Source organism: Macaca mulatta, chromosome 13 (assembly GCF_049350105.2).
Source record: "Macaca mulatta isolate MMU2019108-1 chromosome 13, T2T-MMU8v2.0, whole genome shotgun sequence".
In the NCBI taxonomy this organism is placed as follows: domain Eukaryota; kingdom Metazoa; phylum Chordata; class Mammalia; order Primates; family Cercopithecidae; genus Macaca; species Macaca mulatta.
Genome location: NC_133418.1, coordinates 105538622 through 105610710, shown reverse-complemented (window position 1 = coordinate 105610710; position 72089 = coordinate 105538622). Strand labels below are relative to the sequence as shown.

General features: G+C 39.5%; 2 long non-coding RNA genes across 2 annotated transcripts; one reads left to right on the top strand and one right to left on the bottom strand.

Annotated features, from left to right (window-relative positions):
* Positions 1-20167: 20167 nt before the first annotated feature.
* Positions 20168-30553, bottom strand: LOC144333909 (uncharacterized). Its single transcript, XR_013403048.1, has 3 exons — positions 30307-30553; positions 30031-30175; positions 20168-21280 (listed from the first exon to the last, which is right to left on the bottom strand). It is a non-coding gene; the product is annotated as an uncharacterized LOC144333909 (long non-coding RNA).
* Positions 30554-30931: 378 nt separating this feature from the next.
* LOC144333908 (uncharacterized) lies at positions 30932-50117 on the top strand. Its single transcript, XR_013403047.1, has 5 exons — positions 30932-31022; positions 37334-37495; positions 40963-41008; positions 42196-42303; positions 49627-50117. It is a non-coding gene; the product is annotated as an uncharacterized LOC144333908 (long non-coding RNA).
* Positions 50118-72089: the final 21972 nt, after the last annotated feature.

Genomic DNA, 72089 nt, shown 5'->3' with positions numbered 1-72089 from the left:
GCTTTTTGCAGACCAGGATCTTATGGTATTATCACACCGTGGAAAAGCAGGAAGGCTGCTGCTGTACTTTACTCTCCATCACTACTCTGTTTTTATCAGTGACAGCTCATCTTCATATTAGCACCCACATAGGAAGGCACTCAGTGGTGACCTGAGACCTTGCAGTGCCCACTCCCACTGCCCCACAGCAAAGCACACACATAGACTCAGGTGGAACCCAAGTGCCTTCCCTATGAAACAGAGAGAATGAGCATTTGCTCATAGCCCTGACACCTCACTCTGAGACCTTGCATAAGTATTTTCAGTGCTTCAGGCCTCAGTCAGATCCATTGGAAAATCTTAACAGTCGTACGGACTTGAAGGATTAACACGCTTATTTCCTTTAGGGTGAACAAGGCTAAGGAAGTGAAGGGATTTGTACAAGATAACAACTGAATTAGAATTGGGACTGGAACCTCAGTCTACCGAGCCCCAGACACTGTTCTTTCCATGGTACTTCGTCACTGCCAGATGCCTAAATTACCACCTCCTGATAATCTCCCTTTTCCACATAAAAATTTAGAACAGTACCCAGCAGTCCACAAAAAGATGCTATCACTCTTTTACAATAAGTCCTTTCTAAGGCTTTGCTACTGGATTTGACCTTATCAAGAGAGTAAACTCTAAATCAGTTTAAACGGACCTTTATTTGCATACAGATAGTCAAATGGCATATATGCCAGCAAGTTCTCATGCAAAGTCAAAGACTCACCCTGCCGTAGAGGATCCCAGAGCCCTGTGGAAAGGGAGCTGCTTCTGAAGAAGAAATCAAGGTGGAGAGCCAACTGCTCCCCTCCCGCCTCCCATCCCCTGCCCACACCCACCCAAAGGCCAGTCTCTACCAAGCTGTTTGGCAACTCCGTTCAAGACAGCTTAAGGTCCAGGAGTGGATTGGGAACAGCGAACGCGCTGGCAATCATTTTCCTTTCCCTTGAGCCCAGACTTCAGTGGGCGTACAATGTGGCATTTTGCTTCTGATTTCAACCACTTCTCCAACAATTTAGCAGGAGAAAAATAAGAGCCTGTGCCAGCCCAGGAGCAGCCAGCCCCCAAACCCCCTGCGTCCCTGGCATGGAGGAACCCTTGGTTACCTAGGCCAACTCCCCACCTCAAGACCTAGGGGGCAGGCCACAAATTACCTATAGGACAACACAGGAAGGTTTATCCTATGTTGAGTCCCAAGGCAAGCAGATGGGCCTCCGATCCTGGTGAAAGCAGCCTAAGATATCTATGGATGGACAAGCCATTTTATTTTAAAGCCACTCACAGCAGTTATTTGAAATTAACATTTGTTTGCTCTGGTATCGGTGTGTATTAGTCCGTTCTCACATGCTATAGAGAACTACCTGAGGCTGGGTAATTTATGGAGAAAAGAGGTTTAATTGACTCACAGTTCCACAGGCTGTACATGGCGGAAGGTGAAGGGGAAGCAAGCACATCTTTACATGTTGTAGCAGGAGAGAGAGAGAGCGAAGGGAGCAGTATCACACACTTTTAAACAACCAGATCTTAAGAGAACTCACTCACTGTCATGAGGACAGCAAGGGGGAAATCCACCCCCATGATCCAATCACCTCCTACCAGGCCCCTCTTCCAACACTGAAGATCATAATACAACATGAGATTTGGGTGGGGACACAGAGCCAAACCATATCACTATGTAGTTGCTAGAGATGGGAAGTCTAGAACACAAGAAAAGGAACATTGGGGCATATTTTCTTCATTTTTAGGTTTTCCCCTGCTTTCCTGGTCTTGCTTCCCTCACTCTTCCTCCACGTAACTGACAAGTAATACAAAACACTATCTCAATGTGTCATCCCTCACAGAGAGTTGTCCACAGCTCCTCAAATCTTCAGCATAAAGTCCCCATGAGGTTGCTTTAGATGGCAATACCAGCTTCTTTTTTGCTGCTCCTTCATCCCACCCTCTGCCTCAGTCACTGAATATCCTTTCATGAAAGATCCACTGGGTTCTTAAAATTTCTTCTATCAAGATGCATTTTTTTAAAATGTTTGTCTTTCTGGCTAGATGATGAGCACTGTATTGGGGACAGCAACTTCCATCTCTGTGTCTCCACACCCAGCACCTTGCGAGTAGAACATGCTCAGTAAAGGTGTATTGATTTCATTATTCATAAGGGCAGGAAATATGCCATATTCCTTTTTTGATCCTCTAGGTAATAAGTTCTCAAAAGTAGTTTATGAATAAGGGAATAAATCATAAAATGTTATGTCCCCAACTGAAAGAAAGTATTTGTGCTTTGTCCTCAGACATATGCACATCCAAAGACAATGATTCCAACATGCGCCTTGTCTTTAAAGAATTCCTTGTGCCCTGCAGTTCCCAGGCAGCTGCCTGCCACCTGTTACTCGTGTTCCATCCCTTCAGGCCTGAGGCACTGCTGCCTCCTCTTCCATTTTTGACTTCAGGCTGTTACACGCTGCCCTGCAAGCTTCCTCCACTCCAAGTGGCACTGAAGCAGAAATGAGCTCCAGTTTGGAGATACTGGCTCTACAGACAGGAGCCACTGGGAAAGCTCACTAATGTTTTCAGATGGGTAGCTATAGCTCTAACCCACGGATGACACAGGCCTCTGGAAGGCCTCCACATTTTTCATACATTTCTATGAGAATAAGCCTTCATTATTGTCTCATCACAGTAGCCCCAGAAGTGGTGGGGCAGGGGGTGGGGAAATGGGAACATATAAAATAAGGTATGAGGGTGGAGGTTAAAAAGGATAGCCACTTTACTTTCATATTTTAATTCTGCCTTCCCCAGCCCAACACATTCACTTTGCAATAGATGTGATGGGCTGACATGTGTGTATGAAACTTAGTGAGGCTCACTGGCATTTCCCTAAAATTATCAATAATTGTCTCCCAGGAAGCAGTGGACTTTAGCCAGGATGTGGCATGGCCTCCAAAGTTTGCTATCAGTCGTTTCCATGGAAGCCTGCATTTGTCAAAGGGCCACCGGCACACCCAATAGACACATTCTGGCAGGTTTGTGAATTGCTACGACATGTAAAGGCAGGTCTGGCTTGAATTCCTAGGCTCCAGCTCCTCTGTGGAGCTCTGGTCACACTCACGACACAAACCATCTGGAGCCTCACTCTGGCACTGTGTTATTTACTTGCAGTCCAGGTGGAATTAGAGCCATAACTCACTGCCGTCCACTCCTCTTCTCTGTGGACAGCACCATACCTCATCTCAGCACTTGCTCCCTTGCCATCCATCAGCCATTCCAATTTGGGAATCACTTGCCAAAGTGGATGTTTTCTTTGGAGATTATTGTTATAAATTAACATTTTAAATTTTGGGACCAGTTCATCATTTTGGGAGACGTTTTGCCTTTTTTCCCTTATTCTCACCTGTCTCAGACTTAGGAAGTGTGAGACACTCACTTATGCTGCTCCAGTTTTCCCTTCCTCACTTCATAAAGAACTCTGGTAACCAACAGACCAAATGTCCCGACCCCTTTTGCTTCTCTGGGATGTCATCACCAAACAAACAAATAAACCAAAATGAAAAACTCTTACCAGCTCAAGGTCCTCAATGAAGAAAGCCACTGCTAGTCAGTTAACCTTGAGCACATTACCAAATCTCTCTGTCCCTCAGGTCCCTCAGGATGAGGCAGAATAAAGCTAAGTCTTCACAATTGTACTGGGCAGTACTAGGCCATAGTGAAGGAAGGACTGGCCTTCTGTTTGGGCAAAAGAGGGAAAGGCAGCAGGCCGTGTCTGAGAATTGGAAGATTATAAGGAGTTTGCTGTGGCTGAAATCTAGAGCACAGGTGGTGGAGTGGAAAAAGATGAAACTGAAGAGGTGTGGGGGAGTCAGATGATGAAATCCCTTGAATACTTTCTAAAGAAGCTTGGATATGTTCTTCAAAGTGATATTCCTATCAGTCGTTTAAGGTTATAAGAAAAAGAGTCATCGGTTTCGAATTTATTTTTAGAGATATCATTGTCATAAATGTGGAGATTGCATTGAAGAGATACAGAAGTAAAGGGTAAAGTTTCCAAAAGTAAAAGTAAAGACCCCAGTTAGGGACTATGGCAGCTGGGCAGGTGAAGATGAATGGTTGCCTGAACCAAGGTAGTATAGGAGACCCAGAAGAGAGGACATATTTAAGAGGTTTTTAGTGCGGTCACAGGGAGTGAGGAAAATGAATGGCTCGAATAAACTTTCCAGTTTATTTGAAACTTGGAAAACTGGATGAACAGCAATGCCACTCACCAACGTAGGGAGTATAGGAAGTTTTTCAGGGAAGGGGGATGAGGAAAAGAAATCTGGTCTGAGGCTATTTTGAGTAAGTGCCCATGGAATACTCAAGAGGGGTTTTAAGTAGTGTCTTAGTATGTTTTGTGCTGTTATAACAGAATACCACAGACTGGGTAATGTATAATAAACAGACACTTATTGGCTCTCAATTCTTAAAGCCAGGAAGTTCAATATCAAGGTGCTAATGAGAGACTTGCTGTGACATCACAAGACGGAAAGGCAAAGAGAAGGCAATGGAGATGCTGCAGAGCTCTTTTATCGGAAACCCACTCCTGGGATAACGACATTGATCCATTAATGGGAGATGAACCCTCATGGCCTAATCACCTCGTAAGGGTCCCATTCCTGAATATTGTTACAATGGCAATTAAATTTTTTTTTTTTTTTTTTTTTTTGAGACAGAGTCTCACTCTGTCTCCCAGGCTGGAGTGCAGTGGCCGGATCTCAGCTCACTGCAAGCTCTGCCTCCCGGGTTTACGCCATTCTCCTGCCTCAGCTTCCTGAGTAGCTGGGACTACAGGCGCCTGCCACCTAGCCCGGCTAGTTTTTTGAATTTTTTAGTAGAGATGGGGTTTCACCGTGTTAGCCAGGATGGTCTCGATCTCCTGACCTCGTGATCCGCCCTTCTCGGCCTCCCAAAGTGCTGGGATTACAGGCTTGAGCCACCACGCCCGGCTGCAATTAAATTGTAACATGAGTCTGGGAGGAGACAAGCATTCAAATCATAGTAAGTAGGCAGGAGAATTTTCAGGGAAAAGTTTGAACTGGAAAATGGAGTTGAGAGTCATTGGTGTGTACAATACACAGAACTTGAAGACACAGTAAGATGAGACCATCCAGAGGGCACATGTGGGATGAGAGGAAAGGTCTGCAGTTAAGACCCTGGGTAATCACTAACTAAAGGCGGACAGAGTTTAAAGAACAAAATGGCCACTGTGTCAATGCAACACAGACAGGAGTCTGGTAGGGCAGAAACAGGAATGAAGTGGGCTGGGGAATGAATTCTTTGAGAAAGCAAATGAGGACAGTGAATGTGTCTCTCAGGAGGCTCAAAGCAGAGACACATGGCCAAGGGAGATTGTTGGTTGGCTTGTGGGCTATTGTTGTGTTTTTAATAGCTTTTATTTTGGAATAATTTTAGATTTACAGAGAAGTTGCCTAGACAATGCCGTTATTCACATTGTTAACATCTCTCATTACCACAGTACATTATCAAAATTAAGAAACCAACATGATTCCATGCTTTATTTGACTTTCACCATCTTTTTATCAAAGGTATTTTTTCAGTTCTAAGATCCAATCCAGAGTACCACATTGCATTTAGTGTCATATTTCCTCAATATCCTCTGGTCCATCTTTCTTTGATTTTTATGACCTTAACAGGCTGGAGGAGCACTGACCAGGCAGCCTCCGGAATGTCTTCTAATATGAGTTTTACTCATGCTGAGACTGGTGTTATGGGTTTTGGGAAAGAATGCTATAGAAATGTCCTTCTTATCACATCATATCAATAAACATGATATGCACATGACAACATTGATGATGTTAACTTAAATCCCTTGGCTAATTTCTCCAAGGATTGTAGTCACTCCTTTTTCCTTACCCTGCCCTCTGCTCTTTGAAAGTGACTCACTAAGTCTAGCCCACACCCAGGTATGAGAGTGGAGCTGAGGGTGGGAAATAAGCTTCACTTTTTCTTTTGTTTTTAAGATGACAAACATCTCCCCAATTCAGCCTGTAGTCTTCATTGTCTTCTTTATCTTAAAATTGCAAAACTTGGCATCTCCAGCACACAGTAGAATACTTGATCATATGAGATTTGATTTTGTTCATCTGTTATTTCGCATGTGTTATTCAGGGCTGTAGGCAAAATAGCTTAATAAACAGCCTAGTGCTCATACTATACTCCTTCCTTTCTTCAACCGTTTTGGTTGCCATGTCCTATCATTTTTACCAACTACATATCTCTTAAACTCCATCACAGGTGATCATTGAAAAAAGCTTTGCCAGATCAACTGACTCCTAAGTTCCTCATCTTTTCTTCCAGGTAGAATCCCATCCTCGTCCCTGACTCCTAGTATATACAGAAGGACAGCAATAGAAATACAACTCCCTGAAGGTGTTCTCTGATATGGTTTGGCTGTGTCCCCACACAAATCTCATCTTGAATTGTAGCTCCCATAATTCCCATGTGTTGTGGGAGGGACCTGGTGGGAGATAAGTGAGTCATGGGGCAGTATACCCCATACAGTTCTCATGGTAGTGAATACGTCTCACAAGATCTGTTGATTTTATACGGGGTTTCCCTTTTCACTTGGCTCTCATTCTCTTTTGTCTGCCACCATGTAAGATGTGCCTTTTGCCTTCTGCCATGATTGTGAGGTCTCCAGCCACAGGGAGCTCTGAGTCCATTAAACCTCTTTTTCTTTAAAAATTACCCAGTCTCAGCCAGGTGCGGTGGCTCAAGCCTGTAATCCCAGCACTTTGGGAGGCCGAGGCGGGTGGATCACGAGGTCAGGAGATCAAGACCATCCTGGCTAACACAGTGAAACCCCGTCTCTACTAAAAATACAAAAAATGAGCCAGGCATGGGGGCGGGCACCTGTAGTCCCAGCTACTCAGGAGACTGAGGCAGGAGAATGGCATAAACCCAGGAGGCAGAGCTTGCAGTGAGCCAAGATGGCACCACTGCACTCCAGCCTGGGCAACAGAGCGAGACTCCATCTCAAAAAAAAAAAAAAAAAAAAATTACCCAGTCTCAGGTATGTCTTTATCAGCAGTGTGAGAACGGACTAATACATTCTCTGTACCTATGGCCAGTCTCTAGTGTGTTAAACAGGATACAGAGTGAAAGCACAATGCAGCACATGAACCTAAATGTTCCTTTCTCAATTGTTCTTCAATTCTTAGGCCCAAAAGCCTCTGTTTTGGCCTCAAAGCTTAGAGCTTATCCTGAAGAAACAGCTCATAAAATGTCCCATTCCTGATGTTTTTCACAGAAAATCCCCAGAAATATGTGTTTGAACAAGAATCTTCTCTTTTCCCCATGACTATGCTTGCAGGGTGGCTGGGAGGTCAGGAAAAGACAAGCAAGGTAACTGGTTCCAGAATCTGTTCTGCCACTAACCTACTATGGGAACCCGGTTAGCCATTCCAACTTCCATACCTCAAGTATGGCATTGGTAAAATGAAGGGTTTGAGCTGGCTGATCTTAGCTCATTCAATTCAGTCCACCAGCTACCTTATTAAGTGGCTTCCACTTGATTCCATTTCTGAGATTTCTCTGTTATAGTCATAGAACATTGTGATTGGCTTTGGGAATGTTGTGGGGGAAGCCATATCCCAGGAGAGTCACCTGGAAAAGGAATTAGGGCTGTGCAGGTTACATTCCATTCCAACTCGGTGAATTGCATGAGATAAATGTGAGGAATCCCAGAGGAAAGAAGGGGCTCCTAACCTCTTGAGAGACACTGCATGCTTCTTCCCAGAGGGCTAGAGACTTGGCAGCCCTCAGTTGCCTTCAGCCTTATCCTATCAAGTGGAGTTAGCTTGTGTTGAGCTCGCATGACAGATGGCTCTTTGGGCCTCCAGAGTGCACCTCAGCCATCACCAGATTGTCAAACTGCAAACAAAAGCCATTCATTGCCCTCATCTCCTCTCTTGATTTCTTCCTAGCTTTGTAATCTTTAAAGCAGAAGATAAGCCATAACTGTCAGAGGGTCTGCAATCTCCTGCCTATATATGTGAACAATATTTTTCTGAACCTCAAAGATCAATGCATACGATTAAAGAATATTTTGCTATTCTTGACTGCATAGACAGTATAGGTAATATAGTTTCAATACTGTTATTTTTTTACATCACTTCAGGGGTTTCTAATCTCTTCTAAGAATTACCAAATAGAGTCAAAATGAGATTGTCTTAGAAAGTTTGGATGAAGGGCTGCCTTGCACATATTTACTCTTCTCCCTTTTCCTCTTACTGTTAGAGGATCCTTCCTGCAAAGAGCTAAAACCCTTATAAGGTGAAAGAAGAAAAGGGAAATGAGGAGAATATCTGGGCAAACTTGCTTTCAGGTGAAGGAGATAGCCAGCACCGTAGGATGAGAGGGACCTGGGATCAGACTTCCACCTCAAATGTTACATTTGCTGATATCTAAAATCTAACCATTAGAAATTTATTACTTCAACAGAAATGTTTATTCATAATTAAACAAAATCCCTCACAATGTCTAGACCCAAGGTTGTTTTCAATCACTGACACCTTCAGGCAAAGGCTTTGATATCAGGTGAGCGATTACTGGAGGGTAGTACAGCATCATGTGTCTGAGACAACAGAGGGGGCATAGGACCCAGATGCTCCCTAGTGGGGTGTCAGAGTGTGAGATCTTCTGGTTCCCTCTAATCCCAAAGAGAAAGAAAAAGACACATAGAAGGACATGGCCAGTGTCATGGTGGCAGTGGCAGATGTCTTTATCCACTGCAATGGGAGCAACTGGGCACCTCTACCATTAGTCAAAAAAGCATGAACTGGGAATGCAGGGGCCTGAACTTTACTTAGAATTTCAACTATAGAGTCAGAAGGAAGGTAGCATAATCGCTAACATTTTCCCCAGCTTAAATGGTCTATGTTGACTTCAGATTAGCAGATATTTTCCCAAATTGACAGGAAAACTAGGAAAGACAAGAGGAGGAGGAAAGACTGGGATGTAAGGAAGATGAAGAGGAAAAGAGAATTGGAGACGTAAATGTAGATGTACTCTTGTTGAGACTGCCCATATGCGAAACATATACCTTCTCTAGTGGTTCCAGGAAACATTTCTCTCTTTCTCCTCTGTGCTTTACATTCCAATATAGTAAATCACATTCTACTGTGCCTTAGATTCTCTTAATAGCTTTAATTCCACTTGTGCCACAATTTACAAAATAATTGAAAATCCATTATTTTATTTGATCTCCCACCCCTCTAAAACAAGAGGAAGAAGAAAAAGAAAAAGGAAACCTATGAATTTGGCAGGAATTCCTATTCCCTTTCCCAGGGAAAGATCCTGGGGCTCAGTGATTTGCAAAAACTCTCACATATAGCACATCATGGGGTCAGCTGGACCCAGACTTCAGTCACTAGTCTTCATCCTTGACAGGTGCTCCTTTCTTAATACCCAGTTCTGTGGAGCTATCAGGTTTCTTGAAGGTGTCCTCAAGCAAAGCCTGCTGAACGTGAATTTTATCGCCCTCACTGACTGTTCGAACTTCTACTCCAAAAGAGCATATGAAAATGAAGCTTAGAGTTAGCTTAGCTGCTTATATCATTGGTAGGACAGCAGTTTTCAAACTATACTTCTTACAGCCTTAGAGATCCGCCAAGCATCTCCTGGGCTTCTGGATGTTTTTGAGCTGAGCAGCTGGGTGCTCTAGGCTTTCCCTCTGATTCCATCTGAGAAACTCCACTTTTATCTGCTTTATTTACTGGTCTCCCTGTAGGTATTAAGAAGTGTTTGAGAACCACTACAGGGCAGGTTGTAGTCTCTAGTGTTATTTCCAGCCTGAACCCAAGTTCCAGTTTCTTTACATGACATGCCAATAAATCTCTGCTTCATGGCCTCCCAACAGAAGAGGTAAGACAGAAGCAGCCCATTGGTCTTCAAGACATATTGTCATCTGTCACATCAGGATGCCCCTAGGGAGTCTTAAATCCAGAGAAACATGGGAGTAGTCATTTCACATCTTAAGACCCCTTGATGAGCGAAACCTCATTACCACGCGTACACAGTAGCTGATATTTTACACAGACTAACTGGCCTGTTTTCATTCTTTTTAAATACCCAGAGGTATCCCACCTACATGAGGAGCTGAAGGCCTACAAACTGTGACTATAAAAAAAGTTTGCACACTACACAAGTGCTAAAGAGCACCTGAAACCACTTTGCGTCTATTTGTTTTGCCCCCTAATATGAACACTGGTATATTAGTGTTTCTTTTGAATTCCCCTGGGTTTGTATATTATACACCCAAGTTTTAGTTCAAACTGAGTTTTCACAGCTGGATTATAAACCAATGGAAATGTTGACCCAGCACCAACTATATCATTCCAAACAGGTGTTGCTTTAATTAGCTTTATCGTAAAACAAAAATTAAAATTAAAGGAAAACATTTTAATGTGCCTAAGACTTTCTTATGGTCTTAGAGGGAACTGGCAAATTGTTGAGGACTTTCAAGCCTTATCTCCTTTTCTCAGAGGTTCTCTGAAAAATTCAGCAACACTTCTGAAGCTACAATAACACACCAATGCTTTAAGAGGAGAAAACATCTGGCCACCCTGGCATTTTTGCCAGTGAAGGAGAAAGTTTTTAAATGAAGGGAGAGAGGCTTCAAAGTCCATTCCCCTAAGTCTTAGATGTCTTACCTCAGGCAGGGAGAAGACAGAAAGGTAAGGCTTGGGATGTTACTCCTCATCTGAAAGGAGATTATCACTATGTTCCATGCAAAGACAAGGAAGTTCTCTGTAATTTCAATTCAATGCAGAAAGCATGGCTACTGTGTACTTATTAGAAAGGTGGAAGAGAGGTTGCAGAACTCCTACCCCCAAGATGTATTCAAGCTCATTGTCTCACACATAAGAAGCCATTTATAGAACAAATTAAACTTGTGTATGAATTAGCTCAGGGGTGTCAACCTTTCAGCCAGAAAGCACAAACTTCCTCTGGATGTTTAGGATGACTTTCTGGAAGAGGAAGCTGAGTGAGAGGCTAGGTTAGGAGATTGACTGTGTAGAAAGGAGGCAGTGGAACAGCTCGGGCTGGGGAGACTGCATGAGTAAAGACAGGGAGCAGTGGTTCTCCATCTTCAATGTGTACCAGCCCCCCGGAGGGCTGCTTACAACAGGTCCCTGGGCCCCCAGAGACTGATTCAGTGGATTTGAGATGGGGGTCCAACAAAGTGTATTTTAATAGGTTCTGAGTTGATGCAGACACTGCTGTTCTGAGGGCCACACTTGAGAAACACTGGCATAGAGAAAGGATTGTGCAAGGACGTCAGGATTTAAGTGCAGGTGCTTGGCTTAACTGTAAGAGAATTTGTACAGAAGAGTGGAGAAAATGTTTTTTGTTTGTTTGTTTGTTTTTGTTTTTTTTTTGAGACAGAGTCTCACTCTGTCGCCCAGGCTGGAGTGCAGTGGCCGGATCTCAGCTCACTGCAAGCTCCACCTCCCGGGTTCTCGCCATTCTCCTGCCTCAGCCTCCTGAGTAGCTGGGACTACAGGCGCCCGCCACCTCGCCCGGCTAGTTCTTTTTTTTTTTTTTTTGTATTTTTTAGTAGAGACGGGGTTTCACCGGGTAAGCCAGGATGGTCTCGATCTCCTGACCTCGTGATCCGCCCGTCTCGGCCTCCCAAAGTGCTAGGATTACAGGCTTGAGCCACCGCGCCCGGCCGAAAATGATTTCTTAAACAAATAAACAAAAACTAACTTGTTGGTTGATAATGTGAAATAATCACTTTTTATCTAAAATATAAAAAATAAAAGTTAGTAATTCTCAGTATAACCCTCTTTCCAGACACCCAATGTGTCTGGTTCACTTTTCTCAAAGGAAAGTTTTGGCCGGGCGTGGTGGCTCACGCCTGTAATCCCAGCACTTTGGGAGGCCGAGATGGGCGGATCACGAGGTCAGGAGATCGAGACCATCCTGACTAACACGGTGAAACCCCGTCTCTACTAAAAATACAAAAATTAGCCGGGAGTGGTGGCGGGCGCCTGTAGTCCCAGCCATACGGGAGGCTGAGGCAGGAGAATGGCGTGAACCCGGGAGGCGGAGCTTGCAGTGAGTGGAGACCTCGCCACCGCATTCCAGCCTGGGAGACAGAGCGAGACTCTGTCTCAAAAAAAAAAAAAAAAAAAAAAAAAATTCTTTACTGAGCATTATGTATGCTGCTGTACCCATGTTATCTCATTTAGTCCCCATGTAAAGGTAGCTGCAATAAAAATAATCACAATAGTAACAATGACAATGGTGACTATTTACTTTGCATCAACTAAGCATTTCGCTTGCCTTCTAATTGTATCCTTGTAGGCACAGGCTGCATGTTCAATGAGATGAAGAGAGGTTCTGTTACTCTTAAACACTGTATCTTCTCACAGAGACAAAATCTTCTTTCTTACTCCCAGAAAACTGCCAACTTCTCTAACCCTTTCTATTACCCAGATTATGGTTTCAGCTCTTTTGAGATACAAGGAACACAGAAACGCTAAAGTACATTAAGTGATAGAGAAATCATGACACTATATAGAGAAGAACTAAAATAGGGGAGACCACACAACTGGGTCTCTTGAAAACACAACAGCATTCATAATTGGAGAGCTGTCTGATGATACTCTCAACCTGTCTCCTCAGAATTAGCTCAGGTGTGTCAACCTTTCAGCCAGAAAGCACAAACTTCCTCTGGATGTTTAGGATGACCTTCTGGAAGAGGAAGCTGAGTGAGAGGCTAGGTTAGGAGACTGACTGTGTAGAAAGGAGGTAGTGGAACAGCTCGAGCTGTTCTCTACCGTACCATCCATTGTTCTCTACCGTGAAGGCCCGCAATTCTTCTGAAGCAACTTCTTTCTCCGATGCCTCTCTTCTCTGCTCTTCTGGGGTGTGTGTGTGTGTGTGTGTGTGTGTGTGTGTGTGTGTGTGCACGCGTGCCAACCCCACCCCCCTAAGAGAAAGAATCTGATTGGTTACCAGTCACCATTCAACATGGGGCACCTCTATCAGGCAGTTGTTGCACCACGATTCCTAACAAGCTGTTGGTCCAGCCTATAGAGCAGCAGCACTGTCCAACAGAAATATAATGCCAGTGACAAATAAAAGCAACATATGTGATTTTTAATTTTCTAGTAACTACTTTAAGAAAGTAAACTGAAAAAGGTGAAACTAACTGTAATAACATTTCATCTAACCCAGCATATCTAAATTTATATTTTAACATGTGTTGGGTAAAAAAAAAAAAAAAGTAGTAATATGTTTTACTTCTTTTTTATATATTAAGTCTTTGAAATCGTGTGTATATTTTATACTTGGACCATATCTTAATTCAGATTAGTCACATTTCCAGTGCTCAATAGCCACACTTCCAGTACTCAATAGCCACATGTGGCTAGTGCCTATTACACAGAACAGTATATTAAGTTGTTTTTGGCCAGAGGACTAACCTTTAGTTGCAACCAATATTGGTCAGAATAACAGGATCAAATGATATAATATGCTGAGAGAACTACCCCCATTTTCTTCATGAAAGGTATTAAGGGCAAGAAGGGCATTCAGGGTCCCACAATCCATTCTCCTGCTTGTCCAAAGATGGTGTCAGTAGGTCTCCACCATCAGTTAATATAAATAGGCTTCTTCCTAAGCTGTACGGGTACTTTTATTCTGGTCTTCCCTATTAATAGACTAGAGACTACCTTTGTCTTTCTCCTATTTCCCAGTGATCCGGTAATTACTTTTACTTTAATAGCATTGAGTCTAGTTTTTATGTCAGTGCCAAAGTTACCTTCAGCCATTTTTAATAACCCACATTCTCATACACATACATGTACCCAGGCTCATGTACATTTATTTCCATAAAGCTTGTGATATATTTACCATATTTTATAAGACTTATGACCATAAAAGATTATTCAATAAATTTTATCTCCTCTTATATACACTTACTTAGTACATACCTCTATGGCAGCATTTATTACTATTATGGTAGAGATGTGTTTATTCATTTCCCCTTCCAGATAATGCACTCAATAAAGTCACTCTTAAATTCCCAAGGCTTAGCAAAGTATCTAGCACATAAATACCAATAAATATGTGATGGTTGAATAAATAAATGAATTACTATATTCTTATTTATCTTGAAAATTCTCAATTGAACCTGATTATAAATGGATAAAGATTTTAGAATGAAGAAAAATTTAAAATACATATAAAAGCTTGCATAATCATCTGTATAATCTTTTTACCCTGATTATTTGCTTTAGAGAAGGAACTACAAGCTTTGCTTCAAAATAGAATAGACTCAAAAGGGAACCAAGGTGTGCAATATGGTGTAACAAGAGCACCACTGAATAACAAATAAGGCGTTCTCCTCTCAGGCATTACAATTAATTTGCTCTACGAATGTAAATAAGTCCCTATGTTGTGTTATATTTAATGTTAAAATTAAAGCACTCTGGTTAGTTGATTATAAAAGTCCTGTCTATGTCTAACTTTCTATGATTATAGAAATTCAAAAGTTGCAGATGAATAACATTTAAAAACAATCTGAGTCAAGGCTTTTATTATTTGCAGTGGGAAAGATCTTAACTGATAATGGAGTATTTGATGCTTTGCTCTGCTATTACTTGTTTATGTGTGCACCTCAAATTAGACTAAATTCTTCACAGCAAAGACATTATCTTGGTATAATTAACAGCTGAAACAGAGAATGGCACAGGTTGGATTTGAATAAATGTTTGACTCTGAATACATGCATAACTATTACCCATATCAAATACACAGGATTGCCTTTGCTAAACAGTTAAAAGCAGGTGGGATGATGGCCCTATTTGTGATATCTTTGTTTCAGACTTAAAGTCTGAATACAAATAAAAAGTTCTAACACTCCCACTTTGTGTCATATAGGCAGGAAATTCTTCCAATATATTTATAATTTCTTGAGAAAGACATATTGATGTCTTCCATCATGATTGTGAATTTACATATATGTCCTTGTTCTCACTCATAAGTGAGAGTTGAACAACGAGAACACATGGACCCAGGGAGGGGAACAACACACTGAGGCTGTGAGGAGGTGGGGGGAAAGGGGACGGAGAGCATTAGGACAAATACCTAATGCATGTGGGGCTTAAAACCTAGACAATGGGTTGATAGGTGCAGCAAACCACCATGGCACATGTATACCTATGTAACAAACCTGCACATTCAGCACACGTTCTTTAAATTCCATCAAATTTTGCTGTTTTTGAAGGTATTTTATTAAGTGTAAGCAAATTTCAAATTGTTGTGCCATAATAGTGGATTAATCATTTTATCAGTAAGAAATGGATTTATCTGTGTAATGCTTCTTGTCTTAGAGAAGATTAGTAATAGTGTAGCCACATCATCTTTCTTTTGATTAAGGTTTGCATCAGAGGTGTAAATGTTAAAACAACAAAGTTTTGGCCGGGCGCGGTGGCTCAAGCCTGTAATCCCAGCACTTTGGGAGGCCGAGATGGGCGGATCACGAGTTCAGGAGATCGAGACCATCCTGGCTAACACGGTGAAACCCCGTCTCTACTAAAATACAAAAAAAATTAGCCGGGCGAGGTGGCGGGTGCCTGTACTCCCAGCTACTCGGGAGGCTGAGGCAGGAGAATGGCGTGAACCCGGGAGGCGGGACTTGCAGTGAGCTGAGATCCGGCCACTGCACTCCAGCCTGGGCAACAGAGCTAGACTCCGTCTCAAAAAAAAAAAAAAAAAAAAAAAAACAAAGTTTTAACACTCAGAATTTCTGAATGTTTCACAACATTGCAAGCCCTTAATAGCTGGCTCCAGTATACTACTGGTTTGCCTAATATAGCTTTTCCATATTTTTACTTTCAACAATTTTGTCTTCTTATGTTTAAAGTGCATCTCCTTTGAGCAGTATATGGTTGGACTTCTTCCAAAATCTAGCTTAATCTTTTTTTGTTTTGTTTTCTCAAGGAGAAGTCTTACTCTGTCACCTAGGCTGGAGTGCAGCAGCATAATCATAGCTCACTGTAGCATTGACCTCCGGGGCTCAAGTGATCCTTCCACCTCAGCCTCTCAAGTAGTTGGAACTACATATGCACACCATTATGTCCACCTAATTTGTTATTTTATTTTTTTGTAGAGATGGGGTCTTGCTATGCTGCCCAGGCTGGTCTTGAATTCCTTGGCTCAACTGATCCTCTTGTCTCAGCCTCCCAAAGTGCTGGGATTACAGGTGTGAGCCTCTAGGCTACTTTAATCTTTTAATTAGGATATATAGGCCATTTACATTTAATTGAACTACTAAAATATTTGGGTTTATATTAATATCTGTTTTTTCATCTGTCACATTAATTTTGTTCCCTTTTTCTCCTTTGTTGGCCTTTCTTTGGCTTAATCAAGTATTCCCTATTACCTATTACCACTTCTAGTAGTTCATTAAATAAACATTCATTTAGTTTTGTTTCGGTGGTTATCTTGAAGACCACAGCATGTATTTTTTTATTTATTAGAAACTAATACAAATTTGTGCCTCTACCCCTTCACTGACATGGAAAGAGCCTTGGAAACCTTGAACTTTTTAACACTGAGATTTAAAAGGCCCTGTATCTGGGGCCCTCCAAGACTATCCCAAGTTTTTATTATTCACTAGAAGGATTCACAGAACTCAGAATATAGTTATGCTAATAGCTATGATTGATTACAGCAAAATGATACAAAACAAAATAAGCAAAGGAAAAATGTACATATAGCAGAGTTCAGAGGGAACCAGACACAAACTTCCAAGAGACTTTTCCCAGTGGAATTATATAAGAAGTGCTTAATTCCTGTAGCAACAAGTTGTGACAACACTTGTCAAATGCTTGTCTACCAGGAAAGATTATTAGAGACCTACCACCCAGGATATTTATTAAATATTGGTCATATAGACAACTTCTGTCTAGCATGTACCAAAATTTCAGACTTCCAGAAGGAAACCAGGTGTTCAGCATAAACCATATGGTTCACACAAACTCTTTACACACAGTGAGCCACTCATATTGGCTCAGGAAATGGTGGGAACCCTCCTAAAATTCAAGTTTCCAGATGCAGAGCCAACCTTGCAAGCAGGCCTTTCTATTGATAGCAGTCTAAGGACTGTTACATTAGTTTTTCTATTGCACAACCCTCTGTATCCTTCCTGTTATTGTTAACATGTATTTTATTTCTACATACACTGTAAATCTCATTAAATATTATTGTTTTCTAGTATCAATATTAATTTAGATTTACCCATATATTTAACTCTTCTATTGTTCTTCATTTCTCCTTGCATTTTCTGTGTTTCTGAATGAAAGTTTCCCTTAAGTATTTCCTGCAGGGAAATGAGTAGGGAATGAGTTCTCTCAGCTTTTGTCAGGAATGCCTTTATTTGTTATTTGTTTTTGAGTATTATTTTTTTACTGGCTATAGAATTCTGACAGCTTTTATTTTGTTTCAGCACTTTAGCGATATCATTCCATTGTCACACAGTTCCTTTCATTTCTGTTGAGAAGTGAACTGTTAGTCTTAAAATTGCTCTTTCAAAAGTAACATATATTTTTTCCCCTTTGGCTATATTTACGATTTTCTCTTTATTTTTTGACAGTTTTACTCTGATATGCCTAGGTTTTGGATTTGCAGTGCTTCTTGAATAAATTCTCAGCCATTTTTCTTCAAGTATTACCTCTGCCCCATTCTCTAATTATGCTAGGTTTAGACTAATGACTCTCAATTTGGAAAATTTTGTCCCTAGGACAAAATATCCATAAAACAAACAATTATTTGGCTCAAAATGCCAATAGTGCAGAGGTTCAGAAACTCTGTGTTAGATTTTTCACCATATTTTATGTGTCTCTGACATTATTTTCTCTAATTCTTATGCTTTTTTGTCTTCATGCTTCACTGTGAATATTTTCTACTAACCTATCTTCTAGCTTACTGAGCTCTTCTTTAGCTCTGTCTAATCTGCTGTTCACCTATTTCTTAATATCAGATATTAAAACTTTATTCCTAAAATTTTCCATTTGATTATTTTATATAGATTCTAATTCTATAATGAAATTGTTCATATTGCCATCTATTTTATTAAACGTTAATTAAAAGTATTTTTAAACATATCTAATAATTTGAATATCTGGGTTACATATCTCTTTATCTTGTTTATTTATTGATCTTGTTTCTTAGAATGCCTAATCATTTTTTATTGAATGTCAGACATTGTGTATGAAAATTTTTAATGCTTTGAATAATGCAGTATTCTTTTAGGGGGGATTCGGCCTCTCTTCTGAAGGCAGGAGGAGACAGATGGTCTCAATCTAATCATAGATGGAACTGACTTGAGACGATTTACATCACTGGAAAACTTGGTCTACCTCTGCTTGTAGAATATAACCTTCCAGTGGTCCCAGCTCAGAGCCTGAAGTGTCTGCAATGACTCCTCCTCTTTTTCAAGTTTTAAACCCAATTTTTAAAAAATTTCTTGGCACCATGTGACCGCCAAAGACTCTGCTCTGTTTTTCAGTTGTTACTGTTTAGCTTTGCAGCCTCTTGCCCTATATTGCTCAATTATCAAACGCCCAGAGAATAAAAATGGTGCCAAATATCAGGCTCCCTTTTCTGTACCTTTCTTCTCTCCAGGATTTTAGCCCTCACATTTTAGCTGTCTTGGAAATCCAGAATTCCAACTTCTTGTTCCCCAGACCTTAACATTGCCTAAAGCTGTACCACTTCTCTGCCCATTAGAAGTGCTCCTCTGATGGGCTAATGTGAAGGTTGCAGATACTAGGATGAAAACACTCTTGGCAGCCCCAAACAAACTGAAGCTGGGAAAGCATGAAGACAGAAGGCTAATGCTTGTATGTCTGAGACAAGATTGTCCCAAGGACTTTTTAAAATAATCTCAAAAGAAATTTTTTCATGTCCTTTAAGCATCTCATGCTTTTTATGACCTACATTTTGCATGCATGCACATATTTCTATGACCAGATTTAACACTAGAAATTCTTTAGGACTGCAGCAATTCAGATAAAATGTTCTCAGAAGAACACTTGCCTTGTAACGGCATCTCCACCAATGAACTGATGCCAATTCCAGCTTTGAGCCTACAGAACCAATAAAAGTCTTTCTAAGTAGCTTATGTAAACCTCTCCCTTTTTGCCAAATAAAAGCTTCCTCTTACCTTCTCCTCTTCAGGTGCACCTGAGACTTGCCATAGCTGTGCATCCCAGGTTATAATCCTCTTTGCTTACTCTTGAATAAAATCATTAAATTAAGAGGTAAGTTTTTGTTTTGTTTTGTTTTTTTGTTTTTGAAACTGAGTCTTTCTCTGTCAGTGGTGCGATCTTGGCTCACTGCAACCTCTGCCTCCTAGGTTCAAAGGATTCTCCTGCCTCAGCCTCCCGGGTAGTTGGGATTACAGGCACATGCCACCACACCCCGCTAATTTTTTGTATTTTTAGCAGAGACAGGGTTTCACCATGTTGGCCAGGCAAGTCCCTTGACCTCAAGTGATCCCCCCACCTCGGCCTCCCAAAGTTCTGGGATTACAGGCCTGAGCCACCGCACCCAGCCCTAAGAGATAGTTTTCTCTGATTTTTTTTTTTTTTTTTTTTTGAGGCTGACACTTATCCCATACTAAAAATTGTCAAATGTCCTGACTAGAAAAACAGCATGTTCACCTCACTGAGCTTTCTTTCTTCCAGTATCTGGCCCCTCAAGTGTGTTAGTAGTGCCATCATGCCTTTAGACACTTTAAAAAATCAACCTTCTCTTCTGGTTGTTCCTGGCAGGAGTTTTAAGTCTGCCACAAACTACTGCATCATGGCCAGAAGTATAAGTCTATATTTAGAAGTTAGGTTAGACATAAGGAAAATACTTATGTATTTTTCTGTGACTATTACTGGATGCTTCACTGAGTCATCAAAGGTAGAAGTAGTCTCCTGCCCCGTTTAAAAGCTGGAAGAAACTCCCAGGGACCTGCAATAAGTAAAGAGGCATGTATCATAGGCAGGGGTGCAGAAAGAGGGTCAGCAACACAAATAATGTTTCATGATTTCTTGTGACTCTATGGATCTCTCAATTCTGCTAATACTTGAACATTCAGAACGTGAACACAACATGTGTTTTATTCCCACAGTTCTCATTTTGGTTTGCACATAATGCAGAGATAGACAATTACAACCTAAAGTAGAATGAAAATATAAGGGCTCTATGTTTGCATAATATTTCCAGTTTGATTACAGTCATGAAATTCAGTATATTTGTACTTTTTACATTAAATCCCATGAGTGGTTTAAATTTTTTTTAAAAAAATATGTTTTCAGAATAAGGAGATTTAAAAAGGATTTCATATAGTCTAGGAATTTCAACTAAGGTTTTCCAGCAACACCACACTCATACCACCTCAGGCATTTGCCAATCTGTTATAAAAGAAAAACCCTACGTGTATTCACATACAGTCATTGAAAGAGCCTTAAGCATACTTCCTGTGTAAATTGAGTGTGCATATTAAGTGGGAAGTGAATGGTACATGTGTGAAATCTTGGTTATTCAGTTTAAGGCCCAGCGAGATTATTAACATCACTTTGCAGGCTCTGTGCAGCAGAGTCAGTGATGACCATTTCCCTGAGATGGATTCAGGTGGAGGGAACCCTGCCAGGAGGAGGCCTGAACACTGCAGGGGCAGCAGCCTGCTTGCTTTTTGAAGCAGCTTGCTGCCTGGCATTATTGGGGCTGGGGGTGCAGGAGTGCAGGGGAGACAACAGGCACTTCTGTAAAAGTGGTTCCAGTGTGTGATAGGAGACTTTTTTCTCCATCTCCACCTCTCTGGTCCATCTCTTTTAGATGAGCCCTGAGCCTGTGGGCTTAGGATTTGTGAGGATAATTTGCAAGGGAGCTTGATGTGGTACTAACAACCCTGAACTGTGGATTCTGACGCCCTTAGCTAATTATTTGACTTTGGGTTAGTCCTTCCCCTTCTTTGCCTGATTGTTCTCTATCCTAAATGAAGGGGTATGAGTGAATGATCCTAACAATCGCATGCAGCCAAAACAGCCTTGGGTTCAGGACTCCCTTTGGACAGTTAAAGACTCAGAGTGGCAGGAAAGCCATCTGATTACTTCAGTGGAGTCTGCTCTGTGACGAAATTCTCAACAAGACTGAGCTTTTAGCTTTTCTTCAGCCTTCCACCATTCAGCATTTTGCCCTGGAGATACAGATAGAGTTCTATATCTTGTGCATTTCTTTTTTTTTTTTTTCTAATTTTACCACATAAGGCTGAGCATAACTGAAAACATAACTCGTTATCTACTCAACATCAAAATGTATGTTAAAATTCTTACAATGGTCATTTTAAAAATTATCTTTCTGTAACACATGCAAAGCTGAGTTCCCCAGTGTTCCAGTTCAACATACAATCAATTCAGAAGAGATTGCAAACAATTTTGAGTATTTATTGAAGTCTGATAAAATGGCAAAGAGGTATAACAAAATGCAACATATAGGCAACAATTCTTCAAAATTTGCTTTAAATCATTATCTTTCCAAAGTTTTGCCGATCACAGCATGGTGAAAACAGAGAAAACCTGTTTTCTCACAGTTTCCTTACTGCCAAAAGTGCTCCTAAAATTTAACTCTCAGTGGCTCTCACCTTCCTCTAGCTTTCTGCCATCTTTTCACATTTCTAGGTCTCTGCTTTCCCCCAACTATTTGCCCTTCCAAAATGTAAATCAATTCAGCTTGTCTTAGTTTCATTTCAGTCCTCTTTTTACCAGTTATCCACACTGATACCACAAACTCCAGGGCCTAGGAGACATAGTAGAACTCTCCTTTAGAAGTCTATGCTTGTTTGCTGGGGGTGGGATGGGGGTCAGAGGTGGGAACTAGGGTCCAAATATATTCTTCTTAAAGCCCTTTAAAACTATCTGTCATAGGGTGGGCAATGTGGTGCATACCTGTAATCCCAGCACTTTGGGAGGCCAAGGTGGGAAGGCCACTTGCACCCAGGAGTTCAAGAGCAACGTGGGCAACATGGTGAAACACTGTCTCTACAAAAAATACAAATATTAGCTGGGCATTGGTGGTGCATGCCTGTAGTCCCAGCTACTTTGGAGGCTGAGGTGGGAGGATCACTTGAGCCCAAGAGGTCAAGGCTGCAGTGAGCCATGATCATGCCACTGCACTTTGGCCTGGGCAACAGAGTGAGACCCTCTCTCAAAAAATGTATCTATCTGTCTATCATATTTGTGTTATGACAGCTCATTAATAGTTTTTTAAAAAGCTACAAGGTAACAAAAATTCTTTTTGGCCACACTTTACTACTCATTTCCTTATAAAATCCACTTTTAGCAAAGAACCCTGCTAAATCAGTTTAGCAAGAACCCTCACCTTCAATATCTCATCACCCTGGATATGTGTTCAGTTTCTTCATCCTCCATCCACCATCCCCAGGTGATGTCTGATCACCCTGGCCTGCCTTCAGCAAGAATTCTCTTAAGTCAATTTAGCCACAGGCCCCCTTACCCCTGATGTTTCCTCTTGGGGATGTTCTATCCTCTGACCTCCACCCTGCTCCTTGGCTATAAACTTCCACTTGCCCATGCTGCATGTGGAATTGAACTCAAGACTCCATTGCAGTGGTCCCTGTGATTATCACGATGGTGCTAAATAGTCTTACTTGGCTTTAACAGTATCATTGAATCATGTTTTTTAGCAAAGCCACGGACCAGTACAGGTCCATGGCCTGTTAGGAACTGGGCTGCACAGCAGGAGGTGAGCAGTGGGCAAGTGAGCACGACTGCCTGCGCTCTGCCTCCTGTCAGATCAGCAGATGCATTAGATTCTTATAGGAGCGGGAAGCCTATTGTGAACTGCGCATGCGAGGGATCCAGGTTGCGTGCTCCTTATGGGAATCTAATGCCTGATAATCTGAGGTGGAACAGCTTCATCCCCCAAACCATCCCCCTCCCCCTGCAACTGCCCCCAGTCCATGGAAAAATGTTCTTCCATGAAACCAGTCCCTGGAGTCAAAAAGGTTGGGGAATGCTGCATTATGGAACTCAGGTGCAGAAAGGTTAAATCACTTGCCCAAGTACTTACACTGATAGGGTTATAATTTGACTCTAGGTATTTTCATTTCAAATTCCAAAAATTTACCACTTCACTGAACTTCTCCTAACTTTATTATTTTTCTTTTCACATGCACACAAACATACATGGATGTGTGAGCATGCTCGTGCAAGCATACACACACACACAGACAGAAACTAATTGAAACACAGCCAGATATTATTACATATGTTCAGAGTGTTCTATATATATATATACACACACAAACACACACACAATCATGTATTAAATAAACAAAATCCACATAGCCTCTCAGTTTCTGTTTCTAGAAGAAGCCCTGACCTTATAACAGAATAAACACTACTGCTGGGTCAGAGAAATGGAGCTAGCCTCATGCTTCCCCCTGCACTGATGTGCTTTGTTTTTTAAAGCAATTTCCATTTACATTACCATTATTTTCATTGTCTTGATCATCCAAACCTCAAAGGAAAGAGGCTAATGATATTCCCCTAGCCCCTACTCCTCACACTCATGCTGAGAATGGAAGCAGCTCAGATTGACTGAATTGACTCTGCAAACCCTTCAGGAACATTAATGGAGTTGCTACTATAAACAGCTGGAGTTGCCATTTGCATCTCACTCTGTCTTCCTTTTTTTCCTTAAAACAATTTTTTTTAGAAAAGCACCCACAACACCCTGGGGGAATTTTCCGGGACAAGCTGCAGGTGCTATGGATATTTTCATTTAATAATCATTCTTGCAATTCAGCACATTTGTAATCCATGTGGTAAACTCTGACTTACATTTCTCCCAGTGGACGCTGGCCAGATGCAGAAACCAAAGAGCTTGGTGCCGGTACTGCCTCTTCCCTCTTTTATAGTTTGTGCATTTGGATGTGTTTAGCAAGATCTGCGAGTGCAGGGTAAGGAATGTGCTGTGCTTAAAAGACCCTTTTGTTGACATTAAGCAACCATAAATACATGCAGCACTTATACGCCTTGCCTTTAGTGTGGAGTGCTTTAATTGGATGGTCTTCTCATGTGATATCATAAAGAACATATGCATATTTGTGGCAGTTCCATTGGATCTTGAAGAAGTGAGGCACATACAGAGCAGCACATTCCTAACATCTATGGATTGCCTCATATATGTCACCACATCTTCCCACCAGGCTTGCTTTCCCTACACTCCAAGATGGTAACTTCCCAATCTGTCCAAATTCTATTTGGAATCCTCCTGGACTGTGTAAATGTCAAGGCCAGTTTCCTTTCCATGTGAACAGCTTTGAAAGGAGAACTGCATGCCTTACTCCCTCATAAATACAAGCCAGAGCATCCTCTTTTTTTCCTCTTTTTTTAAGAGGAGGAGGGAATGAAAGGGGGTGTTTGGCCAAAAGTTAAAAAAGAAATCCCTTTTCAAGAATGACGTTCTCCTTATTTTCACCACATAAACAAAATGTTTAAGCCTGCACAGAGCCAGGTTTCAAATAGTGGAGTTTTCTGGATAAGTCATTCTGCTGCTGCACTAAGATAAAATTTCTTAAGGCAGCAAACTCCATCGGGGGGCAAACGTCACCACCTGCACGCTGGGAGAGGGTACAGTCATGGCCCTGGGAGAAAACAGATGGTGCCCTCAAAGGAATAATACAAGAGATGTTAACAGGGACTGTGTTCACGAGTGTGAAGAGAGTTAAGGGAACCAGTAAAGAATGGGAGCTCTCGGCCAGGGGCAGTGGCTCATGCCTGTAATCCCAGCACTTTGGGAGGCCAAGGCGGGCGGATCATCTGAGGTCCGGAGTTCGAGACCAGCCTGACCAACATGGAGAAACCCCATCTCTACTAAAAATACAAAAATTAGCCGGGCGTGGTGGCACATGCCTGTAGTCCCAGGGGAAATACTGGGAAAGCCAAGGCAGAAGAATTGCTTGAACCTGGGAGGCGGAGGTTGTAGTGAACTGAGATCACATCTCAAAAAAAAAAAAAAAAAAAAAAGAATGGGCTTTCTCTAGGACAAAATGAAGTAGAAAGCAGGACGATTTCCGGCATAAGTTTCCAAACTCCTTTTTCTTTCCTGCTCCCAACCCCTTACTAGTGCCTCCCATTGGCCAAAACGAACCAGTAGCCAGAGGTCAAGGAAATGCGTGTCCAGAGGGGTAGAGCGGCAGACAAGCTGGCAGCAGGAATGAAGCTTCAGTCACTGAGTACTCCTGCTCATCTACATAAGATCAATCACATCTGTTTTTCACAGCAACTCTATGAGGCAGTTGTAAGTTGCATAGGACAGACAGGGAAACAAAGGTGGGAAAAAGAAAGTAACTTGCTCAACCTCGCATAGTTAGATGATGGAGTTTCCAATGAAGGAATTGCTAGGCTTCTGCGTAGAAGGTGACTGACAGGGCTTAAACAAGCATGGTCCTACCAGAAACCTGGCAATTCTTTCATTGGAAAGGTCCATTTAGGTCTGGAAATCTTCAGTCTCAGGTTGTGAAACATTATCCACATCAGATGGTTCATGGATTTCAGATAGACAGGAATGAGAGTTCAGATATTGAGAGATGTCAGGCCATCTAAGAAAAAAAAAAGCTAGGTACATCTATTTAGTGTCTTAGGTTAGATAGCAATAATTCAGATAATGAGAATTTAGATAACAAGGGCTATCAGCCAACCTGAAACAGTAGAAATACATTCAGAAGAAAAGCAAGAGCCTCTGGAAACACTCTCATACACAATAATCACAAGCTCAGATATTCACAAAAGCCTCTGGGACAGTATCTACCCTGAATTCATGCCTTCATTACCTTGCCCTGGGAAACTATATGGGGTTTCAGTTGTATGGATTTTGAGGATGGTGTAGGAAACTGTATTTATTTCTTGTTCAGTACAGAAAAATTATTACAAACTTTAAAATTACAGCCTAAAATCATATGTCTGCAAAAAAAAAAAAAAAGGATTTGTTCACTGTTCTTAAGTCACGTCCTTTTCATGCTTATACATCTCATGTCATCATTGATTCTAAAATACACACTTTTAAAAAAAACCTTTGAACTACTCTGTAATATAAAGCATCTTACAGTTGATAGTGTGATAGTGTTTACTTGACAGTATTTGTTCTTTTTACTGGTATATAAAATCATATTGTGTCTTTCAACTGATAGCTACCTAGATTTGATAGAATATGGTATTATTGGTGCAGGTTAATTAGCAGGCATTTTGCCCCTCTTTGCACTGGGGTTGTGTTGAGCCCAACCAAAGGGGTGGTGTCTGGACTGGGCTCATTCTTGTTTCTTTTCACTCTCTCAGGCCAACCTGGAGCTCTGGCCGAGCCTGGGGTTCAATGAGTTGATTCTGGTGTGGGAGCAGCTAGGGTTGGCTCAGAGCTTTGGGGTGTCATGCAGGGAGAAAGGAAAGTGAGTCTCTTTGGTGAATGTGGCCTTAAGAATCAAAAAGTCAGTCTGAAATCCTAAATATGGTGGAGGTGGAAACAGGCAGTGACTGAGTGGGGCAGAGTAATTAAAGCAAAATGCACAGTAAAGGAATTGCATCTCAGGTCAAGTGCAGGCAGCAGAGGCACATGTTTGAGAGAGGGAGGACCCCAGAAAGCAAGCCAGTGGAGGGGTCGCCTTCTCCTATGACCTGCAGTCCTTCTTCTTAACAATCTTCATTTGATCTCAACTTTGAACCAGTTGCTAAAATGAAGAGAGATTCTGAAAATATGTTCTCCTTCTGTTTTTTTTTTTTTTTCCAGTCTCCATTATATCACCATGAACACATCTGATAAAATGGAGATGAACCCTGAAAACAGCTGCTTCTCACGGTTTCTTCTGGTGAGGTAAGGGACCCCTTGGTGATGGAGGTAGAAGATCAATTGATGCCCAATAGCCCTGGCTCGGGCGTGTGCCATAAAGGGTGAGTCTGTCACTGGTGCCAGGCTCCTCCTAAGCTCTCTGATTTCCCTTGGCACTGGGGGTCCATATTTGTTGGTCCGGGGTTTCCATAACAAAATACAGTACTACAGATTGAGTTGCTTAAACAACAGAAGTTTGCTTTCTCATTGCTCTGTTCTGGAGGCTGGAAGTCCACAATCAAGGTGTCAGTGGGAGTGGTTTCTTCTGAAGTCCCTCTACTTGGCTTGGGGACAGAACATTCTCACTTTGTCTTCACATGGTCTTTTCTCTTTGTTTGCATCTGTGGTGTCTCTATGTGTGTCCACATTCCTTCTTTTTATAAGGACACCAATCACATCAGATTAGGATCCATCCAAAAGGCTTCGTTTAACTGAATCACCTCTTTAAAGATCCTGTATCCAAATACAGTCACATTCTGAAGTCCAAGGTTTAGGGCTTCGACATATGAATTCTGAAGGGACACAGTTTAGCCTATAACAAGTTCCATAGAGATTACAGCAACTAATTTTAAGTTTTTCCTCAAGATTCACTTGCATTTTATTGTTTTCTTCATTAAGATTAATCTGAATGTATATGCTGTTATGTTTCTGAGACAGAAAATTTTTTCTTCTTCTGATATTTCCACACAAAAGGACACAGCATTTGCCTTTTCTTCCTTTCATTTAGCTATGTTTCCTTACAAAGAGTTGCTGGGAATACCTGTTTTTACGTGCTGCAATTATTCATGTGGAAGACAGTAATGTTCCAAATTTTTAGCCACTTCCCAAACATGTGCAATGTGTTCAAAGGCCAGGTAATTCCAAGAAGTCATCAACCTCTATTATTCCTCTAAAGGGACTACTCTATGCATCCCTGTGAGTAATCGGGGCCCATTAAGCCTATGAGAACAGGCTGTGTGAGGAGAGAGAGCAGAGAAAGAGAAAAAGATTATTAGAGAAGAAATAATATTTTTAAAAGCATATCCTGACTTCCCAAGAAAATCAGGACAGAATCAAAATCTTCAGAAACTGGAATCAGAGCTCAAATAAATAACCAAGATTTTTAAAGTTATTACTGTGTGTTCACTCATATGCAAGGTGCTGGGCAGATAAAAAAAATTCAACAGCTTCCACCATTTCTTGATCCATCTCATTTTGGCAAAGAGTCAATCACATCCAGATTAAGACATCCTTAATTATCTTTAAGTTCAGAGGACTTAGTGAAATGAACATGCTTTTGTCTTAAAATAATGATAGCAAATGCCGTTCTATATATTTAAGCACAATGTACTTTAGCCATAAAGAACAAGAGCCTAGGTCATAAGTGTTTAAGGGTTTACTGAGAGTATCTTCAAGGAGAGGCAAGATCAAAGTCAGAGATGTCCCAGGAATGAAAGTAAACCATTGTCAGGTGAATGAGATTAGAAGCCCTCCCATGCTTTTCTCTCCCTGATGTTGCCACTCTTAAATTTCATGTTTCAATTACTTTTTCATGGGAAATTATAGGTGGCACCTAATTGTTTCCCCTACCTCTGGTCTTTGGCTTGCTAATCCATCCTATTCACACCAGCTGATCGCCATTCTGGACGTACCTCTCTGATCTGTCGGTTCATTCCTCAAGAGTCTCTCCCAGTACCCCCACTGACTAATGAGTAAAGCTCATATACATTCTGGAAGTCAAGGCCCTTTATGATTTGACACCAACCAACCTTCCCAATGTCATCTCTCATCCCTCACCATTATAAATCTTGTCCTTCGGCCTGGAAATCCCTGAACCCAGCTGTAGTTATGGTCCCAAGAACAGCCTGTTAAATGTACGACTGCTCAGGTCCACCCCTATAGACCCCTCCATTGAGCTGGGTCTGTAAGTCTGTTAGGGCCTAGGAATCTCCCCTTTAGCAGGACTCCATCAATACTGATGTACATCCAGTTTGGATGTTCCAGCCAAACCAAACCTTTGTTGTTCACTTGAAAAATCCTCTGTGTATTTCCCCTGGTTCATCTCCACCATGAAACCAACTTCCTCTGACTCCACAGCCCCTTTATCCCACCATCTTGAATTTTCTACCACCAGCTGCAAAGTTTATCTCCCTCTTAACTCTCACTTACTGTGTCCCTACCTTCCATACAGTCCATCTCACTTTCTATTACCTTACATTTTAATTAGGTTTATACATGGCTTACCTCCCCATGAGACTATATGCCTTTTGAAGGCAAATTTCATGTCTAATTTGTCTCTCCAGAACCAATAAAAAAAGCCTAGCAAAAAAATGACATTTGGTAGGTATCTCTTGAATCAATAGGGTTTGCTAGACTCAGTAGCCCTAAATCTCTTTGGGAGGACAAAAGCCAATAAATTTATTTTTGTTTCTACAAATATTGGAATCCTGTCTTTTTACAATAAGCTCAAGCAGAAACCAATATTCTTTGAAATGAAAAATGTCACACCAGATGAGACAGTCATGCAACTTCAGAATCTCCTTCACACCTTTTATAAGGTACATAAGCATGGTGCTATCTTTCTGTTGTTCATTTGGATGAAATATATGTATTCTCCTTACTCACAAAAACACTTCTGTTCTCATTTGATGAAAGTAATTTATATGAAGTTAGCGGGGTGGATTGTTGTTCATCATGAGAATAGAAGGCAATAAATTAACAATCACCTTGAATTAACGCATTTAGATGATCACTTAATCTTTGGGGGTTAATCTTCCATACCTGAATATCTAAGATTAACTACTCCATAGAGCTTAAGCTCTTTTAAGGAAAATACACCCCTGACTGAAGAGAGAGCCCTCGGAGAAGGAATCCTCAGATTTCTCACACCTGTGTTTTTTCATTGCTCCTATGGAGAGCTTAGGTTGGTGGACATTGGGAGCTTGAACTGCTCCTTGGGGAGGTTTTGCTGGAACAGTAGAGTTATTAAATAGCTAAAATGTCATGGGCAATAGATCTATGTTACAAAGACAATACAAAGAAAGGTTTCCAAAATAATGTCCCCACCTGTAACTGAAGGCAGCAATGATGAATATAATCCCAAACAGCAGGCAATATAAAAAAAGGAGTTGCTGAGCTCTGGAATGTATTATAAGCAGTCCTTGAATTCCTGTTTAGCCCATTCAAAACTTTCTCTTCATTTTACCAAATCCTGAAACTTATTATTCTTGTAATGAGTTCATATCTCATCCTCTATTTTTTTAATCAAAAGAAAAATAGTTTAAAATTCCAGGAAAGCTTTTAAGAGAGTTATAGATTATACAAAATACTGTACCCATTTACCCTCTATTATAATCTGATCTCCCTCATATAGACACAAACACAATTCTTCTAAATTCTAAGATGGCAAATTATCCCCTCAAAGATCTTGAAGTTTTTAAGGCAAGATGATCTTCAAAATAATTATTGTAAGTTTAACTGTTGAAACTCCAGTTTACTCCAGTTATTAATGACTTATAAGCTTACTCTACTTATTAATGACTTCTAAGAAATTATCCCAAAGTATAGCAGTCTAAGACAACCCTTTATTATGTTCATGGATTTTGTGTTTCAGGAGTTTGGACAGGGCAGAGCAAGAACAGCACTTCTGACACCAGAGGCCTCAGCTGAAAGGTTCCAAATCTAGGAGCTGGAGTCCATCACTCACAGGTCTTATAGTTGATGCTAGCTTTTGGCTGAAGCCTCAATTCTTCTTCAGTGGGCCTATCCCTATGGGCTAAAATTTGGGTTTCCTCACAGCATGGTGACAAGATTCTAAGGGCAGGCATCCAGAGAGAGAAAGGGCCAAGCAGAAGCCATATTGTCTTCGATGACCTGGCCTCAAAAATCATGCAATACATTTCATTCATTGAGGCCGTCACAAAGCTCCACCCATTCTCAATGGGAGAGAAATAAATACTGCTTCTCAATGGGGAGTAGCAAAGTTCTTGGAAGGCATATGACACCCAGAATATTGCTGTAGGCATTTGTAAATGGGGTTGTTGACATTGAGCAGTCAGGTAGGTGATGTGGTTGGCTATTCTGCAGTGAGCCCCTGGTTTTGGTCTTTTCTTTGGGGATAATCAGATTTTTAAAAGTATGTTCTTTCATTTTCTTGCTTAGGGAATTCTAGGAGACTTGTTAGGGCTGGGGGTTAAAATAGGACTGGGGAACTCAGCATTCAATATTTAATGCATATACCTTATTTTCAGTAGGATAGCCCATCTTTACTAACACCTGTGCCAGCCAACTCCCTGTCCCAGGTTTCTCTGTTCTACCCTCTTCAGATAATAAACCTCTAGAGTGAAGGAAGGTCAGTTACCCAGTGGCATAGAACTTGGAAGAAAACCTAAACATCTGACTGCTTTGCCAGAAGTTTTCACCCAATCCTTTATATTTTGTTTAACACCATCATGCCCAGTTACAAAGGAAACTGGAGCTGTCCTGTCCGGTCCTGAGAATTCCAGAGACTCTGAAGAATCCATGATGGGTTGATTCCCAGCTCTCTCCTCTTTGGTTTTGCATTCCACTGTTTTGGTTTTGATAACTCATTTACTGCTGGTTTGTATGTTTTCCAGCTTCCAAAATGTATAACTGTTGTTTTCTTGCTTTATTTGCTAGTCCTTTCAATCTCTTTTCTATGCCTTTGTTAGGGTTTTGACCAATGTGAGTTTAGTATATTTGAACTGCCATTTTAGCCTAAGAGTCTCTTCAGTCTCCTTCCACCATTGTTCAGGTGATATCATTAGCAAACCCCTAAAGACTCAATTCTTTCAACATGCTCAAGGTTTTCAACAACTCTCTTAAAGCATGGTAGTGCCATAAACTGAATTTCAGGTATATTCTAACCAGTACAGATGACAATAGGTAGCTCTCTTATTTCAGGCACTCAACTCAGCACCTTTCAAACTGTGTTAGTGCAGTGGCATCCCTCAAATCATTAATGAGTGGTCTGAAAAAAAGCTTCAGAAATATCATGTTCCATTCTGTTCAATGTTTATCATATTATAAATCAAGAAAAGTGTGCTTAATTTGTTTTTATTTAATATTTCCAAAACAGTTAATTATATAATCCTTTTTTTTTTGGAGAACATTTTGTAAGATTTTAATGTAATGTCCCTTTAAGTGGGTTAACCAACTACCTGCATTAGAATCATTGAGAGTTCATTTATATATTTGGATACCCTTGGTCCTATTCCAGATCTTGAATCAGACATGGCCTTAGGAATCTGCATTTTACATCAAACAACATATGCAATTCTTGTGCTACCTAAGATTACTGGGAGCCTATGCCTACCTATTTGAACCTTTATCTGGAGGAACTTCCATAGTGTTCCTACACTTCTTCAGCCCCTCTCCATGCCTCACACATTCTACTCTTTAGGAATGACTTTTCTGAGGGTTAAACTTGGAAAAACACAATATGAATGCTTGGCCTAGCCCCTACCTCTCATTCCTCTCATTGCGATCTACTTATTTGCCAGAAGGGTGCATTTTACTCTGTTGTGTGGGCTATGCGCTGAGGGAGGAATCTCATAATTATCTGATTGTCCCAATGATTGGGCAGAAAAGTGTATCTGATAAAGGATTAAAACAATAGAAAATTCACTTACAATGTTAAAGGTGGAGGCTTAGTCTTCACAGAGCTATGCCCATCTCTCAATTGGTTCTGAGCCAATCTCTCCATTGGTTCAAAGGCATGTTACATATTGAGTCCCCTCAAATCCTGAATTTACATTTGAAGATAATTGACCTATAGGCAAGTTTCAAAAAATACAACATAAGTATATCATGCAAAGCAGTGGAAAACACATGGCTATTCATTTTACTTTTTTAAAAAAAGAAAATTTGCATTCATGGGAAAATCAGGCAAGGTAAAGCAGCAGTAACTGAAATTCATCTATTTGGAAGTAATTCCAAAGGATTTGAAAATAGCCAGATCCATCCTTCATATTTCTTTTAAGATCCCTCTTAAGACAAGCAGAGAGATAGGAGACCAGAGTGTGTAACATCTGTTTTGTTTAGGGATAAGAAGGGTGCAGTGGAGGGAGTTCTTGGAAGCATTCTTAAAGGATGTGGTAGGAGAGCACCTGGAAAAGCCTACTTTATTGAAGGGAGGCTTGAGGACCCAGGCAGAGGAGGTCATGTTTAACAAATCGGATGGAGTTCCTTGAAGATATCCCTGTCATGAAAGATGAAGGAGATTTAGTGGCTGTATGAAGAGTGCTTTGATTTTTAAACAAGATTTGACAAGATCCACATCCGGGATTAATGGTCAAGGGGAAGAGCTATTGAACATGGGTGATGTAGGGTGCAAGAGAAAAAACTGGCTCCAGAAAGGGAGATGGATGAAAGACAGGGAAGGGTTTTGTGATTTACTCCTATCCTCTCCTCCCCCTGGATGGAGGAGCATTTATCCCTTAGGGTGACTTACATATATTACTAATGGAGGAGGGGATAGTAGTAAGAGAAAATGGTCAGCCAGATTTGGGATAGATTTTGTAATATGTATAGAAGGGTAGCCAAACAACAGAACAAATACACTGAGTCTTGAGATGATTCAGAAGCTTGGACCCAGCAATTGTAGCAAATCATACCCAAGAGGGATAGCGACGCTTGGCTATGACATCGTGGCTTGGGCAGAGGGATGGAAACCAATCCAAACCAAAGAAACCAGGATTAATAAACCAAAGTAGGGAACAATTAGCCCAGTGACATTTCCTGAGACTGCAGTTTTAGATGATTGTAAAGTCAGCCAAGTTGGTCTTTGGTGTTCCCAGCCTTTCTTTCAGAGTACTCTCCCATTCTCACACTCTCCCCTCTTTCTCCGATAAAAATCTAATGTCAGTAAAATATCTAACTCACCCTAAGGGATAAATGCTTAGAGAGAGTTCAAGGCATTATTCTTCCTCTGGGCATTTACATTTTAATGGGAGTTTTAAAATTTAAATCAAAGTATTATAGCTGTTGTGATGGAATTTCAAGGAAGGGTCTGGGGAGGACACAGTAGGGTTGTTATGTGTCCCAGAAGTCACTCATGGCAGTTGTCTCCTGCACCTGGTGGTAAAATCAATGTTAGTTCTGCCAAACAGTATTCTGGTCTTCAATTCTTATGAAAAAGTAAAATCATTGAAAATAGAGCTTTAAAAACTGGATTTGTGGTTGAAAAAAACAGTATTGACAGGCTCCAGCCAAAGTAGCTGATGGGATGACATTATGGTACGAGAATAGGAAGGAGAAAAGGGCAACAGAGAAGGGAGCTGAGGCCCAGAGACATTCACACACTGACCAGCATCTGAATGCCTTTAGCCCCCAACACTCGCCATCATCCTCATTGAAATCCTGCCCCATTTAAATGCTGCTGCAGAGACACCTACACACTGACCAGGGTCTGAGTGCCTTTAGCTCCCAATACCTTCACTACCATACTCACTGAAATCCTGCTCCATTCAAATGCTACTTCTTCTATATAGGAAAAGAAATGGTGTTACTGTTCATCTTCTTGTTACCAACAACAGTAGAAGTAGGGAGAGAGTGTTTTCTATAATGAATTCTCCTGTGAATCCAAGTAGAAAAGAGGAAAAGGAAGGAGAGAGTAAAGTGGGCACTAACCCTGCATTCAGCCTCCAAGATCCTTCTTGATGATTTGGTATCATGGAAAGACACAATTACTGGAACGTGGCAAGCGTTTTCCTTTAGAAATTTACTAAATTTCTTTCTGAGGATACAGGAGTGTGGTAGGTACGATTATAGAGGAAGAGACTGTAGTATACCATTCAGCAGCCTTAACTAGCAAAAAACACAGCTGAGAGTTCAATATGAAGAAGGAGTCTGAGCTTTTAAAAGGCTGTAAAAACTCCATGAACTTTATTCATGGCAAAGTTTTTCACACCCCCATTTAGAGTTCAATTTGGCTTTACTACATTGTTTAAATTAAGATTAACGATCTATCTAGTTTCTCATCTCAGAGATTAAAGCAGAATATTAACAGAGTGGCCTAAGCTAACTTGGTAAAAAAGGAAAGGAAAACCATGTTAAAAGGACATAGGGACTTTAAGAAGCACAGCCATCTGAGGCTATTTTGGTCTGGGACAAAGAGTCTTAACTGCTCAGTGTGTCCTGGGGCCTCACTGTCTCAGAGCAGATTTTTCTACCTTGCCCTCTATTTCCATCCCTTCAGTTCATCCATCCCAGCTGCAATGGCCTTGCTGATCCGCGACCGCACCAAGCCTGTTCTCAGCTCAGTGCCTCTGCATTGCCCTTGCCTCGGTCTGTGAAACTCCAAGGCAACACTTCATATGGTAAGCCCCTTCTCTGTTCTCCATCCCTTCACTCTTTCTTAAATAGCCACTCTCAATCTGCATCCCATTACCCTGCTCTATTTTCTTTACAAATAATTACCACTTGAATTTATTTGATTCATATGCTTTTCTGCTTATTTATTTCCTGTTTCTCCCCTTTGAATGAAATCTCCATGAAAAGAGGAATCTTGCCTAGCTTGGTCACCGTTCTACCCCAGGTCCCGGAAAGGCATGGAGCAGCCACGCTATAAATGACTGTAAGGAACTAGTAAGTGAGGAGTCCCCAGTGATACCACGGAGTCTTCCCAATAAGGTTGCGTTTTAATCAGCTTCCTCTTTCTATAAAGACGGGAGATTTATGGACACTTTATAAATCTTATACCCACAATGAATTATTTGTTTTTATTTACTGGATATTCTCAGTTATCTGGAAAGATCTGACACTGTGAAAAAGTCCCTTCTGCAATATGGATACCAAGGAGGATTTTAGGTTGTGAAAAGAGAAGTGGTTGCTTGTTTTCTCTCGCTAGATGAAAGGAGGCCACAAATCTTTTTGCAGTTCCACTAAAGAGCCAATAAAATAGAAACGCAACACACATGTGCCAAGAGTTCAACAACAAGGCGGAAGTGGCTTAGGTTTGTGGTCTGTTACCACATGACAACATTGAGTTGGAGCCAAGGCATTTTCTGCTCTTTGCAGTCTCTGCATGTTGAAAGGCTCTACTTCGGAAAGAACAAGGGATACACATGTCACAGAAGAGGAACTCCGTGATCGGCACAGGGGTGTGAAAGGATCAGGGAAGACATGTTTCAGCAAATAGAAAAGTTAGGGAATTTAAAGTTTCCCTACACAAGAGTAAGCAAATTATGACCCAGAAGGCAAATTCAGCCCGCTGTCTTTTTTCTTGGCAGTTTTAGAAGTTTTTATTTTCCCAAATGGGCTTTTTTGAATTGAAAAAAAGTTCCAGTATTCACTTGGAAACTTACTAGTTCCTAGGAAATAAAATAATGTGGCATAAAGCAAAGGACATTAGTCTGTGAGTCAGGGGACCTAAGTTGTTGTCGTGACTCTTCTACTAACTGGTTACTTCTGCTGTCTGGTTTTGTAAATAAACTATTATTGGAATACATCATACATTCATTTGTTTATATATCATCCATAGATATTTTCACACTATAACAGTAGAGTTGAGTAGTTGTGAAAGAGACCACATAGCCCACAAAGCCCAAAATATTTACCACCTGCTTCTTAATATTATAGAAAAGAAAATTGCCAGTCCTTGCCCTATACTATGAGCACAAAAATAAATATGTTATACTATATGAAATTGCTTCTATTTGATCTAAATAATTGAAATTTTACATAATTCAAAGGTCAGGAGATCGAGACCATCCTGGCTAACATGGTGAAACCCCGTCTCTACTAAAAATACAAAAAAATGAGCTGGGCATGGTGGCGGGTGCCTGTAGTCCCAGCTACTCGGGAGGCTGAGGCAGGAGAATGGCGTGAAACTGGGAGGCGGAGCTTGCAGTGAGCCGAGATTGCGCCACTGCACTCTAGCCTGGGCCACAGAGCAAGACTCTGTCTCAAAAAAAAAAAAATAGTTTGTTCTTTTAAATCTCTTCTTCAATGTCTATCTCAGAACCATCTCATCCATAAAGCTTCTTCCAAATAGACGGGAGCACTCTGGTTTCTCAATCCCCATGGAACTTTGCTCGTACATTTGGCTGATTCCACGCTTCTATAATAGTCATTAGATGTATCGCTTCTGTATACATTGTTGTTGAACTCTTGGCACATGTGCGTTGCGTTTCTATTTTATTGGCTCTTTAGTGGAACTGCAAAACAGTACTGGAAAGTACTGTTATAGGCTTAATTGTGCCCCCACCCCCAAATTCATATGTTGAAGTCCTAACCCTAGTACCTCAGAATGTGACTGTATTTGGAGATAGAGTTTTTAAAGAGGTGGCTTAGGTATAACGAGGTCCTTAGGGTGGATCCCAATCCAATCTGAGTGATGTACTTATAGGAAGAGAAGATTAGGACACAGAGATACCAGAGAGGTCATTCACAGAGGAAAGACAGTGCGAAGATGCAGTGAGAAGGTGGCCACATGCAAGCTGAGGAGAAAGGCCTCAGAAGAAACCAATACTGCCAACGCCTTGGTATTGGACTTCCAGCCTCCAGAACTGTGAGACAATAAATTTCTGTTGTTTAAGCCTCCCAGTCTGTGCTATTTTGCATGGCAGCCCTAACAAACTAATATAGCTACTCAAGAGTAGAAGTTATTTCTTAGAAACTCCTAGTTTAGTCCCCAACGTTCAATGGAAACATGACTTGGTAACTCCAAGTTAACAAACCATAAACTATTGCATTAAATCCACATTCATTATCCCATACGTAAATGTCATGAAGGTCAATGTACACAGCTCCATGCAACTGCATTCCCAATAGCATTGAGAGCCATGTCTGTCTAGTATTCATTGACTAAGCTTTATAGAATTTAGTAAAGCAAAGTGCATAACTTGGTGTGTCTGGGGTCTAAAACAGTGAATCCAGGCATTGAGGACCAGAATACTGTTTAGCAGAACCAACACTGGTTCTCCAAAGTTTCTAGAGTGTAAATAAGAAGTTTCTACACAGAAATGTCCTGGAAGACTCCAGAATTGTTCATTCAATGGACATTTATCAACTGCCAGGCAAAAAAGTCAACTTATATATCTCTGCTGACTTACTGTTTTCATTGAAAATTGAAAAAGCTCACCACCCCTCTCTTAGTGTACTGAGAGAGAGAAAGGAATAACCAGCATGCTGGATGAGAGCTCTGTCAATTAGAATAACAGGCCCTTGGTAGCCAATTCCAAATAACAATCTTCAGGGGAGCTCAATAATAAACATTAAACAGAAATATTAAATACGTAGTTCTAATTTACATTCCAGATGTCAGAACTGCAAAAATGGGCAATGCAACAAAGATTGGACCATGTGAGGAGCCAAGCTTCCCTGGTTTATCCAAAATCTGTTGAGTAAAAAGTACAACTGCTTCACATGGGACCATGGCCAAATTCAACCTGAGAGAACTCATTTTGCAAACATCCTCCAAATGTAGAAGCTTTCCTGATTGTTCATTTCCAAATGAACAAATAAGAGGCTTCAGTATGAACAATGTCCAGATGCCCCAGAAGCCTGCTCTGTTTGCCAATTCCATTGACCAAACACACATTCTATTCCTTTTGGATTTCATTGGCAGCCCACGATGAGAAGCACTGTTTTATCTATGAAAACTTTACCAACTTAAAGTTTGATGAGGAGATATATGAGGAGAGACCACTGGGCACTCTCATGAATTGAAAGTCAGAAGTTATTGAGCATAGTCAGATCTGATCTTTCCCAGACCCATACATTTCACCCAGGGAATTCCCATACAATTATGGGAAAACCTGAACCACATTATCCCTAACCAACTCCAAATTTAATGGTGTGAGGAACCCTCCATCTTAAAACAAACCAAAGGCTTATAAACACATGGCTGCTATGGTCTGACTTCTCAATAGAGGGCTGGTTATCTTCTCAATAATAAGTTCTTAAGCCTCTCTGGAAAATAATACCCACTTATCAATCTGCCTTTGGCCACTGGATCAAGAAAAAGAAAAGTGTTCCTAAATTGATTATCCAAGCCCTTTCTCTCTGTGTGTGATGAGATTGTTCCTAAAATGTCTGAACTCCTATTTTAGTTCCCCACCTTCAATAGAAACATGACATGGTAACTCCAAGTGAACAAATAATTAATTATTGCATTAAATCCACATCCATTATCCCTCATGTAAATGTCATGAAGGCAAATGTACACAGCTCCATGTAACTATATAGCTTAGAAGCTAAGACAAAGATATTCTTCTTATTAAGTTAGTAATCTGGATTTCAGGGGAAATTATTTTTTATGCAGGCTTGTCAAGATTATACAAATAATCAATTGTCCATGTAATTTACAATCTTCTTCAGAGTGTGTGGGCCTTTGAAAATGAAAATTCATGTGTAATTCTCCCTGTGGCCTGAATTTTGAGTGCACTAAATCCATATTATCTAAAGACAATGTTCATTACATTACACACCCTTATGTCACCAATATCTGACCACCACTCCACCCAGAACTTTCCATGGCCCTTTACTTCCAATTTCATTGAAACTAAATTTCTCAGTTTAATTGTCATAGTTTTTCACAGTACTTCTCCAGTTGGATTCACCAATTCTCTCCAAAATATACCTGTTATTTAAGTCAAGCAAGTTTCCTCTATGTCTACAAATAAATCATGCTTACTCTAGAGACCTTTCCTTGTATTTCTTCCTTTCATTTGAAAGATTTCTTCTAAACTTCAGATCCAGCTTAAAATGTAATTTATTGAAAGTTGCATTTTTCAACCAACACCCTCACATTCATCTTTTTTTCTGTGTCTTCCAACAGCACTAATCCTCTGTACCACATGATTTAGTAATGACTTACGTTTCAAAAAACTTACTCTTGTTTTGTACATTTGATTCAAGTCTCACAAAAATGAAAGCTTCATTTAAAAAACATTTGTTCTCTGCTGTAATCTTAGCACCTAGAACAATACCTGGAACATGGGGAGGCTTGATAAATATTTATTGAAATAATAAATAATGATTACACAAATGTCTTCTCAGTAGGACTTGGAATTTTTCAAGAACAGGAGCCACATTATCATCCTTTGATTTTTACTATCCACAGTCCACTGCTACATTGTCTTAGTCTATTTTCTGTTGCTTATAACTGAATACCTAAGACTGGGTAGAAATGAAAATGGATTTCTTACAATCATGGAGGCTGAGATGTCCATGATTGAGGGACTATATCTGGTGAGAGCCTCCTTGCTGGTGGGGACCCTCTTCAGAGTCCCAAGGTGGCACAGGGCATCACATGGCAAGGAGGCTGAGTGTGCTAGCTCAGGTCTCTCTTCCTATTCTTATAAAGCCACCAGTTTCATTCCCATGATTACCCATCAGTCCATTCACACATTAATGCATTAGCCCATCAATGGATTAATCCATCCATGAGGGCAGAGCCTTCATGACTCAATCACCTCTTAAAGGCCCCACCTCTCAATACTGCCTCATTGTGGATTAAATTTTAACATGAGTTTTGGCGGGGATAAATCTTCAAACAATCGTGCATGTACATCTCATTTACCAAGTACTCAATCTTCTGCAATGCCCAATGACTTAACTGCAGACTTAAGTTCTAGGTCAGACTTGAAGATGAATACAATTGAAGTACTCACTGCCTAAATTATTCCTGGGGGAAAAAAGGAAGAGACAGAAAAAGATCTATTAAATCTGGAAAGATGCCTGTCTTTTAAAATAGAAAGTAAGACCATTTGTCATTTAAGGAACATGGGTCTTTCTTAATTACCATGTTTCATACAATTATTGTTAGGCACAGTTATTTCTTCTCTATAGAGAAAAAAGCTTATTAAATAAAACATCTACTCAGATTTCCATGTAGACACATACTTCTAAGTAAACAAGCCAGGCAAATATTATTATATCCATTGCACGGATGAATAAACTAGTAAGGCTGTCTTATCAAATGTTATATGGCTATGAAATGGTAGAGCTGAAACTAACAGCAAGTTTTTTTAGTTTGCCTCCCATATTTTTATGATGCCTTTTGCAAGCATTCTTAATGGTAAACATAAAGAAAATTTTGATGTCTACTCACTTTCCATTTTTTGGAATTTTCCCCTTTTGGTCTCCTTGCTACCCCTAATGGACTCTTACCTTCCTTTCCTTGATTCTCATGAGAATCTGATCATTGCTAAAGTGGGCAAGGAAAATTGTGGCAACTCTCGTCTATCAGGGTGGTTTTCTGAAGCAGTAATCCGTGCATTATTACTAATTCTATGCTTCTTTATAGAACTATTACCTGAAAACCTAGATATTTTGGTTGGGCACAGTGGCTCACATCTGTAATCCCGCACTTTGGGAGGCCAGGGTGGGGGGATCACTTGAGGTCAGGAGTTTGAGACCAGCCTGGCCAACGTGGTAAAACCCTGTCTCTACTAAAAATGCAAAAATTAGCTGGGCATGGTGGTGGACACCTGTAATCCCAGCTACTTGGAAGGCTGATGCACAAGAATCGCTTGAAGCAGGGAGGCAGAGGTTGCAATGAGCTGAGATCATGCCACTGTACTCCAGCCTGGGTAATAGAGTGAGACTCAGTCTCAATTTAAAAAAAAAAAAAAAAAAAAAAAAAAAAAAACCAAAACCACAATAAAAAACTAGATATTTTTATTGCTTTTGGAAGGAGAAAATGCAGAAAATATAAGAATCAAATCTTGACTTTTTATTTCTAAAATATTCTCTAGAAACTCAAAGCAGAGCATAATCTTGAGAGCCAAGGCTTCATTGTGAGAGCCAAGTTTTTATGATAGAGAAAAGGTTTTTTTGAGTCAACTCAGATGGAATATGAAGATAAATCTTATACCATAAATAGTAGTGTTAGGAAAAAGGCAGATTTCTCTCAAAAAACTACATAAATTCAATCTGCTGGAGAAAGAAGAGAATTGAGATGGAAAAGGGGGTAATATTTAGTCGTCACTGTGTGGGTCTCAGAGAAGGGACTCTGCTCCCATCTTCCTCTCTTGTAGAGCTAGGCCCAGCCCTAGACGTGATCTAAACTGTAGTTAGGTTTGGGATGCGGAGGGGGAATTCTTGGAAGAGAACACTGCCTTTCCCCTCCTGTTCCGTAGGCTGAGTTTAGAGCCTCTCAGATGTGCCCTGCCCCTCAGTGCAATGAACTAAGAGAGGAAACTGGAATATCTAAGAAGAAAGGGATTGTGAGAGAGCATCCAAACATTTCTTATGTTCTTGAAGGTCCTGGATCAGAAGAGGCCTGACAAGAGGCCACTATCAGCAGCAACAGCACGGGCGGGACAAACCTGAGACCCTGATGGACCGTGGACACCAGCAGGAGAGACACAGGTCAGTGGTGATGTGAATTAGGTGCACTCAAAGGGGGACAACGAAGGGCAAGGACAACTATGACAACTCCTGCCCTAATGTGCATACCCCAAAAACATACTGATGATACTCTGGGATGATGAAGAGTGGGGGAGAAAACACTAATTGGGTTTAAATGTATGCCTGCTCAGAAATAATAAGATTAAAGTTCTTGTTAGGGAAAATGGAGCACCAGAGAGTAATTGTTTAGTACCAGAAAAATAAAGATGTCACAATTTTACACATTGGTGTTTCTATCAATGAAATTTGTAGACAATTCACACACAAAAGGTGATGGCTGGGAAGTGTGTGAACTACTGTGGGATACGGAGCCAGCAAGGGAACGCCAGATCCATTTCAGAAGCTGGGTCTGTCTTCAAAGGGTTTTGACTTGCTGACCTCTGGCTGGCCTGCATCCTCCTCTCAGAACACACCAGACAGACGAGTAAACACAGATCACCAGTGGACCACATGTTCCCTTCTTCTTCCAAGTGCTTTGTGGCCGTGGGCCTCCCCCGCTCCAGGCTTTTCATCTAGGTCCTCTTGACTGATGCTCAGGCCCCACAGAAGTTTCCTCACTCCTCCCTCAGCCTAGCAAGGGTGTAGAAAATAATGACCAAGCTCACAAGAGATTTCCAATATTGGTGAAGAGCGTCACCCCTAGCTTTTCTCAAATGCATGATCTACAGTGTGTGAAACCCTGACTTCATTCATTCCTTTGAACATAACCTTTCCCTGTCTGATTTCCTCCTGTAAATGCTGATGTTCCTGGGTAGGGCCACTAGTTAATTCCCCAACTCTCCTCTATGAGAAGTCATTATATTATTTGACTCTATGACACGGGTGACTTTGAGAAGCAGAAAACAGTAACGTTAAAACAAACAAAAAAAAGGTTGAGACCTTAAAAGAGGAAAGAAGGGTTCAGAAAAGGGTGTTTGGAGGAGTTGAAGAGAACTTTGTCCATCATCTTTCTTGAGGATAGATCCAAGTATGCAGTGAACCACCTTTGCTGCTAAAATAAATGGCAGCAGGTGAAAGACAAAGATGCCTGTCAGAGGACAGAAGGAAATGAATGTTGGAATAAATGCTTTCTGATATATTTACACAGTTCCAAGTTTGCTAAATTACACATCCATTGTTTTAGACGGTAGTTCAGAGCTCTCCTTCTTACCAGTATTAAAAAATAAAACGCTTTATTAAGGTATTATTGACCTATACTGTACATATTTCATATATATATGTTGATGAGTTTGTGGATACGTATACATCCATGAATCTATTACCACTGTCAAGGCCATCAACATATCCATCACCTCCCAGAGTTTCCTTCCAACGCATTTATTATTATTGTTGTTGTTATTTAATTAATTTGCTTATTTTTGTGGTAAGAACAATTAACATAAGATCTATTCTCTTAGCAAATGTTAAGTCTACAATATTGTATATGCTGTATAGATCTCCAGAAGTTATTCATCTTGCATTACTGAAAGTTTGTACCCTTTAACCAACACCTCCCCCTTTCTTCCTACCCATTCCCTAGCAACCACCATTCTACTCTCTGCTTCTAAGAGTTTGATTTAGATTCCACATGTAAATGAGGTCATACAGAGGTCATACAGCATTTGTCTGTGACTGGCTTACTTCACTTATGATAACACCCTCTGGGTCACCCAAGTTATTGCACATGGCAGGATCTCCTTTTTGAAGGCGAATGATATTCCACTGTTCCACTGTGTGTGTGTGTGTGTGTGTGTGTGTGTGTGTGTGTGTGTGTGTGTATATATATCTCACAATTGTTTATCCATTCATTCATCACAGGACACTTACATGTTCTATATGTCTTGGTTATTGTGAATAATACTGCAATGAACATGGAAGCATAGATATCTCTTCAAGATCCTAATTTCAATTCTTTGGATCTATATTCAGAAGTGAGATTGCTGAATCATATGGTAGTTTTAATTTTCGAGGAAACTCCATACTGTTTTCCATAATGGCTATAAAAATTTACATTCCCATCAATAGTGTACAAGGATTCCTCTTTTTCCACATTCTCACCAGCACTTGTATGTATATATATATAATATATATATTTGTGTGTGTGTATATATACCAGCACTTGTGTGTGTGTGTGTATATATATATACACCAGCACTTGTATATATACATATATACATATATGTGTATACATATATGTATATACAAGTGCTGGTGAGAACATGGAAATTGGCTATAATAGCCATACTAAAGTTGTGAAGTGGTATCTCATTGTGGTTTTGATATGCACGTCCGTAATGATTAGTAATGCTGAGCCCCTTTTCATAGACCTGTTGGTCAATTTCTATATCTTCTTTGGAGAAATGTCTATTCAGGTTCTTTCCCTAATTTTAATTGAATTATTTTATTTTTGCCCTTTAGTTATAGAAATTCATTGTATAGGTTAGGTATTGACCCCTTATCAGGTGTATGGTTTGCAAATATTTTCTCCCATTCCACAGATTGATTTGGCATTTTGTGGATTGTTTCCTTTGCTGTGAAGAAGATGTTTAATTTGATGTAATCCTACTTATTTTTTGCTTCTGTTGTCTGTGCATTTGATGTCATATTCAAAACATCAGAACCAACGTCAAGAGACTTTTTCCCCATGTTTTCTTCTGGGAGTTTTACAGTTTCAGGTTTTATGTTTAAGTCTTTAATCGATGTTGAGTTCATTTTTGTGTATGGTGTAAGATAGGGTGCAATTTCATTTGTTTTCCTGTGGATAACCAATTTTCCCAGCACCATTTATTGAAGAGACTATTTTTTCTCCTTGTGCATTCTTGATGCCCTGGTCAAAAATTAGTTGACCATATATGTGTGGGTTTATTTCTGGACCTTCTATTCTGTTCCATTGGTTTATGTGTCTATTTCTATGTCAGTACCATACTGGTTTGACTACTATAGCTTTGTAATACAATTTGAAATCAGGAAGTGTGATCCCTCTAAGTTTTGTCCTTCTTACTTAGGATTGCTTTGGCTATTCTGTTTGTGTGTGTGTGTGTGTGTGTGTGTGTGGTTCTATATAAATTTGTGGATTGTTTTTGAATATCTGTGAAAAAATGCCATTGTAATTTTGATAGAGATTGCATTGAACCATTAGGTATCTTTTGGTCGTATGGACATTTTAACAATATTAACTCTTCCAATTTATGAACATGGGATATATTTTCATTTATTTGTCTCTAATTTGTTTCATTGGTGCTTTATAGTTTCCAGTGCACAGATCTTTCACCCCTTGGTTAAATTTATATCTAAGGCTTTTTTGATGATATTTTAAATGAGATTATTTTTTAATGTCCTTTTTGGATTTTTTTTGTTAGTGGATAGAAACACACTGTTTTCATATGTTGATTTTATATCCTGCAACTTTGCTCAATTTGTTTTTTAGTTCTAACAACTTTTTTTGCGGGGGTGAGTTTCTTAGCATTTGGGTATTTAGCTGAAGCTTAAACTCTTCTGCAAATAAAAAAATGATGCCCTTACACCAATGTAGTCTGGAAGCTAACAAATAACTTTTGTAACTATCTTACCTCATTCTTTCTGGTTCACAGCTCAATAAAGGAAGCAAGGTATTCCAGGTTGAACCTCCAGAAATTCACTCTTGATTTATACATATGGCAGAGAAAGAGAGGGTAGGGAGAGTAAAAGGGATCCTGAAAAGTTTCTAGGAGTAACATCAGATACGATGGTGGAAGCAACTCACATGAGTTCCCCAGGGGCTGAAAGTAGCTGATGGAGAAAGCTTGGCCTCCTTTGTGATAGCATCCTCAGAGACTATTTCAGTTCTCCTTTCACACCTGGCATCTGTTTATATGGTACCAGAGAAGGGATTTTTATTTTAAATTATGCATATGGATTTGCACCTTTATTCTATCAGAATCAAACTAAATGTTATTCCACAACACTCCATAAAGTTAATGATACAATGTGATTAGAACTCTTTCCTGAAATACGACATTCTTCAGGGACCTTGAAAATATTAAAGGGAGTGGATGCCAAGGCCAAATCATACCCCTGGAGCCACATAGAAGTTCCACAAGTACTTATATACCAGTGACATATATATTCCTTAGTTTCTGCAAATTCAATCAGAAGGTTTATATGAAAAGTTTCTGAAAAACCAGAGGTACCATGGCAAGGGGTCTAGGAGCCAACCTGACCTAGGCAGAGCAGTCCAAATCCATACTTGACTGTAGGTAACTAATGACCTGGTCAAAGCAGAGAGAAGAAGTGAAGATTTCAAGTTAGAAAGGAAATAAAACTTCTACCACTGTGATTTCATAATGTGACAAAATTATAAAATTAGAAAATCTATTTTGTGTTCATCTCATTGAATATTTATAAGTCACCAATATCAGTTTTTTAAATGTTTTGCATTTTTTTGACCTAGTGTAAGAGATCTAAAAAATAATTCAAAGGTTTTTACACCACAGATTTTTATTTCCCAGATATAATTTGTATTTAGTCTGATTATGATACAATTGAGTTCCTTTGGAGCATAATATTCTATATAGAAAGAGTAAATATGCATTTATGTCCACCTGTGTATGTATGTAAGATATTTTGGAAAAAGGCATTGAAATAGGATTCTAAAGGCCAGACTGGGTCTACCACTTACATGGCATGCTAGGTAGTTTCTGTGGCCTTGGATAAGTTACCTAGCCTCACAGGGCCTATTTATTCATTTATAAAATAGGCATAATCCACTCTTTCAGAATTTTTATGAGTAGTAAATGAGACAACAAATAAGGAGTAATTCATTTTTAAATATTCATTTATTTTATATATTGATAACACAGAGACATAGATCCTAGTGGTTGCTGTTGCTTTGAGACAAGGTCACAGTCTGTCCCCCAGGCTGGAGTACAGTGGCTTGAACGTGGCTCACTGCAGCTGTGCTCAGTGAATTCACTCAGAAGATTTATATGCAAAGTCCCTGAGAAACCAGAGGTACCATGGCAAAGGGTCTAGGAGCCCCCAAAGGCCCATTTTGGCCTCCCAAAATGCTATAATGATAGGCATGAGCCACCATGTCAGGCCTTATATCTTGTTTTTTGTATCTTACAATTTTTAAGTATCTGAGTTCTTCAGAGCTGGGATAGATTATGTGTGATTCAGTTGCTCAAATTTTGGGGGGACGCCTATGGCAAATAAACTCATAGCACCCAGCAAAAGTTTATCACATCGAGTCCTTAATAAATGTTTCTAAAGGTCTATCTGCACTCTCTAAAATAGCACTTTCTGTGATGATGGAAATGTTCTATATTTTCACTGACCAAAATGATAGCCACTGTTTTAAATACCATTCTCAGAGCTAATGTTTCCCTAGTATCTTTTACCATTAAGAACACACGGTGTCTCTTCACAGTGGCCACCATCCCCATAAAGAGGTAAGTATGTTATAAAGGAAAGCATACCAAGGCATTATAAACATACAGTACAACCCCCAGTGGTGGACTCTCACTCCCAAAGAGGAGTCTTGAGAAGACCACTTAACTAAAAAGAACGAAAGGCCAATGGTGAAATTTCCAGAACCAAAGCAGGAACATGGTGTTAGGGAGTGGATCTTCTCAACGGATTTCCTATAGACCACTGCCCTCCCCACCACATGTAGCTTTGGAATCTCTCTTGTTACCTATTCCTCCCAGTTACCACTTACCCAATATCCTGGTTATACAGATCAGGAGAAGCACCACCATGGCAAAGATCAGGGCAACAGTGAAGGTGGGAATCTTTTCAAAGAAGGAGCAAAGATTGCAGTAGCCACAGAATATGCCAGGTTGTGTGCGTGTGTTTGTTTTCCTTCCTTTTTTTTAAAACAGCTCTGCAATTCCAGCATTGAACTTGAGCATGATCATTATTTCCTCCTCTCATCATCTCACAATATATCCATACCAGCACAGGCAAGACTCCCAATGTCAACACTGTTTGCTTTCTTTGTGGAGCAAGACACGTTCAGTCCCATGCTATCACACATTTAGAGCAGATGTTCCTAAAAAGGATAAACCAGGTGCTTAACATATTTTATTCCAAGGGGTAATTTTAGAAATTATTGCAATCAATGAGCTAATAATAATGGTGGTAATGATGAGGCCAAGTTATTATTACTTATTACCTTTAATCATCGACAGCAACTCAATTGGACATAATTAGAGACATCATCATAAATAACGTGGAGCAGATGGAAGATGCCGGGCTTTTCATTTCGAGGACTGAGTAGGAAAGTTAATGATGGAGGAATGGGCATAAAGAATGGGGCGTTTATATCGCAAATCCATCCTGCACTTGAACCTTTCCTGTCTGAAACCCATACAAACAGCTGAATTAGACAGAAGGTATAAGCAGCCAACCCTGCACTTTCAAAGTCCACTCACTCACTTTGCAACAGCCTTCTGCCCATCACTCATTGCCAGACCCCAGTTCTGCCCCATTTCTATCCATGTGGGTTAAACAGTGGCCTGCTTGCTTGCTTGCTTGCTTTTCTTTCTTTCTTCCTTTCTTCCCTTCTTTCTTCCTTTCTTTCTTCCTTTCCTTCCTTCCTTCCTTCCTTTCTTTCTTTTTCCAATTTCAATGGCTAAAGGGAAATAGAGCAATAGTCTCTCCTGATCTTCCCCCAACCTCTCTTTGAAAACATGGAAATGCTTTAGTTAGCCATTTAGCATTAACTTAAAATTTGGCATGAAATGCAGTAAGAAACATTACATTACCTCCACTCATTAACTCAGTAAAACAACTGTTTCCTATGTATGACAACTGTAGTACAGGTGTAGAGGAGTGCACCCACAAGTAAGACACAGTTAGGTGTTCAAGTGGGATAACAAATAGATGTCAAAAAGGAAACCTGGGCTGTGAAGTTGTATACTTGGGGTTTAAATCCTGCAACTGCCATGTACTGAGCCATTATACTGGGCAAGTTATTTTTCTTTCCTGAGCCTCTGTTCTATTGATTGTGAGTGGCTAGCTTGTTAGCAGTGCCCTCTTTGTGGACCACAATACCCCTGTCTTTTTCTCCATAACAGCACCCTTCTCACCAGACTTCAGCTGTGGTAATTGTCCTGTCTCACCCATAGGTTTGGAGAAGGTACTGCAATGGATTATTCCTTTCTCTGCCCCTGGTACCTGACATATACTAAGTACTCAACAAATGTTAGAGCAGATGTTTCTAGAAAGGATAAACCAGATGCTTAACATATTTTATTCCAAGGGGTAATTTTAGAAATAATTGTAATCAATGAGCTAATAATATGAGTTTTCATGTCCCTAAAGGAACTTGAAGTCTAAATGGCAGACAAGACCAACACACACAAAGCAGAGAGGGGCACAAGAGCCGTGTCTGATGCAACAGTGACTCAGGAGGATCACTCTGACTCAGAATGGCCAAGCAAAGGTATTGGGAGGAAGTGGGATAGAACTGAGCTTTGAAGGCTGTGCTAAAATCTTTACAGACTCCCCAGGTTATCTCAAGTTCTCTCCAGGAATTAGCTTCACCTCTTTGTGCTTTGGCTCCACATCAGTTAAATAGTGATAACATTTGATCATTAAGAACCATGTAGAGATGAAACAATTTTTCAAAGATTTTAAATTAAGTATACTCATTGCCACTCAAAGATAAATACCATATAAATATAATAATAATCATATTGAGAAATAAAACAGTAATGATGCAAATACTCATGTACTGTTTCATGTTTGTGGTCTTCGAGGGAAGTTTTTACTCAAATATCCCTAGATGAATAAATATAAATATGTCCCATAAATATGTCCCAAAGCAATTTTCTCCATTTGAACCTACATATACTTCACTATAGAACTGAAAACAAATTTATTTAAAACTTCTTTTATGTGGTTGTCTTTTGAAAAAAAATCAGAACTCTCATTAAAGCCAATAAGAATTTGGTATAAAAAATTAATAGCAGGATATGAGCTTATAGAATCTTATCAATAATATCTTTATGATCCATTGGTCTCTTTGTGATGTGCCAAACATAACCAGAATTTATTGATGAATATGATATTTGGGGGTATAAAAACTTTATATATATTTTTCTGTACTCAATTAGTGAATCTTGTTTAAATTAATATTGTCAAGAGATTTCATTTAGCAATGGCCAGGTATCATGGCCAAATAGATACTTTGATTTGAATTATCTGCCTAAATGTTCTAATTCTCTACTTTACTTCATGAAAGTGAGGAAATTCAGCTGTAGTGAAAATCTTAAATTTGAAAAAAAATAAGTGCTTTGTACAAAGTTCTAGGAGTGAGATGTGCAAGGGGATAAAAATATGAATAAGAGAATCCCAGTACTCACTAAGATTACATCTCAGCTGATAAATGCATTGGAAGAAAGAGAAAACTATTAAGCCAATACAAAGCACCAAAGAAATACGTGAAATAAGGGAGATAAACTCATGTCCCTATGAAATCTCCAATAAGAGAGAGATTCCAATCAGTCAGAGAGATAACAAAGGAGAGTGAATTGGTGGGCTCCTGGGAGGCTTTGGACCAGAAGGGTTGGAAGCGTTGTCACTGCAGAGCGAAGAGCCTGAGAAATGACAGGGAATCAGGAAAACACAGAGAAAGCAATGAGCATTCCTCCACTTCTTCTCCCAGCAGAGGAATATTGAGAAATGCAATCGGAAAGATGGACTGGACCCAAATTCTTAAGGGTGTTGAATATCAGGCTAAATATTTTCAGCTTAATTTGGTAAGTCATGAGAAACCACTGAAGGTTTTGTTTTATTTTGTTTTTAAGCTAGTTAGTGGCCTACGTTAATTTATTATTTATCATCATTCAGCCTTTTACATTGAAATTGCTCCCCAATCCTTACCAATTTCCCCTTGGACTCTTACTACAGCACTTTTTCCCTAGTACCCCATGTCAGTGTTGCCTCCAAACAGCACGGCCCCCACCAGGCTCGCTGTCTCCTTCCCAACCCACAAGACATGAGTCTTAATTAGAAATATGATTGCATGATCCCCTAGTTTAAAATCGATCAATAGGTCCCTCTCTCCCATAGAAGAATGTCCAAGGCTTTAGTATGGTATAGCAGGCTTGTCATCTTTAAAATTTTACCTATCTGCCTACCAGGTAACCCCCTCAACACACATCCCCTGTGGTCCCTGCGCTTTGACCTGGAATTCCTCACTGTTGCATTAAATGTCCTGATTTCTCACACCCCCATACCTAGGTGTGAGTAGTCTCCTTGTCTGCCTAGAAAAATATTATTCACCCTTGGAAATTCAGCTCAAATGTCACCTTCTCCATGAAGCCTTCCCTGATAATCCCTAGCTTTGCCCCCTCCGTCCATTGAGTTAATACCTTCTCTTCTTCTCCATAGCTCCATTTGAAGGCTCTGACTCCACTTGCCACTGTTTTGTGTGTTCATTTATATTACTATCTTCCGGCTACACTGGGTAGCACCATTTCTTATTGCTCTCTGTAGCCTTAATACAGGCACTCATTACATAACGGTTGGATAAACTAATTCATATATTTTTATCACACCAACTTCCTGAAAATATCTAAGGCAGTTGAGAGGAAAGAGCTTTAGAAAAATGAATATGACAGTGATGTATTAGGTAAATTGGATGAGAGACTGCAGGCTTGGAAGGAGGGGGAGAATATGATGGATTCTGCTTTGAACATGGAAAATATGCCTTTGGCGTCCACTGCAATCAGGACCTGCTTTTGAGGCTACAAGTGATTCTGATTAGACAGGAACGGAGAATTAAGTCGTCCTTTTCACTTTCCAGGCCTAACACGCCCATGTCTTTTGATAACTTCCTCCAAGATGACTCTGAATTTCTTTAGTCCTGTCTCTCTTATCCAAATATTTCCTGAACAAGAACTCAAATTGGGCAAGTTTTCAGATCCTGTATCTGAATGTGTGTGAGCTCAGGGAGAAGGAAACAAAGTGATTTGCAACCTGGCACTGGAAGGAGAGAGACTGTCAGGGGGCCAGGGATTGTTTTTGTTATTGCTGCCTTGCTCTAAACCATGTCTGTTTATTGTTATTGTCTTGTCCCCTTACTGATGTTCAATCCATTTCCTCATCACAAGTGTGAAAGGAAACCTGGCAAAAGTTACCCGAGCAAGAGTTCCGAATCAATAATAGATTCATCCTGAGGTACAGCATGACATCTGTTAGGTATTTGGAGCCGCTGTCCATCCTGCCTGGAGGGGTGCTTAAGCAGTCAGGCTCCTTTCTCCCTGGAAGACTATAAAACACAGAGAGTTAAGAAGTGGCAGGAAAGTGCTAGTGATGCCTGCTTAAAAGAGCAAGTGCTATGACTTGTAGGATGCACGTGTTTCAAGACAGAAGACTGGTGTTCAAATTTAGCATGTGTTCTTGAACCCATATTTACACAGAATTTGAGTTGTACGAGCAAAGTAACATGTATGAAGCCAAAACTAGTTATATAATGGAACTGTTCCTCTGCACAAGAAATTTGTATATATGTGTGTTAAGAATTTCAGCTTGTCCTTTTTTACTACAAGCTTTAAAAATATCGTATTAAATGAATTTTCAAAACCTTCACAGCAACTCTTACTGCTTCTAGTCACAGTTGACCTGGTAGGGATTCCAATGAATTATCAGAATCTTTTTTTTCTCTCTTGTAATACTGAAACTTTCAATGAGAAAATCAACACCAGAGAGAGAGAAGAGAAATTGAAGAGAAACAGAAGAGAGAGGGGAAGGGGAGAGAGGATGCTGCTGGATAAATGAGATATCATACCGGAAAAGGAGTTAGAGAAGTGGAAAGAGAGCGTAGGGGAGGAATAAAGAATGAAAAAGATAAAGCAAGTAGATAAAAAATGGCCTTAGTTAAGGAAAAACTATGCATTATAAAATCCTCTTTAACTCGAGGGTAAAAGAAGCCTTTAAAGCAAGGCTGCACAGTTGCAACAAAAACAACCCTTTAAAAAAATTCCACTTAGAAATTCAAAGAGGTTATCAAGGTAGATTAGCAAACTGTATACTTGGAACAACATTTTCACAATCAAAACCAAACTTAGTACTATGAAGGGAGTCTGAGAAAAGACAGATGTAGGAAGAGAAAAGAAAAAATTGGGAGAAAGAACAATAGAAGGGTAGAGAACAAGGGAAAGCCAGAAACTAAACAAAAGCTGGGACATTTGTTTTATGAAGTATTAATAACTCACGAAGGGTTATTTGTCATTGCTGAATTCAGAAATTTATTATCCTATATTAACAAGAGACCAAAATGTCTAGAGTCATTGGCTCGGAGTGTTTTAAAAATGCACCTTCATGCAGAGGACAGTGACTCAAGTTAACAGGCGGCCCTCATTGTGAAGGGGAACAGGATAGGGCCCTAAATCAGCCAGTTCCCACCCTTACAACCCTGCTAAGGGCCAGAGAGCTCCTCTGGGGGTGCAGGGAGACTTTGAAGTCCAGAAAAGTTTTGGATGGGAAAGGAGGAGTGGCTATGGAAAAGAGAATGAGAATTTATTATCAGGACCTTTGGGGGGTTTCATATAAAAGCCCTAAATTAACTTAATACTTATGAAATTCTGTGCTGTCACCCGCTGTCTTGACTTTATTGCTTTCGTGTTTGCTGAGCCCTTTACATATCATGCTGGATTAATCTCTGATCTTTGCAGTTTCATTAAAATAACACAGGGGAAAATTTCATGCTCAAACTTCAGGATGAGACTTAAGAAAGCAGGACAGTAGACATAATCACCCACTCTCCATCTAGCTAAGAGACAGAGAGCATGCAAAATTTGAGAATTTTGTGAATCATCTAGAACATCCCCCATTAAGGAGGCTCACTTGCTTCAGAGATGCCTCCTTCCAAGTCCTCCTCCTTGAATCTTGGAGCCCAGGTGAGCTCCCTGCCCTGCAATGTACGCACTGCTTATCTCAGCAGCCATGCCTGCATGCACTCCACTGGCCCACTGACTTGCTCTCCAGGTGAACTCCTCCATCGCCTTGCAGTCTCATTCTCCCTTTCTTGGGAAGCCTTTCTGACCTCCCAGGTGATGTTAGGGATCCCCTTCCCTGGCTCCTCAGAATACCCTCCCCATCCCTTCTCACAGCACATGTCCACTGCATTATACCTGCCTGTTTACCTGCCTCTCCCCCACTACAAAGCTCTTTAAGACAGTAGTATGAACCCTCTTTTGCTATCTCTGCAGCACCCAGCACAGTGTCTGGCTCTCAAAATACTTTTGGAATTAATACATGAATGAGATTTAAAATCATATCTTAACTCTAAGGTCTAATTTTTTTCTGATTTACCATACTGCTCAAGGTACTGTCTGCCAGTGTGGTCCAAATAGAAGTACTGTTCAAAATGGCAGATTCCTGGACCTCAGACTCCTCCCTGTGATCTTCTTAAACTCTAATGCGTTAGTCACACCTAGCTCCAGGAGTGAAAAATAATATTTACCTTTAAGAGATCTATGAGCTTTTCCTTCATTGGGGAGCATACAAATTATTGTGCTTGGCACAGGGGAGAGAATGGTGAAAATGGGAGAAAAGAAGGTTCTGACCCTTGAGGAGCTTACCTTCCAGCAGGCTGACAAACATTAAACCAAAAATTACACAGGTGCTGTCAGAGTGTGGAACAAGAGGCCCCTGCCTAGCCTTTCTGAATAAGAGCAGTTTGAGCCAAATATTGGGAAATTCACAGTAATTATTAAGGCAAAAAAGAAAAAACCGAGAGGAAGTTTGGGAAGAGAGAAGGGGCAAGTCTGTGCAAAGGCCCAGAGGCAGGAAGGAGTAGGGCATGTTTACAGAACTGAAGGAAAGTCAGTAGGTCTGAAGTCCAGAGAGAGGGAAAGAGAATGGCATGAGATGAGGCTGAAGATGAAGACTGAAAGAGTATGTGCCTGGGCAACCCATGACCCCCATTACCTTATGAGATTCACAGTTAACAGCTTCTCTTGGGTCTATTTAAGAAGGGTATCGATACAGTAACTTCTTTATTTTCAACAGTAGAGTAGACCATAACTGATAGACTTTCACTTAAGGTCATATGCTGGTTTTGTTTTTGTTTTCACTATTACAAAAGTGCTACAGTGATCTTTCTTGTCCACAATGGTATATTCTTAAGTAGTTGGCTAAATTTAACTAGAAGACAGAAAATCACCGGGGGAAAAATCAGTAGAAACACATAATAATCAATAAGTTAATGTTAAAGGAGGGAAGATGACTTTTATGAGATGAATGAATTAGAACTATTTAGGATTTACGAATGATGTGAATCTATACTACAGTTCAGATTGGTGCTTATTTATTATATTCTGAATCATATTTTCTGGCCCTAACTCAGAGGAGGGATTCAAAGTACAGGTGTCCATCTCTGGCCCTGGAGATAGCCCAGTCTTTTACCAAAAAGGGTAATATTGCACAATGGGTGAAAATTCCTACTCTGAAGTCCAGAGGGTCACTTTTTTTCCTGGCTTTACCACTTACTAGCTGTATGGCTTGAAGCGAGCTTCCTAAGCTTCAGTCTCCTCATTTACAAAAGAGGAGTAAAAATATTACCTACCACTGCAGGGTCATAGTGAGGATTAAATGAGATGATGTCAGTGAAGCTCATAGTAACTGCCTAACATAGGAAGCTCTCAGTAAATGATAGTTACTATTGTTGTTGTTAACAAAGTCAAGAGAAGATAGTATGTAATAATAGTTTTCATTTCTGTAAAGTTTTCCGTGATGCAGATCCTGATCTCAGCATTGTACCTGTGTTAACCCATTTAATCTAACAATCATTCTATAGGTAGGTGCTACGACTACATTTTTATAAATGAGGAAACTGAAGTTAACAAGAACAATTGAGAGTTCCTTCATAACAGAGCCAGAGAATGAAACCTAGGCAGTCTTATTACACTGATAGGCCAGAAATATCCACAATGTCAGAACCACATAATGTTGCAGCTGGAGAACACAGAGAAAATCTAGTAAATCCCAATTTATAAATGAGAAAGTTGAGGCCCAGATCATTAAAATGACCTGCTTTGGGGTCACACACACACTTAATCTGAGAAAGTCCATGATCATTAAGAATTTATACCTGTAATCCCAGCACTTTGGGAGGCTGAGACAGGCAGATCATGCGGTCAGGAGTTTGAGACCAGCCTAGCCAACATGGTGAAACCCCATCTCTACTAAAAATACAAAAATTAGCCGGGCGTGGTGGCAGACATCTGTAATCCCAGCTACTCAGGAGGCTGAGGCAGAAGAATCGCTTAAGCCCAGGAGGCGGAGGAGGTTGCAGTGAGCCAAGATCGCACCACTGCACTCTAGCCTAGGTGACCAAGTGAGACTCCATCTCAAAAAATAATAATAATATTTTGGAGTTGTAGCTGACAAATGAAATTTCATTTAGATCAAAGGCATGATGACTCTTAGACATTAAGTAGCTCATATACAATGCTGTTTTATCATTTAAATGTATGTTAATCCTATGGATTTGACTTTTACTTAAATGTTCTTAAATGTAGAAATGAAGGGAATAGAGGAGAAGAGTCCTGCAAAAGAAAGTTTGAGTTTTTTTAAATGCAAAATAATTTTTTTAAGTTTAAAATATTTGGCAACAACTGGCAAAATCAGCTCTGCTCCCCTTACCTCCTGGGCTTGTTAATGTCACTCTGAATTTGACTCTTTTGTCTTTACTGTGCTTGGGCTCTACATTGTAAGCAATGAATTTCTTTTGTTTGTAAATAAAGTATCAGCTACCAAATAAATCTCCCCATTCCAAACTCTGATAAGCAGTTTATTTTTTGCCCAGTTTATAATTATCTCTGGAAACTGCTTCCAATAAACTCAAAAGAGCAGCTCTAACAGAGAGTGGAAGTCCATGAACTAACACATAAAGCCATGTGTTCTGGGATGAATGACAGATAAGTAAAAGTTAAAAGAATTCTAATTTACACACTCCCCCAACCTGCTGTGTGACCTACTCAAGTCCTTTAACCTATCTGGGGTTTGGTTTTCTGACCTATGAATGTGGCACTAAAGATTATCCTACTAACATGTGAATTGCTGTGAAAATTAAGAAAATTGATGCAAAAGTATCTTGCAACATTTAAGCACATTAAGAGTGTGGTATTACAGAAACTTCCCGAACCATGTTTCCCTACGTTCTTCCCCTAGCTCAGCCTTCTCATCCTTTTAAATGCCACTCAAGTGTCATCTCCTATGGTCAAAAAGTCTTCTCTGAAGCTTCTGTCCTCACACATAGCACATCACTCAATAAATACCTGGTCATACATCTGCCTCTGCCATCAGAACACAAGCTTTGCAAGATGAACAACCTAGTCTTATATCTTATCCACTGGTTTTCGTTTGGGTTCACCAAAGGTTTTTTGAGCACCTACTCGACACTCATAGGTCTCAAAGGCTGAAAATTAAATGACTAAAACTCATTCTCTGATGTTAAAGAATTTGGGGTTAATTGGGTGGAGCAAAAGCAGAAGCCAATCACAATAGAATGTTGCAAATCCAGACCTGAATGGGGCACCTTAGGAGTAGAATGGACCCAACTCTGCCTGTGTAGCAGGCTGTAAGACATTCTTCTCCGGGACCTGGGGAAGGCATGCTCTAACTTTCACTCATTCACTCTCAACAGGGTTTCTAACAGATACCAGCATCAGACCTAATCTTGTACTTCAGAAGGAAGTTTTCTATCACCACCCACCAAGTACTAGTGATGTCCTCCAGGCATTTCCCACAAATTCCGGTGACCAAATAGCTTTGGCACTGTTGACCACACACCCAGGTGGTGCTACATATATAGGCCTCATAACAGCAGCTAATGAATCATTCCCTTTGGCTACATAAAAAGCAAAGCCAAAGTCACCTCTGGCACCCGCTTTGAGTGAGCTCAAGAGCAGCCCCAAGTTAAAGTCTTAGCTACTTCAGCTGGTGTTTCTTTGCAAATTCACATTTAGAAATAATAGTGTTCCCTTAATTCTGCAGAACGATTTACATTTTACACAATACCTTCACATCCATCATCCTATCTGATTCTAACAACCACTCACTGTAATGAATACACCAGGAGTTATTTTATGAATGAGGAAAAGTGAGACAGGTGAATCAGGCTAAAGCCCAAGTCTCCTGACTCCTATTCTAGTCCTCTCAAACTACACAACACTGCAGAACAATTGCAGAGGAGACACTCAGCGCTCATATTGCCCCTATTTTTTATGAGTTAGTCAAGTCAGCAGATGTTACCTTAGACTGGGTCATCATTGAGGCACAGAGCTGGGTGAGGGAGGGAACAGCAGAGCTGCCCTGACTCTCAGAAACACTTGGCTGGTAAGAGAAAGAAAATAGGCGTGCAATCAATTACATGAAAAAACCAAGTGAAGTGTGTGGCATGAAAACACCTGATTTGGGTTCTCAGCCCTGCTACAGTTCAGTTCTGTGTCTGGATTTACAAGATCTGTTGTGGTTTAGTGACTCACAGCTGATAGGGGCCTTAGACCTCTTATAATCCCTTTATGTTATTAATACAAATGCAGAAGCAAAGCCAATAAAGAAAATGACTTTCCTCATTGCCCCAAAACTAGGTAATGGCAAATGTAAGATTAGAACACAAAACGTAGAACCTCACCACTCCCCAAAAAACCGTTATCAAAGATTGTGTTACAACCACCCTGGGATATTTACATACTGGCTTGTGTTTCCCTATATGTAGTGTGAAGGATGTTGAAAGAAGAGTAACAGGACCCAAATCTCTTAATAAATGGATATTTCAATGTATTCTCAATATTTATAGATAGTTTACTCAGTATAATTATTTTCTGATTCATCTATGTTGTCTTATGTTTCTTTTTTTTTTTTTTTTTTTTTGGAGACGGAGTCTTGCCCTGTCGCCCAAGCTGGAGTGCAGTGGCCGGATCTCAGCTCACTGCAAGCTCCGCCTCCCGGGTTCACGCCATTCTCCTGCCTCAGCCTCCCGAGTAGCTGGGACTACAGGCACCCGCCACCTTGCCCGGCTAGTTTTTTGTATTTTTTAGTAGAGACGGGGTTTCACCATGTTAGCCAGGATGGTCTCGATCTCCTGACCTTGTGATCCGCCCGTCTCGGCCTCCCAAAGTGCTGGGATTACAGGCTTGAGCCACCGCGTCCGGCTGTCTTATGTTTCAATGATTCATTCTTTATTGCTGAGAATTATTCCATTAATAGATATAACACAATTTGTTTATCCATTAACCTAGTTATGGTCATTTGGTTGTTTCTAGTTTTGGGATTTTGTAAATTATTCAATTATATTTCCTTTGTTAGCTTATTAGCTATAACTTTTGTGCTTTCTCATTTCAGTGGTTGCTTGAGGGTTTAAAGCATACATATTAACTTATTACACTCTACCTTCAAGAGATATTATACCATCTCATATACAGTAAAAGGACTTCATAATAGTTTACTTCCATTTCTTCCTTCTTGGCCTTTATGCTATTGTCATACATTTTACTTTTAGACCTATTATAAACATCACATTATATTGTTATTATTTTTAAGCAGTCAAGAATTATTTAAAGAGATTTAGATAACAGGAAAAAGTCTTACGTGGTTACCATTTTATGGGCTATTCATTCTTTTGTGTAGACTTCCCTTTCCATCTAGTACCATTTATCTTAGGTTTGTTTAGTGTATCTTGTAGTGCAGGTCCACTGTGATTAAGTGTTTCAGGTTTTGCATATTTGAAAAAGTCTTTTTGGTGGAGTTTATTTTTTAAAGATATTTTTACCAGATATATAATTCTAGGGTAACAGGTATTTGGGGGTTTTGTTTGTTTTGGTTTGTCTTTATGTTGTTCCACTGTCTTCTTGCCAATGAAGACAAGTTTCTGATAAGAACTCTGTCTAGTCTTTCTTCCTATGTGTCTTCTGGCTACTTCAAGATTTTTTTTCTTAATCACTGCTTTTGAACTATGCTATTATAATATTTCTCAAGCTTGGGGTGTATTGAAAATCTTAAATAAATGGCTTTAGAGTGTCTATTAAATTTGGGAAGTATTCAGCCATGATTGCTTCAAATACTTCTGTCTCCTTTCTACTTCATAGCTCCAATTACACAGATGTTCATTTCTTTGGAGTTTTCCTACAACTCACTGATACTTCATTTTACTTTTAGTCATTTTTTTATATTTAATTTTGGATCATTTCTATTTTTATGTCTTCATGTTCACTAATAGTCTTCTGTAACATCTAATCTGCAATTAATACAGTGTATTTTTACCATAGCCACTATAATTTTAACCTCTGAAAAGCTGATTTGGATCTTCATTTTATAATTTTTATGTCTATTGAGTACAGATGCAGTTACAATAATTTATTGTATGTCTTTTTTTGTAATTCTAAGGTCTGTGTCAGTCTGGGTCCAGTTCAACTGATTTATTTTTCTCCTTGTTATGCGTTCTATTTGCCTAGTTTTGTTTTTTTGGTTTTGTTGTTGTTGTTGTTGTTCCATGCCTGGTAAATTTTCATTAGATGCCACACAGTGCATTTTGCTTTGTTGGGTGATAGGTATTATTGTATTTCTATAGACATTCTTGATTATTGTTCTGAGACAAAATTAGTTTGTCAGCAGCATGATTCTTTCAGACCTTGCTTTTGAGACTCATTAGGTGGGACCAGAGGTGGCTCTAGCTTCAGGCTATTAATTCCCACAACTGAGACAAGACTTTTTCGAGAATTCCAGTCAATGCCCTGTGAGTTAAGAGATTTTTCCAGTTTTGCTGAGGGGAACAGACTCACTACTCTGCTGCATATTCAAGGAGGACCCTCTGCAAATCTCTGGATTATTTCTTCATGAGGTTCTCCCTTCTTTGGTATTCTAGTCTGTGAACTCTAGCAGCCTTGGTGTCTCAGCTCTGTCTCTTCAACTCAGGGAAACCAATAGGTACTGCCTGGGTCCCCTCTCCCTGCACTGCGGCTACTTATAAGGCTCACATCATTTGTTTACTGTATCTCAGAGATTACTGCCCTTCATCACCTGATATCCAACTTCTTAAAAATCATTGTTTCATCTATTTTATCTAATTTTTATTTTTTAGTTGTTTCAAGTGGACTGGTAAATCTCGTCTCTGTTATTTCACCTTAACCAGAAGCAGATGACCCCTGGTACACTTTTGAGCCTATTACTTTCTTTTGTTTTTTATCAATTCAGTGTTTAAAATCTTAGTTTATACAAATATTGTCATTGTGAATGGCAATTATAGATAAATGCTTTTTCTTTTTTTTCTTATACTTTAAGTTCTAGGGTACCTATGCACAATGTTCAGGTTTGTTACATATGTATACATGTGCCATGATGGTGTGCTGCACCCATTAACTTGTCATTTACATTAGGTATATCTCCTAATGCTATCCCTCCCCCAAACCCCTACCCCACGACAGGCCCTAGTATGTGATGTTCCCCTTCCTGTGTCCAAGTGTTCTCATTGTTCAATTCCCACCTATAAGTGAGAACATGCGGTGTTTGGTTTTTTGTTCTTGCAATAGTTTGCTGAGAATGATGGTTTCCAGCTTCATCCATGTACCTAAAAAGGACATAAACTCATCCTTTTTTATGACTGCATAGTATTCCATGGTGTATATGGGCCACATTTTCTTAATCCAGTCTATAATTGATGGACATTTGGGTTGGTTCCAAGTCTTTGCTATTGTGAATAGTGCCGCAATAAATATACGTGTGCATGCGTCTTTATACCAACATGATTTATCATCCTTTGGGTATATATCCAGTAATGGGATGGCTGGGTCAAATGGTATTTCTAGTTCTAGATCCTTGAGGAATTGCCACACTGTCTTCTATAATGGTTGAACTAGTTTACAGTCCCACCAACAGTGTAAAAGTGTGATAAACACTTTTTCTACTTAGCAATAGAAATTTTCCTATAATCTTAATCCAAAACAATGGTAAACTCTATTTTATAAATATTCTTTGGTGTAAGGAAGAACTTAGATATAATGATTTATATTATTTTTCGTGGATCAAGTTTAAATCAATAATTAATTCAAGATTTGCATAGAAAACTTTCTTCTTCAGTGTTTCAAATTTCCCTTCTGGAAAGTAGTGATTGAAAGTTTGAAACAAAGAAGTGAAATGTAACAATATCTCTACATTTATTTTATTCAAACTGGCTTCATTAATAGCATTCTTTTCAATATGTTACAGCAATGTTGGGAAAACATAGCAACTAGGGTGACTATTTTTGAGTCTTGCTTGCCATAACAACATTTTTTGGAACCTCTCAACTTGTTGAAATATAGCATTGGTTTTCCCTGTAGTTTTAAATTATATTTGTTAAGATTGCTTAAAACATCAGCTAAGTAGCCAATTTTGTTACCCATATAACATCTTTAAAAATATTTTCCAAGTGAGATTTCTTTACAACTGAAAATGTGAATCTCATTTGTGAGTTTCTATGCCCCGTTTAATACTTTCTCTTCCAAAAACCAAAGAACTTCAGAATTACATAGTAAATAGAAACAGTTAACTACAATCTCTGAACAAAATATTTCCATAATCTAGTTATTTGGTAAAATTCTGTTAAGATTAACTTTTAAAGGAATTAAAATAATTAAATTAAAAATCATTTCATGTATTTTTAAATATATTCATGACAATTGCAGAATTTTGAAGAATTCTCAATATTCATTTTACATATTTGTAATCCTTTGAAATTGTACCATTATTAATAGACACCAAGCATTTTAGTAATTTCCATATACTTTCCAATATATTTTTGCCTTATCACGTGTAATTCTTTTTATTATTTTTCTAAGTAAATATATGTTGACCACCATTTTTTCTTCCTAATTCTAGGAGGAAATTAAAATCTAGGTTAAATGGACTGTAATTTAGGTTAAACTTACACAACTAAACAACTCTTTTATAAAATTACCTTGCCACATTTATCCCACCTAAATTAAAAGTGTTGCAAATATCAGGACATTCATCAGATTAGATTGTGGAATCGATACTTAAGTATGATGATGTAATAAACATTACTTCGAAATGTTCTTTAACAATAGAATTATATAAGGTAAATTATAACACTGAGAAATACAGTTTTTTATTTACCAGGTAATTTATCAAATATTATATACACAACATCAATATATAAGAGAAATGATTTTCAGCAACTGTATGAGCAATTTTCTCTTTGCTACACAAGTGTTATTTTTATCATCTATTAGATATGATGATAATAAGGCTGATCATTAATGACTGCAGAATGTTAAAGAAATTATTGCAATACCTTTGAAATGAGGTCTTGCTATGTGACCTTGAACTCCTGGGCTCAAGCAAGCCTCCGACCTCAGCCTCCTGAGTAGCTGAGATTGCAGGCATGCACCAGTGTGCCTGGCTTCTTTTTAATAGCTTTCTGTTATTGATTCTAGGTTAAATCCCTTCTGCAGAAAAAAAGTACTTTGCATAATTATATACTTCAGGTGTGTGTCCCCGCCCAAATCACATATTGAAATGTAATTCCCAGTGTTGAAGGTGGGGCTTGATGAAGGTGATTGGATTATAGGGGTGCATTTCTCACGAATGGTTTAGCACCATCCCCTTGTACTGTCCTTGAGATACTGAGTGAGTTCTCATTAGATCTGGCCATTTAAAAGTGTATAGCACCTTCCCCTTTGCACTTGCTCCTGCTCCTACCATGTGAGACAACTGCTGCATCTTCTGCCACGATTGTAAGCTTCCCGACGCCTCCCCAGAAGCAGATTCCAGCATTATTCTTCCTTTACAGCCTGCAGAGTCATGAGCCAATTAAACCTCTTTTCTTTATAAATTATCCAGCCTCAAGTATTTCTTCACAGCAATGCAAGAATGGCCTAATACATATAATTCCAGTTCTTTAAAATTTGTCGAGCTTTGTTTTATGGCTGAGAAGATAGTGTTTCTTAATGAATGTTCCATGTGTACTTGAGAAAAGAATGTGCATTCTATCACTGATGGGTGAAGTGTTCTATACATGTCAATTTGCTGAAGTTGGTTGATAGTGCAGTTCATGTCTCATATATTCTTACAATTTTTTGTGTATTTGTTCTATCAATTCCTGTGTGAGAAGTATTGAGATTTCCATCTATAATTGTGGACTTCTCGCTTCAGTTCTGTAAGTGTTTGCATTATGTACTTCAAAGTTCTGCTATTAAGTGCACACACATTATAAAGTGTTTGAATCTTTGGTTTATTACATTTCATCAATTTTGGAAAAGACTTGCCCATGATCTTTTCAAATATTTTTTTCTGCTCTCCTGTTTTTTCTCTATCTGGGACTCCAGTTACACACATGTTAGACTTTCGATGTTTCCCCACAATTCTTAGCTCTCAGATGCTTTGTCCTCTCTACCACCACCTGTTTTTTTCTCTTGTGTTTAAGCTTAGATAACTTCCACTGTTCTGACTTCCAGTTCACTCATTCTTCTTCAGCTGTGACCAATCTGCTTATCACATCTCTTATGTATGTAGTTTTTATCACGTTACTGAATCTATTCTTGCATGTTGTCTGCCTTCTCCAGTGGTTAATACCATTAATAAATATCAATCATAAGTATTTTTAAAGTTCAATGTTCCAGTATCTGTATCATCTCTACTGATTTGTCTCTTCACAATGGGTTAGTTTTTAGGGGTTTTATAATTTTTGTAATCAAATGCCAAACATTATGCTTAGAACAACACTAAGTTTTAAAATATTTGAACACAGAAATGGATGTAGTTCTTCTTCTATCAGGCATTATGGGGAGTTGATTTAATCTAAGTGATCTGGATTTGGGTTTTTTATTACTATAGTTACCTTTGGTGCACTTTGAAGAATTCAGTTCACCTCGTTACCCAGTGACTTCAACTCTATTGTGGATTCAAGAAAATTATTTTTGTTGTTGTTGACTATTCAGTTTTTCCTTTTGGTAGGATAGGAACAGAGTTATCTTGTGACTTTCTATATCCTAAGCAGAACTGAAATCCTATTCTATTCTATATTATTCTATTATCTTCTTTTTATTCTGCATCATCAAAAAACAAAATCAAATAAACAAAACATTGCAGGTAGTGACCACTACATTTAAAATTCATAATCTACTAGTTAGTCATGGCCTGCTAAAAGCCATTAAAATGGATGTAAAGGATTGTTGGAGCCAAGAAATCAAAATTTCCCTCCAGACCAAATAGTTATTTTAATAATGTTTTCTTTGTATCATTTGCTTCTGTATCAGTAACTCTTCTTGTAGTTCTGGGAACAAAGTGGCCATGAAATTATATGAAATGAATTAAATATATAAGAAAACAGATTTTTAGCTTGATGAAAGTAAAAATTATATGAAGTACAATCTGTTAGGGCTACTTTGCCATCAAATTTATTTTTTTTGAAACCAGATAATTTTAGTTCTTTTGAAAAATCAGATTGTAGTATCAAAGGACAAAATTTACTGCAAATGAGGGCTACACACACAAGTTGCAAAAGTGAATATTTCCTGAAAGCTTCTATTTTGATTGGAATGACAGTCAGTGGTGATTGCTTTATGCAAGAGTCTCTACTTTGCAATCAAATCTTATAAAACAAGATTTTCTGCTAAAGACTGAACAAGGTAAGTGGAAGCATAAAGCTGAACTGAAAGTCTGGACACAGGTAAAGAGTTAGGGTGAGATCTAGAGAGCTGAAAATTATCTGCATATGTGGCCAATTTGTGTCACTGACTTTGCTAGGAAAATGGCTCTGTACAGAGGCAGGCCTAGGACCCGCAACAAATTTAAAAGAAAAGCCCAAGCTACTCTGTTTGGATACAGAATTGAAACTAACAATGAAACCAGAGAAAAATGGAAAGATAATACTAGAACTGTATTAGTCCATTCTCGCACTGCTATAAAGAAATACTTGAGACTGCATAACTTATAAAGAAAAGAGGTTTATTGGTTCAGGGTTCTGCAGGCTGTACAGGAAGCATAGTGGCTTCTGCTCAGCTTCTGGGGAGGCCTCAGGAAACCTTCAGTCATGGCGGAAGGTGAAGGGGAAGCAGACACGTCTTACATGGCCAGAGCAGGAGGAAAAGAGAGGGTGGGAGGTGCCACACACTTTTAAACAGCCAAATCTAGTAAGAACTCTATCACAAGAACAGCACCAAAAGGATGGTGCTAAATCATTCATGAAGGGTCCACCCTCATGATTTAATCACCTTCTACCAGACCCCATCTCCAACATTGGAGATTACAACTGAACATGAGATTTGGGTGGGGACACAGATCCAAACCATATAAAAAACCAAAGAAAAACAGAGGGGAAAGAAAATATATGAGATCCACGTAAAAGGTCCAAATAAACAAGTGTTTATTATCAGAGTTCTTGTAAAGCACTCTGATCATTTCATACATTATCTTATATTTTAAATAATATCTGGCTCTACTAAAGTCACAGTCCATGGAGTGGGACTGACAAATATATCAGCTATCGGGGTTATGTAAACAATCTTCAGTGCATTCTGTAGCCTAATTTACAGTCATAAACATCGTGGGAAGCAGAAATCTCTATGGCACCTTGGTGTGGATATTCTCACTGTCAGCAGGGAAAATTCATCGCCTTCTCACAATGCTGAGACTCCAACAGCATTTACCAAGACAGATGACTTGGTGACAGACACTACAGGCCAAAAGTTAATATTTAGCTCAGTGAGATGAAACATGAGAACATCAGAATTGTGCCCCTGGGCCAGTTCCTTGATTCTGCAGTCCAACTGACTGTCTCTGATGATGACCCCAAGAGTGAGTCCTGGAGGGCCAGCATGTCACATTCAGCATCAGCCTCAGAGGTCAGGGAAAGGTCCAATCATTCTGGCTTCCCTTAATAATCCATGCTATACCTATCATCTCTGAATGGATTGTAAGCACTTTGCAATCTACTTGTATTTTAGCCAGTACCACCTTTGAGGCTAAATGAGTTCCAGAAGTGTATTTACTTCCCTCTGCTGAAATAATACACATCTTATATTTATTCTAAACTTACCATTCTTGAATATTCAATATTTGCATTTGTTAAACAAGCCTCAACTTATCCTCTCCATTCAATCATGACTTGATAAAATTTGATTCTGTCCAAACACAATCTTATCTTTCTAAATGAAAGGTCTTTTGTTTGAGACTGTGTTTACATAGCTATCTCTTCTCCCACAACTTCCTCAATCTGTTAAATTGTCTTTCCGTATTTAAAAAAAAAAAAAACAGATCTTAATGATATAAGGTACCTTGCTCTCAGTCACAGCTCTCCTACCCTTTTTTATTTCTCTCTGGAATTGAAATTGAGTAACGTTTAACAGAAGGTGTCTGATTATAACTATGCCCTGGCTGTGAAGAGAACAAATTCAGAACTTTCTCCTAAGGAGAGAGGGAGCAAACTGTTACTCTCTTGTCAAATCCAGTTTTCTTTTAATCTCTGACAATGTTTCAGATTGAACCAATGCCTTTAATATGACTTAGTCCTTTAGGAAAATAGTATCACCTCAGGATATTTAGGTAACTAAACCAGCAGATCCAATAAGTGTTATCTTTCAGAGTCAGCCTTCTGAAGGAGGCTAGATGCACATGTGAATGACTTTGCTGCAGCACAGAATGCATCTGGATCATACTTCTGGAAATTCCTTTGGAGCCACTGTGTAAATGAAGTTATCAGGAAATCTCATTGCTTTGTAATCATGCTTTACTTTTGACTAAAAAGTAAGAAATGCTGAGAGTTCAGAGTTCATTTTTCAGACTAGCTTCCAAATGAATTGATCTTTTGTAAAAATTCATGTTCAAAGTAAGTCACCACTGAGGGTTAGCCTTTCTTTCCAACCTTACCATAACCATCTCTATCAGCAACTACTCCTGGAAACCTAGATGAAGTAGGTTCATTGCTGCAAAGAGATAGAGCAATCCATTAAATATGGTTCCTACACTTAAAGAGATTACAGTCCAGGTGGAAGCAAAACACAGGTATAATATGAAAAGCACTAGATGAAGTATAAGGTATGTGAGGCTTGAGAGGAGTCTGAGCTGAAACAGCCTAAGGAGAAGTCATAATGAGAAATGGGACTTGTGCTCAGCCTAAAGGGCCTGGGAAAGCTGGACATGCATGGATATCCTTCACAGGCTGACTCATCAAATGAAGTGCAATGACTAGTTTGACTAAAAGTAATGAGAGTGGGACACAAGCTCCACTGCTGACTTAAACCTTGCTTTAAACAAGTTATTTAACCTCCTGAGTTCTCTAGTTTCCTGTGGCACCTGCACTACTGGTTCAAAATGGCAGACCGACCACATGCGTTGACTTCCTTCCTTCCCCCAACCCACTGAAATGACAAAAAGCAGCGGCATGCAGTTATTTGACACCCAGAAGCATCATCTTTTAATATTCCCTTTTATGACAAAATTGCTTTCAGTACTAATCGTTATTTTATTAATTTGTTCCACAGTTTGAAACAAAGGTTTACTTTACACACAACAATTTTCATTTAAAAATACTTAGTGGAATATATCATTATGAACTAAAACGAGTACTTACCACAAAAATATTACTGCTCACTATTTGGTCTGTTGATCATTGTTTTAAATTTAAACACAAATAAAACTCAAAATTATCAAATAAAATGAGATAATGGAAGTAACTCGAGTTCTGTTTCTTCTTCTTTATCATCACTGCACTGTCGTTGTTCATTTCAAATCTACTCTTTTCAATGCAAGCATAGGTAGCACCATAGGGATTGGAGATACAAATGCTTCCGAGAGTGAGCTTGAATTCTTCCAAATCTTTAAGAACTTACTCTTGAAACAAACATAGGTAGCTGAGTCCCTTTGTGTTGAAGTCAATTAGGTAACTGGAAGATTTCCAAGTTAGGTTCTCCATAGAATCCAATGTTTGTTACAGAATAAGCAGTAAAAATTACACTTATTTGTGTTGGGGTCCACTGTATAATTGGGAAATTTCCAAATTAGCTTCACTGTAGAATTCAGTGTTGTTAAAGAATAAGCAGTAAAAACTGTAGGGTTTTTTTGATACACATATATATTATTAAAACTCTACAGTAACCAAAGCAATTGTTTAGAACTTAGATCAAAGAAAGTGGGTTTTTTGGTCAGGGGATTGGAGGGGGCCGGTTATCAATGACCTTGGTGATTATAAAAACCAGACTTCCTTTCTGTTGGTTTTATTATTGTGTTTAAATTCTCTACCAGCAATACATCTCCTGTTGTTTGCACCCAGAGCTTTCCAGCTGCCCCATCTTTAGTATGCTATCACAGTAAAGTGCACAAGGATATAAAGCCATAAAAAAGCAACAAGAATGGGAGTTACAGCCACTTAGAAAATCTTGAATGACAGGCTCATACTGCCTACTAATACTGGATGCAGGAGGAGGCTCCAGCTCAGGAAATGCATAGGAAGACCACCACATACGTTTTTCCTGTATAATATTTTGGAATAAGTAATGTAGAGAGAATGGGAGAAGGGGCAGAAGTTGAGACGATGAATTCCACAGCCACCTGTGGAATTCTGCTGGGTCAGGAGATAGCCCCTTCTCCACTCTCTCTGCCCCATGCCACAGCAGTGTCTTCCCCATGAAGGCCTGGGAAATGCTCCCAGCGGAATTAAGCAACCTGCCTGGGAAGAATTTGCATCTACATGAAAGTTGGTCCCTCAAAGCTGGCTCTCCTAGCATTTGTGGCCCAGCATTGTGGCCCAGCAGAGGGAGAGACAGGGCAGCCTGACTGAGGTGAAGCCTGGCAGTCAGCACACCCTGAATTCAAATTGCTGTCTCCCTGTGGAGGGGCACCTGAAGCAACAGAGGAAACCATGTCATCTGCCTTTACTAATCAACAGTCTTTTGTGCTTAAATATGAATTACAATCAAGGCTCCTGGAAAACTTGCAGAGAACCAGCTGTTCAGAAAAGAAGGAATAGGATGGAAGAAAGAACTGAGAAGCAAACATTGGATTCCCTAGAAAAGAGAAACAAACATCAAGAGAATTCTAATTAATAGCATCCGAGAGCTGTAAGAAGAGTGGGCATCCAGAAAACAAGAACAGATGACTAAAAAATACATAGTAAAAGAAAAGGAAAGAGTTCATGGAAATAAAAACATCATTTAATAGAAGGGCCACAAGAAGTTCAGGAAAGCTTTCAGAATATAAACAAAAAGAGAGAGAAAACAAAATATAAGGGATCATTGTACATTTAACATGTAAATATTTTATTTTTCCAAAAATATCTGTTATTACATCAAATAATTAATAGCATTGCTATTCATGAATGACAGATTAGAATTTAAGAAATAAAGTATTACAATCAGATTCTCTAGATATCTATACCTTATCACAGAATCACAGAACATCAGTGGTTTAAAAAAAAAAATAGGTGGAAATCATCTAACTAGTTTTCAAAGAGTATTACACTAAGACCTAAGATTTGGCGACCTAAGATCAGCAGGTTTTAAAGCAAGCTGAGCAGACAAAGCCCCACACTCTTGTGCATAATTTCACCAGGTGATTTCTCTTTCATGTTTTTGTACTGGCGTTCTATGCGCAACTTCATTTATAAAGGAGTTATTTACTAGAGAACTAGGCTGCGCATGCAGGGCTAATATGAATGTGGTCTCATTTAGTCTATACTTATAAACTATATGTTCATCATTCATGTAGAAATACTGAAAGCTGCATGAGGGGACAGAAAAATAGGGCTGTTAGAGCCTCAGCCTCTCCTCTATTGTGCCAGGCATATTGGATGGAACCCGAACTTGCCATTTCACAGAACAAAAACTCTGTGGTGAACCAGCTTCCCTCTCTGTAGAAGAGTTTATCCTCCATCTGTTCTTTCTTAAGCATTCTCCTTGGGAATCTCACCCAATATCCCAATGGCTTACTCTAAGATCACATGCAGTATGCTTTCTGAGTGAGGTTCTGATAAATTGTGTTTTCTCCATCTTATTATATTTCCATTGCTGTTTTCACACCTCATTTAGATTGATATCCTGGGCAGCTACTTAGTGGCCAGCCCCATCACCTGGCTCAGTGTGTTTAACATAAATGTTTGATAATCACGAATTGGAATCAGATCTCTTCCTCACAATTGTGGAAAAGGAGACCTGGAAGACAAAATGACTGAACCAAAGTTACAGATTTTCCTGTTATATTTGACATTGCTGTTATGCTTTCTTACAGTTTCACTTGGCTATGTCTTTTCTTCTTAAATGGATGTCAGCTACCTTGGTTAAGTATTGTCAGCTTAGATTCTTTTTCTAAGTCTCACAGCACAGTGTTAAGAATAAAAGAGGTTACCAATAAGTACTTGGTGATAAATTCTTTTAAAATAGTTTTTAAAAAGAAAATAAGTGTCTACTTTCAAGTAGGAGGAGTAGAATGTAATAGCTCAACATTTCTGCTGCAAGAATTATGGAAAAAGTTTACGAAGATTTAAATATAATATTTTTAGGGGCATCAGACAACTATAGAAGCAAAAATGGCTAAATTGCCTAAATTTCCAAAGAAGAAAATGTCCTTTTTAGAGAAAGTTGGCAAGTGCTGGTCATTTTCTACCTTAGCAGCATTTGCCAATCATGGGAGCTAGCCAAGGTAGAGGTACTTTACTAAGGGGGGAAAAGAAACCCCTCAGAGTTTTGATAGTCATGCTGACTATGTTGAAGGATTAGAATCCTAGTCAAGCCCCAGTCAAGCCCCAAACATACAACCAGTTTTCATCATGGGACATCTGCAGA